Genomic DNA, 72,089 nt, shown 5'->3' on the forward strand with positions numbered 1-72,089 from the left:
CACCAAGTCGAGCACGGGGAGCCTGAACGCGTACTTGAAGGGCAGCTCATACAGAGCCACCTCGCCGGGCCTGATATAGCAAGCCATCTCCCCTGGGTTGGGAGCTCGGAGCTAGACGTTCTCGGAAATGGCGTAGGTCATCCTAAGGCGGTTGGGGTCGGCATCCGTGATTGTGCTTAGGACGGTGTCGACACTCCCTTCTTCGGGTTCAGGGGTGTCAGCGGACGAACTGACCGAACCAACCCCCACTTTTGAAGAACTACCCTCACTTGACTCCTCATCATCGGACGAGGATGATCTGGAGCTCTAGGCTTGGTCTTCGGGAGTTAGTTGGGCCTCGAGGCTGGACTCTAGAGGCAACAGAAGCTCGACAACGTCGGCCTGACAAGGCTCCGCTACACCGGGCTCGTCCGAAGTAGAGCCCAACAAGTCTATTATGGGAGAACGAGTTGGGAGTTCTCGGCTCGGACTCGGGCCCTCTGCCGCCCCGGCGAGCAGCTCACCCATATGACTACTACCAACTGACATACTGGGCAGAGAGGACTTACTGGTTGAAGAAGAGCTGAAGACGAGCTGAACACGAATGAAGCAAAAGTCGAGCTGAGCACGAACTGGAAAGCACCGAGCACTGTAGAGCTGAGAAATTCGATCTAGCCTAGCAGTCAACAACTTGAAGCAGTGAAGAACGAACAGGGAGGAGTCGCTTATTTATAACTCTTAGGCTGAACTGATCCAACGGCCAATGAGTGCTCAGCACGATTCAACGGTCCAGATCCAAAGATGATTCGGTGATGGATGATGCGGCGCTGGCAGCTCAACTGTCAGACCGTACAACGTCATGTCACCGACAAAGTAAGGTCGGCTCGACCACAAGAAGAACCAGCCGAGCTAACCAAAAAACTTCACTCATCAGCGCTGGACCGACCCCTGATGAGTGGGGGGGGCTTGTGATACATCATAAAATCACTTCACCAATCAGAAGCCGCCATGTGGCCGAGCTGGGGTCACCCTAAGAACCAAACTGAGCTGAATCAGAAATCGGGCCGACTTGGTCTCCATCAGGTCGCATGGCTGGGCCGAGCACTCTGCTGAGCCCACGACACATCACCCATGCCGACCTCCTTGGCCAAGCATACATAGGATGGCCTAGGCCGAGGTGACTGCGGAGATCGACCTCCCATGGCCGACCTCCTAGGCCGAGCCCTCCACCAAGGTCATCACAACGGCCTGCTAGGAATCGCGGAGCCACATTAGTACCGCCCGAGTATCCCAGGATAACGATTGAACCACGATCCTTAGACGATATTGAATCGTACTCCCATTAGGACTCTTACCTTAACAGGAGTTCGACCCTGAAAATGTCTCTCCACTCCGCTCTACATGGAGAGCATTCCACGAGAAGAACTCCTACAATATCAGGACTCCTCCAACTGCCTCATCTCCCTCTATAAATACCCAGGCATGGAGCACAATTCCACATCTTACTTTTTTTTAGCTATTATGCTGTCGAATTGGAGACCTGACTTGAGCGTCGGAGATTCCTAGGCCGGAGCCACACCGGCTCTCTTACGCTCACTCGGTTTTTACAGGCTCATCCGTGGGCGAACCGGGCACCGGAGGTTTCCACACGCAACACATGTAAGCCTAACGCATCTGGATTAGTCAAAACACCTTAACTCCTCTATTGTGTGGAGGTCAAATAAACGGAAGGGTAAAACCGTCTATGTAATTTGGCGGTGACAGCTACATGTAATCGGTACATCGTTATACTGAGAATGACCCTAAAAGGAAAATGAGAAGATATGTGACCAAGCACAATCATGAATTCCATAAGAGGGACTCCCCAGACCTAGTCCCGGTCCCTTCCCCCCCCCTAAGGCCCTAATCAAGCTCCAAGGTTGGTTTGGTGAAAGATAGCATCGTGGGAACGTGCAAGTTTATTGTCAGAGATTTATCCCATTAATCGTTAATCATTTAATTAATTAATTTTCATGTGTCAATTATTGAAGACAAATAAATTTTTAATTAAAACTATCTAATACAGGTCCAGTATTTATGCATAGACTTTCAATTTAAAAAAAATTAAATTAAAACTTGTTGAACCACGTAAAGCTGTCTGCCTATCTCATGGAGTACTCGGCGGCTTAACTAATTAATGGACTAATTAAGTAATAATATTATCGTTGTTTCTTAGCACTATCTTTTTTAATTTAAATAGGATACTTTCTCCCAAATTCATCAACAGATCGAGTAGCTACCCCTACAGTAACTCACTCAAAACTGCATTCTTGGTTTATGCATTTGGGTCCCAAAATTTGATTTTGATGGCATTTCAGTTTCTAGTTTTCATTCTTATCCTCTTTGGGAGCTCATTGAGGCTGCTAGAATCAGTCACAGCCAGTGGAATTATCGTAGGGAACGAGACAGATCGACTTGCTTTGTTGGAGTTCAAACAACAAATTTATGATGATCCATATGGAGTACTAAGTTCTTGGAACGATTCCATCCATTTCTGCAACTGGGTTGGGATCACATGTGGTCATCTTCATCAACAATGGGTTATCAGCTTGAATTTACAAGGGAAGGGTTTGGGAGGAAACATATCTCCTTCCATAGGAAATCTTACTTTTCTGCAATCCCTCAGCATTGCAAACAATAGCTTCCATGGCAAAATCCCCCAAGAGATCGGAAATATGTTTCGACTACAAGTCATTCATTTTAAAAACAACACTCTTGGAGGAGAACTTCCTATCAGCTTGGCCAACTGCACTCTTCTAAGAGAAATTCATTTCTCCAATAACAATCTTTTGGGGAAGATTCCTGTTGAACTATTTACGTCTTTGTCAAATCTAGAGCTTATTTCCATTTATTCTAATGGATTAATAGGAGAAATACCAGCTTCTATTGGGAACACTTCCTCGGTCCGAGCTATCTCTTTGGGTGAAAATGAACTCCAGGGGAGCATTCCAGAATCCTTAGGTCAGCTAACAAACTTATATACTTTGGCACTTCATGTAAACAACCTATCTAGTATTGTCCCTCTCTCAATATACAATATCTCATCTCTTCAACTTATTTCTCTCATATACAACCAACTCCATGGGAGCCTTCCACGAGACATAGGACTCACTCTTCCAAATCTCCAACAACTAGGGTTTGGAAGAAACCTTTTCTCAGGGAGCATCCTGAATTCCATCTCCAATATTTTAATACTCCAAGTGATTGATCTCGATGGAAACATATTTGTTGGATCAGTCCCTAACAAGTTGGGAGATCTTCAAAATCTTCTATTGTTCTTTATGGCTGGAAATCAATTTGGAGGGGAAGCTAGTGATTTAAATTTTTTAAATGATTTGGTCAATTGTACAAATCTATGGACTTTGGATAGGGGTGTCAATCGGTCGGGTTTGGTCGGTCAAGGTTGAGCCTAGCCAGGCCTCAACAATTTTACAAGCTGCACCGTGTCCGATCGTTTAGGTATTCAGGCTTGCCTTGGGCGGGCATGGTATGGTTTCATTTCGGTCGGTCGGTGTTCGGTCTATAATCGGGGCAGCCTTATTCGGGCTAAACGGGCCTAAACCAGGTCTAAAACGGGCTAATGAGTCGTTTAACTCTAAATGGTCTCTAAACGGTGTGGGCTTACTAATTGATATCTAACAAAGTACGATCTAAAAACTAAAACTAAGCTTCATCTCACCTACGTTAAGTGTATCTAACTAATAAATGTCAAAGACCACCGAATAAACAAACAAATAAAAAGGAAATTTGGAGGGAATGGAAGGGGAAGTTTATAAGTTAAAGGGTCGATTGGGTCGGGCTATAACAGGGCGGTCTAGGTCGGGCCTGGAATCGGTTGGTCCGGTCGGGCACCCGACGGGCTAGGAACCCACACCGGGACTACCCGATTACTAAATGTGTTGAGCTTAAGCCCGGCATGTTTAGCAATCAGGCCGGGCCTTAAGCCCGACACATTTAGTAATCAGGCAGTCCCGGGTCGGGCTTTAACCAGGCGGGCTCGATCGGGCCTGGTGGGTCGGGCCTGGAATTGACACCCCTAATTTTGGACCTACAAGCTAATGGTTTTGTGGGTCCTATACCAAAATTTAAAGCCAATCTTTTGACACAGCTCTTACAACTTCTTTTGGGACGGAATCAAATATCTGGAACCATTCCTGCTGGGATTGAGAACCTTGTCAACTTGACAGATTTGGCTTGGAGGGAAACTTTCTCGAAGGTAATATTCCATCTGTTATAGGGAAACTTTCAAACCTTCAAAAAATATACTTGGATGCAAATAGATTTCAGGACAAATACCTTAATCTCTAGGCAATCTCAATCTTTTGTATGAACTCCATTTAGGTTCCAGCAACTTGAATGGAAGTATTCCTTCCAACATTGGAAATTGTAAACAGCTACAGTACCTAACCCTTGATAATAATAGCCTCCAAGGCCCAGTACCTAAACAAATCTTCCTTATTTCCTCTTTATCAATATCTCTCGACTTATCTTCTAATTCTATGGTTGGTTCCCTACCAATTGAAATTAGTAACTTGAAGAGTCTTTCTACTCTAAATATCTCCAAAAATAGATTTTCTGGAGAAATCCCTTCCTCCATGGGTGATTGTATTAGTTTGGAACATCTTTATATGGGGGGGAATTTCTTTGAAGGAACTATTCCTCAATCCTTGACTCTTTTCAAGGGGCTTCAAGATATAGATCTCTCACAAAACAATTTATCAGGACAATTCCCAAAAGATCTATAAAATCTTTTAGCATTGCAGAGTTTGAATTTATCCTTCAATAATCTTGAGGGGGAGGTACCAACAAAACGAATCTTTGGAAATGCAAGTGCAATTTTGATGAATGGAAATGATCAGCTTTAAGGGGGAATTGTGGAGTTACATCTGCCTACATGCACAATGTCAAACCCTACCCCCTGACTGGCTGGAATCTGACTGAAGTACAGGAACCCCTGGCTAAGCCACCAGGATCACTGTGGAGCATCACTCCACTCAATGAGATCAATGAAAATGCTTTGAACAGGTTTCCCAATATACCTGTTAGAAGATGGGTAGCAGACCCCTACACTTGCACAGCTCACACACTGATGTATGACTTGGACCCCAGGTAATCTCTCTCCTCCCTAACATGGTGGGACCCACCTCTGAAAAATCATATAAAAACCCATGGTGGACATGTGGGGACAATACCCTGACCTAGTGTCAAACCCTTGTACAATCCCCCTTTGAATTCATGTTGCTGGAATTCACTGGGCCATGGCACTGGGCGATGTGGCAACGCCCAGAGACATCGCCCAGTGGCTATTTTTGTATATATTTAATTATTATAATTATGGGGACCACCCAACTTGGCCATGGGCACTCTCCAGTGATAGAGGAGACTCTGAGGGACCACCTCATACCCCTGGTTTAGTGTGGACCCCACCAGTGTACCCAAAACTGAACAGAATTAGTTTCAAAAATCAGTTTTTAAAAGAGGGACTGAAGGAAAACAGGCCTTAGTTGGCCTTAGGCTATAAATAGGAGGCCATGGGCTCATTTTAGAGCCCTTGGCAAATCTGAATCCGAAAGAGAGAAGAAAGGAAAGAAGAGAGAGAAAGAGAGGAAGGGAAAGAAGGAGGAAGGAAGGGGGAAGGAAGGAGACCAGCTGCAGCCATTCCAGCTTGCAACCGAACCTCCCTCAGGCCTATGTAGGTATAAAACTATCCCTCAAGCCTGCTGCCTCCATCTCTTCTCTGTTTTTGTGATGTTTTAGTCCCTAGGCAGCCTAGACAAGCTAGGGTTTGCCAATCTTGGTCCAGACCAGCCATGCAGACCTAGTGTATGGTGAATCAGAGATTTTTATTGAAAAAGAAAATTCTAATATGCTGCTGCCTTGGCCAAAATCTGGCTGTGCATGGTTGCACTGCCCAGATCCCCTTCTGGTTGATGGAATTAAGCCCAGACTGCAAGCTAGGGCTGCAGAGACCAAACCCTAGGTGGTTGCAGCCCTAAAACCCTGCTAAACATGCATATCCAGCCTTGCATGGGGCTGAATCCAAGATTTCATGTTTGATTAAACCCTGAATACTATTCACCAGGGTTGCTTGGGCAGCTAGATCCAGTCTGATGGTGGATTTGCTGGGCGATAAGCCTAGGGCAAATGGTAGACCACCACAAGGGCTACCTAACCACCCCAACATGCAGAGGATCCATCAAGCCCTTGGCCCTGCAAAGCCTAGCCTAGGGAACTCAGCCCTGCTGTTGATTGTAGGCACTGGGCGATGCAGCAAGGCCCAGAGCCATTGCCCAGTGATGGAATCTTTCAGAAATGAAGGGCCAGATCTGTAATTTCCTGATGGCCTTGACCCTTGGACACTGTGGGATGTGGGAAATGACAAAAATGCCCTTCCCCACATCTTTCCATAAGTGAAAAATATTTTAGAACCCTAAGTGGGTCCTGCATGTGACTATGCACTGCTATGTTTGATTCTACATCACTGACCTAAAGAGGACAGCAGTGTAATCATGTCATAGACTATTATGGGACCATGTTCTGACCTAGTGGCAGGTACTGGTATTACAAATGACCAATTTACCCTTGCGCCCTAGCACTGGCCCATGCACCGAAACATGACCTAAGGCCCGGTGTAAGGCTCAGTGATTCCAAGAGTGAACCAATTGAACTCCAGGTCAACTCAATAAGATTAGGGTAACCCTAGGATTTCTAATGATAGACTGATAATTGAACATGACAACTTGTGATCTACATCTAGGACTTGATCCTGTGCTCAAGGACATCAACCAGACAACTGCGGGAATAGAATTTGTGACTGAGTACCTAGAGCCAAGTACTGGTGAGTGAATAATACTATCGTATGTGTAAATGTAATTATGATCTGATGCGGGTTATTAATAATTTAATCATGAATGCTGTGTTATTTACTTACAATTCAAGTTACTCAAATCACTGCATAATGTCTGTTGTTGATCAACACTGTGAATTCTATATGATGATTGTAATTGCTAGACTAGATGCCGTACTCGGCTTGGAAATGGGGCCTATGGTAGCCTGTATTATGGGGTACGGTTGACACCACTGGACTCATATGATGTCATATAGATATGGGGCTAGAGTTTCATCACTCGTACCACGAACCCTTGCTAGCAGGGGTTAAGGTGTTAGATGCCTGCGGGGACAATTATCAGGGAGTGAAAAAAAAAAAAAGAATAAAAGAACACCGAAATGGTGCATAAATAAAAGAACACAGGAATGGTGCATGAGGGAAGAAGTGGTTGTTCCCCTGGATAATCACAGAGGGCTGGTCGGGCTGACCTTGGTGAACAAATGTGGGGGCTGACCAGTCTTCTCCGACAACTCAATGGGTGTATCTCGGGAAGGGGTTAGAAGTCTGCACCAGGGATACATGTATTGGGGATTGTAGTGGCATGACCAGACTTAGTTGTAATGATAGGTGGTTAATAATAAAATTTGGATTTGCATATCATGTAGATCATGTGAAATGTGGATTGTGATTGCATGTGCATGCATGATTGATGTTATTTTCTCACGAGCTCAGTGGGGCTCACACTCTGTTATATGTTGCTCTCTTCTTAGATGATCCTGCAGGTGGATGCCGCTGTGGCATGGCGGGCTATTTTGAGGAGGAGAGTTTTGGTGGTTATGAGGATGTTGGTGTGGACCCCGACGGAGGTCATACCGATCCTGCGTACGTTCTCGGTGGTCATTGCGGATGAAGACCATTGAAGCGTGCATGTGATGTTTTGACTGGGAACTCCTTTTGGGTTTTCTGGAGTATCCCCGTTCTGACTTGGTTGTGTAGTTTTTATTTTTTTTTCTTTTGGGGCTGAGGATGCTCGCCCTGTATATATTTTTGTATGTACTTATCAGCTTTTGTTCTTTGCTATGGGTTGTGTGCTTCTGGGAGATGTACCAAACAAAACTTTATATGTATATATTATCACCATTTCCCGTATCACTATGCTTCCATTTACTTATGAATTGTAGACGTCCTGCATTACTCTGATCTTCCTTATGGTTAAGATGTGGATGTGGTTTCATGAATGTAAGCACTGCTTCTAGATCCGTGGGATTTGGCAGATTGCCGTTACGCAAACCGGGTTACCTACCCAATCCTCCTAGGGGGTGGTTTGGGGTGTGACAGAGCTTGGTATTAGAGCGTGAGACTCTTCTTACATCCATGACATGCAGACTAGGGTTAATAAGATATAAGCAATAAAATATGTAACACTTAAAAGCCACAGGGGAGGTAAATATAACTAAACAAAGACACAAGATTTTCATTAATTTAACAATAGTTACAAAAGTTTGATTGCATAATTGCAATTCAATAAGTACATAAAACTGAAGACAAAGAAAGAAAAAGTACATAAGCATAAGAAAATAAAAGTAGTCAAAACCATGTAGCCAAAGTGTCTAGATGATGCTGAGAGCTTCTCTGTAGGAGGTAAATCATCTGTAGGAGGCTAAGGCAGGCGCGAATCAACTCAGAAGTAGCGGTCCCAGAAATCTAATCTCTGCTCGACAACACCCACTCTACTACCCAAGGAAGTGAAGCCCTGGTCCACCCTAGATCCCAGGTCTGACATCTGTGTGCCGAGGCTCTAAAGCTGTGCCATCACCTGAGCCTAATCTGGAGGCCCTGGAACCTGTGAACTGGTGGCACCGGTCGTCTCATAAGCAGGTAAGTCTATAAATTGTGTGTCAAAAACTTGAAATCAGCTGGTCCTAACCCCTGCTCCTCTGTGTACATGCCCTGAGTGTCTACTCCAACGTCGCCCTGCCCCTCTCCAATCTGACCCTCATCATGTGCATCACCACCCTGTGCATCACCACCATGGAGCTCACCCTCTGGCACTCCCATTTGCTCCTCATCCTCTACTGGATCTTCACCAGGCACTTTCATCTTCAAAATAGAGGTTTTGTCTATAGGCTTGGATCGGACACTGTCAATGTACTCCCCCTCTAATGGAACCCCAAAGTATCGAATGACCAATGTAAGGAACTTCCCATAAGGAAGGTTACCATCGGCTGGATTCCGCGCGTGGTAAAGCATCATCTGGAGTAATAAATATGGGAGGTTGATGACTGGACCCCCTGACCAGCACCCAACAGCCAATAAGTGATATACGCCTGCATCATATATATGCTGCCCTTGTTTCCACCCTTAGGGTAAATATTATAGGTTACACACCTACTAATCACCCTAGCATTGGGCTTGTAGGCAGTCTCAGACTTGGGAGTGTCCCCTGAACCTGTCAAAGCCCTGAACATAGTCCTCCTAGTCTCCAAAGAGAACATATCGAAAATGTCCATGCAGGGCTGGTAATAAACCCTATCACCTGCATCAGGTAAACCTAGGATCTCCGCCAATAGGGTAGTGGTCAGCCTGATATCCACTCCCTTCACCCTACTCTCCACCCCGAAGTCCTGGGCACTAGAAGGCCCTAGGTTACAATAGAAGTATCGAACCAAGTTGGGATAACAAGGCTCGGTAGGAGATAACATCGATGCCCAGCCTAGGGAATTAAACTTGGCAAAGAGGCCATATTGGTGGAAGTCCTCTACTCGCACCACCCGGCCATTCACTATCTTCACGGAAATGAAAAATTTCCACTCCTTAGCGTACTCATACCTGGAGAAAAGATGGTGGTCGAAATCAGGTTCCTCTGAAGATGAATCCTCCCTAGGAGATGGAGGAGGAATCTCAGAGTAGGAAGAATCCTCAGACTCAGCCCGTAGCCTCTTCTGGGCTATTGATTTACGTGTAGTACGCCTACTAGTGGACATTCTCTATAAAAGAGAAACAAACCCCATGGTTAGGATTAGAAATTTGGTGAAAATCAAAACCAAAACAAGAGGGAAGTGAATAGAGATATGTAAAAGATAAGTTTGACCTAGGAAACTTACCAGAGAGCGTATGTGATCGCAAATAGCCCGAGGAATCGATGAGAAATAGTGTAGAAGTGGACCCCTTACCCTTCAAGAACTTTTCCCTAAGGTTTGGAGAAGTTTGGAATAGAATAGGGAACAAATGGGGCCCTCTCGGACTTAAAACCCTGCTCCTCGATTCTCTGGGCGATGTGGCAATGCCCAGAGACATCGCCCAGTGATGGAATATTACAGGAAAACCAAAATTTTCACATGGAAACCCTATTTTGAGCATAATAACCTCATAAGACCTTAAAGTAAGGACTTTTACACAGAAAAAATAAATTAATTTATTATTATTATTAAATAATAAAAATATTAAAATATATTACATAATAGGAAATTGACAACTTAAGGACTTAGGTTACATAAGCTCAAGAAGGCAAATTTCACAAATAGGGACTAAGGGAAAAGAACCTATATGGCTAGGTTTTAGACAAGGGCGTGTTATATATTAATGTGCATAATTATATACAATATATATATATATATATATATAAATATAATATATGGTATGTATTATGCGTATAAATTATGCTTGTCTACTGTAATGTATGAATCGATTGAATTGTTGTGATGCAAACTGAACATAGCTACATAGGTATGTTGTGTTACGTGCGTAGTACGTATGGGAAGCGTAGGCCTCATCCAAACCTAGGCCTAGGATAACTGAGAACAGGACCTAATAGGGCTCTTAGCCAATCGAAGACGTAGACGCTAAGGTACCTCAAGCCAACCCAAGAATTTGTTATGTTGGTGTTATGGTTATTTAAGTTTCCAATAGTTGTGTACTTAATTCTTTCAATTAAGTATGTCCTAATGCTTAGAACCAAGTTGTGTGACAAGACCAGTGAGTCGACTGAGACTGGTGACCCCAGCATCTTGCTTTATATTAGACATTTACAAGAGAGACTGAGATGGATACGGTTAGTGTTACCCCGGGCTGAGAGTTGACTGGACTTTTACTTGGCTATTGCAGCCACTAGTGGACCCAAGGACCGAGAGCATTTTCTGAGTCTAGCTAGAGAGGTGATAGCTGACATAGAATTTCTACTGGCACTAGAGTTTGAGACCAAGAAGAAGCTGGAGATGTTTGCCTGCTAGATCAGGTAATTAATTAAAAGTCTTTATTTAAAAATCTGAAATTTTTTTTTAGTACCATGCATAACATACTGACTCATAAAACACATAAGAAAGAGAAACATAAGGTATTCAATAAGACACAACACCTAACAAACCAAGATAATGAATCTAATAATCCACCTTACTGGCATGACTCATGATACTCGTTGGAACTATGGACTAGATTAGTATCTGTTAGTTAGGGAACAACTGTTGGTCCGTAAAGATGAATTGGAATATTGAACTCGCTCCTGCTTCAGAGAAGCAACAATGGTTAACACTAGAAGTTCTCGTGGAGGTCGTAAGGGTAAACAACCTAGAATTGTACCGACGGTTGAACTGCCCAACGGAACTGAGGCTCAAAACTCTGAGGCATCGGCTGCTTCATCAGGAGCACCAGCAGCTGCACAAGCTACTGCAGTAGCACCTCAGCCAAGTGTGGCAGCCGGCGATGTGACTGCGTTCATGACCACGATGATGCGAACCATGCAACAACAACAGGAGTTGCTTGGTCAGATGTCCACACAGTTTGCAACTATGATGCCCGACCACGCTGCACCACCACCACCTAATTGCCTGTACTTTCTCCACCACTTGTGCCTCAACACTTAGCAGAAAATTCTACCGCCAAGGTTATGGAAAGGTTCAAGAAACTCCAACTGCCTACATTTTCTAAAATAGCAACAGAGGCTTTTACAGCCGGAGCGATGGATCAGTGCCCTAGAAAAGGCATTTGAAGTACTCGAGTGCACGGGCGCGCAAAAGATTATTTGTGCGGGTATCAGTTGTAAAATGAAGCCGAAGCTTGGTGGAAAGCCACGAGGCCTAATTTGGAAGCTACTCACCCGAACCCCACATGGGAACAGTTTAAGGAAGTTTTCTTCAAGAACTACTTTCCCAAAAGTTTCAACGATAGAACGGAAGCAGAATTCAGCGCACTGGTGCAAGGGAACAAGTCGGTACTAGATTACCAACAGCGGTTCGAAGATCTGTTCCACTTTGCTTCTGAGCACTTAAAAGGGGAAGCTAGTAAGGCCAAGAAATTTGAGAAGGGACTCAAAACTGAGTTTGGATCAGTTTTGTCAATCATGGATATTCGGGATTATGCTCAAATGGTTGATAAGGCAAAGACAATGGAGGATAGATTCAAGGAAAAAGAGAAAGAAAAGACTGTGACATCGCCTGGTTTGAACAAAAGGTCGAATAATTTCCAAACCTATGGTTGGCCAAAAAAGGTTTACCTGGGAACAATTTCATGCCCTACTCCAATTCTGTATCGTAGGCCGAGTGTAGGTCAGAATTCTTTTCGCCCTACATTTACTCGATCTGTTCAACCTACAACGAGTCAAGCGACGACAGCAATTTCGCTAGCTCAACCAACAATAAGTCAAGCGAGCAAGGCCTCAACACCTAGAGATCCACCTTTTAAATGCTATATGTGCAACAAGGAAGGGCATATGACCAGAGATTGCAAATCGTGTGGATACGACAACAATTCATTTAATCAACCCTACGCTAGGCCATTTCAATCGCTTGACAATCGGATGCAAGGGAAGGTGTACGCTCTAACTAACAAAGAAGCTGAGGCAAACCCTGACGTAATGACAGGTAAGTGGTCGAATACTATAAATTATAGAGAATAACTGGTTTAATTTGTGAAACCTAAATTACCTACAAACCCTAGGTACCCTGAATGTCTCAACCATACCCGCACGAGTATTATTTGACGCGGGCGCAACCCACTCTTTCATCTCCTCAACCTTTTCGAGTAAGATGGAAGATCAACCAAGGGACATTGGGCATGGGTTAATAGTCAGTACGCCAATAGGGAGTGTCGAGAGTTTGAAAGAGGTCTACGACCCTTGTCAGTTTGAAATCTATGGGAAGAGACTAACCGTACGACTGATAAAAATGGATATAAATGATTTTGACGTGATATTAGGCATGGATTGGCTATCTGCCTATGTCGCAAACGTCATGTGTGTGGAGAAAATGATAAAGTTTAAACTAGAAGATGGGTTAGAATTCACCTATGAAAGTGAACCAAGGAGGAAGTCCAGGCGAATAACATTATTCGCACTCCAGGTGCAGAAGTTGCTTGATGATGGATGCCAAGGCTTTTTGGCCACTGTGATAGACACAGAAGCAAAGATAAAACACTTAGAGGAACTTCACGTTGTCAGGGAATTTCCTGAAGTATTTCCAGAAGATCTGACACAGTTGCCGCCAGACCGCGATATAGAGTTTGCAATTGATCTAATTCCTGGTGCAACACCGGTATCTAAGGCACCATACAGGATGGCTCCAGTCGAATTGAAAGAGTTGCAGACACAACTTCAAGATCTGCTGAAGAAGGGATTTATTCAACCCAGTGTGTCACCCTAGGGAGCACCTGTGCTATTCGTAAAGAAGAAAGATGGAAGTATGCGGCTGTGTATTGACTACCGCGAGTTTAATAAGTTGACAATCAAGAATCGATACCCGTTGCCGCGTATCGACGACCTTTTTGATCAGCTACAAGGAGCAAGAGTTTTCTTCAAGATTGATCTTAGGTCAGGATACCATCAACTGAAGATCAAGAGTGGTAACATCCATAAAACGGTGTTCCGATCTCGATACGGACATTTTGAATTTTTAGTATTGTCGTTCGGACTAACCAACACCCAGGCAGCATTCATGGATATGATGAATAGAGTATTCCATGACGTACTGGATAAGTTCGTCATAGTGTTTATTGATGACATCCTGGTGTACTCTAAGAATGAGGAGGAGCACGCGTGATACCTTACTTTCGTGTTGTAGCGATTGCAGGAGCACCAGCTCTATGCCAAATTTAGTAAGTGTGAATTTTGGCTTAACCAAATTGGTTTCCTGGGGTATATCGTCACCAAAGACGGCATTAAGGTAGACCCCGGCAAGGTGAAAGCGGTACTCGAATGGAAAACTCCAAAGAATGCCACGAAAATCCGAAGTTTCTTGGGATTGGTTGGTTATTACCACTGATTCATTGATAATTTCTCACATATCTCGGCACCCATGATAAAACTCACGAGGAAGGGTGCTAAGTTTGAATGGAATGAGACATGCGAGAAGAGTTTTCAAGAATTGAAAGATCAATTAGTAACAACTCCAGTTCTGACCATTCCAGACGGAACTGGAGGATTGGTAGTATATACGGACGCATCCAGAACAAGCTTAGGTGGCATCCTGATGCAGAGGGGTAAAGTAGTCGCATACGCCTCCAGGTAGCTGAAGGAACACAAGAAGAACTACTCCACTCATGACCTAGAATTGGCAGTGGTAGTCTTCGCATTGAAAATATGGCGACACTACCTATACGGTGAAAAGAGTGAAATCTTCAGTGATTACAAAAGCTTGAAGTATTTCTTCACCCAAAAGGAACTGAACATGAGACAAAGGCGGTGGCTGGAATTGGTATAGGATTATGACTGTGAAATCCAGTACCACCTTGGCAAGGCCAATGTTGTGACAGATGCATTTAGCAAAAATCTCAGACTGCGTCTCTCGCATCTTTGGTCATAAGTGAGCAATTAATAGAAGAAGCTCAGAAATTTGATTTGGAGCTCTAGCAGCAATGGATCTACAGCCGTCAATACGAGAAGAAATAATTGCGAAGCAACCATTAGATCTCGAGCTGGCCAAAATAATTTGGGAAATTCAACAAGGTGTCCATAAGGACCCAGATTTTTTATTGGCCTAAGATGGAGCATTGAAGTTTCGGGATAGATTGTGCGTGCCTGAAGATTTTGATGTCCAAGACCGCATTCTTAAAGAGGCGCACAACCCACCCTATACAGTCCACCCTGGAAGCACAAAAATGTACAAGGACATGAAGAAATATTATTGGTGGATTGGAATGAAGCAGACCATAGCAATCTACGTGTCCAAGTGCCTTACCTATCAACAAATAAAGGCGGAAAGACACCAACCGTATGGACTCTTGCAACCACTTCCCATACCTGAGTGGAAGTGGGAAAGAATCACTATGGATTTCGTAACAAATTTGCCCAACACCAAGAAGGGCATGAATGCAATTTGGGTGATCATAGACGGACTGACAAAGGCAGCTCACTTCATACCAATTAAAATAAGTTATCCGATGGAAAAGCTTACCCAAATCTACATTGACAACATAGTCCACTTACACGGCGTGCTTGTCAGTATTGTGTCTGACAGAGACCCTCGATTTACCTCAAGGTTTTGGAGAATTTACAAAAGGCATTGGGATCTCAATTGAATCATAGTACAGCTTTCCATCCACAGACGGACGGACAATCAGAAAGAACCATTCAGACTCTGGAGGATATGCTCCGAGCCTGTGTTTTGGAAATGAATGACAGTTGGGATGCTCACATACCACTGGTGGAATTTGCATACAATAACAGTCACCACTCCACCATTGGCATGGCACCGTTCGAAGCATTCTATGGCAGGAAGTGTCGAACTCCGCTCTATTGGGATGAAGTTGGTGACCAGAAGTATCTCGGACCTAAGATGATACAAGAAACCTACGACAAAGTAGATGTCATAAGAGAGAAGATCTAGGCAGCCCAGTCGAGACAGAAGAGTTATGCGGGTAATCGAAGGAAAGATATTGAATTTGAGATCGGAGAAAAAGTATTCCTTTGAGTGTCTCCAACCAAAGGACTTCTGCGCTTCAACAAGAAAGGCAAGTTGAGCCCAAGATTCATTGGTCCATATGAAATTCTAAACAAAGTGGGACTCGTAGCATACAGGCTGGCTGTACCACCAACTTTATCAGGCATCCACGATGTTTTTCATGTGTCAATGCTACAAAAATACATAAACAATCCGACGCATGTATTATCAGCTGAACCTGAACAGTTGGACGTGGATATGACCTATGAAGAGCACCCCACAGAGATATTGGACAGAAAGGAGCATAACCTCCGGAACCGCACCATCGTTTTCGTGAAGGTTCGATGGGGAAATAACTCAGTGGAAGAAGCTTTATGGGAACGTGAGGAAGAAATGAAGGAGAAGTATCCTCAACTCTTCGGATTACTAGGTAAGCAAATTTTGAGGATGAAATTTTTGTAAGGTGGGGAGAAATGTCAAACCCTGCCCCCTGACTAGCTGGAATCTGACTGAAGTGCAGGAACCCCTGGCCAGGCCACCAAGATCACTGTGGAGCATCACTCCACTCAATGAGATCAATAAAAATGCTTTGAACAGGTTTCCCTATATACCTGTTAGAAGATGGATAGCAGACCCCTACACTTGCACAGCTCACACACTGATGTATGACTTGGACCCCAGGTAATCTCTCTCCTCCTAACATGGTGGGACCCACCTCTAAAAAATCTTGTAAAAACCCATGGTGGACATGTGGGGACAATACCCTGACCTAGGGTCAAACCCCTGTGCAATCCCCCTTTGAATTCATGTTGCTGGAATTCACTGGGCCATGGCACTGGGCGATGTGGCAACGCCCAGAGACATCGCCCAGTGGCTATTTTTGCATATATTTAATTATTATAATTATGGGGACCACCCAACTTGGCCATGGGCACTCTCCAGTGATAGAGGAGACTCTGAGGGACCACCTCATACCCCTGGTTTAGTGTGGACCCCACCAGTGTACCCAGAACTGAACAGGATTAGTTTCAAAAATCAGTTTTTAAAAGAGGGACTGAAGGAAAATAGGCATTAGTTGGCCTTAGGCTATAAATAGGAGGCCATGGGATCATTTTAGAGCCCTTGGCAAATTTGAATGCGAAAGAGAGAAGAAAGGAAAGCCGAGAGAAAAGAGAGGAAGGGAAGGAAGGAGGAAGGAAGGGGGAAGGAAGGAGACCAGCTGTAGCCATTCTAGCCTGCAACCGAACCTCCCTAAGGCCTATTCAGGTATAAAACTATGCCCTCAAGCCTGCTGCCTCCATCTCTTCTCTGTTTTTGTGATGTTTTGGTCCCTGGGTAGCCCAGACAAGCTAGGGTTTGCCCAGTCTTGGTCCAGACCAGCCATGCAGACCTAGTGCATGGTGATTCTGAGATTTTTATTGAAAAAGAAAATTCTGATATGCTGCTGCCTTGGCCAAAATCTGGCTGTGCATGGTTGCACTGCCTAGATCCCCTTCTGGTTGATGGAATTAAGCCCAGACTGCAAGCCAGGGCTGTAGAGACCAAACCCTAGGTGGTTGCAGCCCTAAAACCCTGCTAAACATGCATATCCAGCCTTGCATGGGGCTGAATCCAAGATTTCATGTTTGATAAAACCCTGAACACTATTCACCAGGGTTGCTTGGGCAGCCAGATCCAGTCTGATGGTGGATTTGCCAGGCGATCAGCCTAGGGCAAATGGTAGACCACCACAAGGGCTACCTAACCACCCCAACATGCAGAGGATCCATCAAGCCCTTGGCCCTGCAAAGCCCAGCCTAGGGAACTTAGCCCTACTGTCGATTGCAGGCACTGGGTGATGCACTGGGGGATGCAGCAAGGCCCAAAGCCATCGCCCAGTTGTGGAATCTTTCAGAAATGAAGGGGCAGATCTGTAATTTCTTGATGGCCTTGACCCTTGGGCACTGTGGGATGTGGGAAATGATAAAAATGTCCTTCCCCCACATCTGTCCATAAGTGAAAAATATTTTGGAACCCTAAGTGGGCCCCGCATGTGACTATGCACTACTGTGTTTGATTCTAAATCACTGTTCTAAAGAGGACAGCAGTGTAATCATGTCATAGACTATTGTGGGACCATGTTCTGACCTAGTGGCAGGTACTGGTATTACAAATGACCAATTTACCCTTGTGCCCTAGCACTGGCCCTTGCACCGAAACATGACCTAAGGCCCGGTGTAAGGCTCAGTGATTCCAAGAGTGAACCAATTGAACTCCAGGTCAACCCAGTAAGATTAGGGCAAACCTAGGACTTCTAATGACAGACTGATAACTGAACATGACAACTTGTGATCTACATCTAGGACTTGATCCTGCTCAAGGACATCAACTAGACAACTGCTGGAACAGAATTTGTGACTGAGTACCAAGAGCCAAGTACTGGTGAGTGAATAATACTATCGTATGTGTAAATGTAATTTTGATCTGATGCCGGCTATTAATAATTGAATCATGAATGCTGTGTTATTTACTTACAATTCAAGTTACTCAAATCACTGCATAATGCCTGTTGTTGATCAACACTGTGAATTCTATATGATGATTGTGATTGCTAGACTAGATGCCATACTCGGCTTGGAAATGGGGCCTATGGTAGCCCGTATTATGGGGTACGGTTGACACCGCTGGACTCATACGATGTCATATAGACATAGGGCTAGAGTTTCATCACCCATGCCACAAACCCTTGCCAGTAGGGGTTAAGGTGCTGGATGCCTGTGGGGACAGTTATCAGGAAGTGAAAAAAAAGAAAGAATAAAAGAACACTGGAATGGTGCATGAGGGAAGAAACGGTTGTTCCCCTGGATAATCACAGAGGGCTGGTCGGGCCGACCTTGGTGAACCAATACGGGGGCTGACCAGTCTTCTCTGACAACTCAATGGGTGTATCACGGGAAGGGGTTAGAAGCCCACACCAGGGATACATGTATTGGGGATTGTAGTGGCAAGACCAGACTTAGTTGTAATGATTGGTGGTTAATAATAAAATCTGGACTTGCATATCATGTAGATCATGTGAAATGTGGATTGTGATTGCATGTGCATGCATGATTGATGTTATTTGCTCATGAGCCCGGTGGGGCTCACACTCTATTATATGTTGCTCTCTTCTTAGATGATCCTGCAGGTGGATGCCGCTGTGGCATGGCGGGCTATTTCGAGGAGGAGAGTTTTGGTGGTTATGACGATGTTGGTGTGGACCCCGACGGAGGTCATACCAATCCTGCGTACGTTCTCGGTGGTCATTGCGGATGAAGACCATTGAAGCGTGCATGTGATGTTTTTACTGGGAACTCCTTTTGGGTTTTCTGGAGTATCCCCGTTCTGACTTGGTTGTGTAGTTTTTATTTTGTTTTTCTTTTAGGGCTGAGGATGCTCGCCCTGTATATATTTTTTGTATGTACTTATCAACTTTTGTTTCTTTGTTGTGGGTTGTGTGTGTCCGGGAGATGTACCAAACAAAACTTTATATGTATATATTATCACCATTTTCGGTATCGCTATGCTTCCATTTACTTATGAATTATAGATGTCCTGCATTATTCTGATCTTACTTATGGTTAAGATGTGGATGTGGTTTTATGAATGTAAGCACTGCTTCTAGATCCATGGGATTTGGTGGATTGCCGTTACGCAATTCGGGTCACCTACCCAATCATCCTAGGGGGTGGTTTGGGGTGTGACACACAAACTATGAATCTACAAAACGAGAAAAGATCGATGCTTTCAGAATAGTTTTGACGATAACCGGTGTGGTTCTTGGTTTTCTTTTGACATCTTCCTTTCTTATACTTTATTGGATAAGAAGATCAAAAAGTAAACCTCCATCCATACCATTAATCGGGGATCAGTTCTTACACCTTTCTTACAAAGAGCTCTTCCAAGCTACTGGAGGATTTTCTTCAGCTAATTTCATAGGTTCCAGTAGTTTTGGCTCTGTATACAGAGGGATTACCAACCAAGATGAAACCATTGTTGCAGTCAAGGTACTCAACCTTCAAAATCCAAGAGCTTTCAAGAGTTTTACTGCTGAATGCGAAGCATTAAGACACATTCGACATCGCAATCTTATCAAGATTTTAACTTCCTGTTCAAGTCTTGATTCAAAAGGCAAAGATTTCAATGCCCTTGTTTATGAGTTCATTCCCAATGGGAGTCTAGATGATTGGTTGTATCTGCCGACAGAGGAAAATAATCATTCAAGGAGTTTAGGCCTTCTTCAAAGATTAAACATCGCAATTGATGTAGCTTCTACACTAGATTACCTTCATTACCACTGTTATGCAACAATTGTTCATTGTGACTTGAAGCCAAGCAATATTCTACTTGACAATGATATGATTGCACATGTTAGTGATTTTGGTTTGGCAAAACTACTTTTAGAACCTGACAACAACTCATCCCAGGCTCAAACCAGTACCATTGGGATAAATGGATCTGTTGGCTATGTTGCTCCAGGTAACAAACAAACTACACAATTTTATTTCAAATTATCAGTCTATATTTTAAATTTTGATTATGTAGATCTAAATTCCCTTTACTAAGTTTTTTATATCTATTCGAATCAGAAACTGTTGTTGGGTGTGAAACATGACCCAAATGATGATTTAAACATAGAGACTAGATCTAAAGAACATGTTTATTAGGTGTAGTATTCCAATCTAACTATTGTTTCATATATAAATCTTGTTATGGGTAGTTGATTTAGTATATCAACACACTTTTACATCTGAATTAGAGTGGATCATGGTTTTATCCATATTCACTTCAATTAGGAATTGGTCATACTATGAACGCAATGGACTTAGTATCTAATTCGACCGAATTTAGATTGGATTCCTATTAACGTAATGAAAAGAATCATGGTTCCCAAAGTAAAGAAATGACCATATAACTTGCTACTTTGATACTATGTTCACAATTTCCATATTTGAGATTGTAATTTCTAGTATTATATGAAAAATATGCTAATCACTTATTGTTATATTAATAGCAAGAGGATTATAAATTTCAGAATATAACATGGGTGGGAAGGCTACTATACAAGGGGACGTATTCAGCTATGGGATCCTTTTATTAGAGATGTTCACAGGAAAAAGGCCAACAGATCAGATGTTTATTGACGACTTCAATCGCCATAACTTTGCAAAGGCATCTTTACCTATACACATGATGCAAATTTTAGATCCAACACTCCTACCCAATGAAGAAAACAGTGAAGAAAGTGAAGAAGATGCAACAAATAGAATAGAAGGTCCTAGTCATCAGACAGATAAATTGCAAGATTGAATAACTTCAATAATTGAAATTGCACTCCAGTGTTCCATGGAATCGCCAAGAGACTGTATTTACATGAAAGATGTTGTGAGGGAACTACATTCAATCAAGAGAAATTTCTTGAAGCTTTCTCAATACAGAGCAACTTCACATGATTAGAAGGTGATTCTAACTTTATTACCTTCGTAGTTCTAGTGTTGTCTTGGATGCTTAATGCTCATGAATTAATTGGTGAAAAGAAAGTTTTAGAGCATGCAATAGAGGTAGGCTTATATAAAGTTATTTGATACCTATTAGGACAGTTCTACCCTCAATTTTCATTAAAAAAGATTTTTCTTGACAAATTTCCCCTTAATTAGAATTGTTCCATTGATACAAAACCAGGCAATTATCAGTATTAGGCTGATCTCGATACGGATCCACTGGAAGAGTTAACACCCAATTTCAATCTTACTTGAACCCAATCTGTATCAAGGTTGTATTAGTTCCTAGAAAAATAACTATATTCGAAACTTTTTTTAGGGGGGCTTAAGAAGGCAAAGCTCAAATGAGAGACATTAGCTCTCATCTTGAGCTCCATACTCCCCCTTAAGATTTAGATATTTTGATAGGATTATTTTAAAAATTTTGTTATCTGATCATGCCACCCTTTCAAGCATTTGATGATAATGGCTAGCCATGGTCCTAGCATTTGTAGATCTTGCAAGAAACGACTACGACATGTTTATTGAATATTTGAATGTGAATGGGTTAAAATTGTATTCTCTTACGCTTTATTTGATTTCAAAACAGAAATCATTTTTTGGTACTCCTACATCATCAACTCTCTAAAGTTAAAAAAAAAAAATGTGATTTGAAGCATGCTAATCTATGCCGTAGTGGATGTTTTTACAAATGTAGAGCTAAGAATAAAGTAGTTCTTACAAAAGCAAGTTTTCATTCTAAGATTATAATAAACAACAGGCCTGATATTGTTAGCCCATGGCAGCCACTCAAACAAGATTAAGTTGAGGTAATGTTTGGTATGCATTCTCAGAATAGATTCTGGGTCTAGAGTTCGTTCTAAACCCCAATTCTTCTCTATTTTCTCGATTCAAAATGCATTTTTGACTAAGAATCTATTTGAAGAATGTAGACAAATGACTATGTGAATTTTGATGGGGCTTCCAAAGGTTTTAAAAAACTATGGCATCATAAATTGGATCACAAGAATTCACTGGAGCTTTTTTTTTGTCTATGCAGTATGTGGATATCAATGTGCAAGTTCTAGATCAGTTGAAAAAATGGAAATTAGGGCTCTTCAATAAGGATTGTAGCAAGATAAAAGCATGAAATTTGATGAGCAACTGGTGGATTCTGATACAAAGGATAGGCTTTTATCATCTTTTCAATTTATTCAACCTCGTCACTTAGAAGTTAAAGACTCTTTTATCATCTTTTCAATTTCGTTTTGTATGTATTCACAAAACCTTTTTTTTTTTTTTTGGTCAACATGTATTCACAAAACTAGTATGGGTAGTTCACTAGATATAACATATCTCAGGTGTCTTATGGTATGGATTTGTTTGCCAAGCTTTTTGATGTGTCATTTCATAATATGAGTGCTTGCATATATATATGAGCTCCTAGTTTTTGTAGTAATAATAAAATTTGTCACTTCATGTGAATAGGTGAGGGGAAAAATATAGTATGAAATTTTATTGTGGGATTTTCCCCCCTCCAATGCTAATATAGTATGTGGTCCAGACTAGCGATGTCAATTGGGACGAGTGTTAATTGGTTCCCCCTTTGTTGAGCTAGGACAACAAACATTCTACCTAACTAATTAATCGGATGTCAATAGACTACCGATTAATAATGGGATGGTCTGGTTCCATTTCCTAATTGGTCCCTATCAACCAATGTTGAGTTTCCTGTTACAGAAGGAAACTCAATATTGGTTGATAGTCCAAATTTTTAATCTGTCCGAAGACCAAAATGTATACCCCAATACCCTCCATTGTTCCCCTATACCATATGGACACCATCCCAACCCATGAATCCCTAGACTGTAGGTGTGGGAAAATTCAGTCCCTCAATTTGTGGTATAATTATACAAAATGTATAAGTAAATTAAATGGACTTAGTGGTCCATTTTAGTAAGAGAATGTTTGGTTCAACAAAGTGAATAGTAATTGAAAAACCTAAACACCCATATATAACTACCATAATCGCTACCCAAAGGGTTCTTGATTAGTGTTAACCAATTAATAGATTCGGTCCAGTTCTAATTCTAAAAAATAAATCACTCTAATGGCTGGGACCATAACTGACTTATTAATGAACGATTTTATTGCCGCTAGATTCCAACCGGGCTGAGGTGGATGACCTGCAAAGAGGGATAGACAGTGGAATGAACCCGAGGTTAACTCGTGGTTGATTTTTGATAATAAAGTCAGATCCAAGCAATAGTTAAGTAAGAGTCAAATATAGTTAGAGTAATAAATGTGATTACCTACCCCTATCCATTACTATTCCTTTTATACTTCAGTTCGGTTGAGCAACAATCCACTTGGGTGGTTGGTGAGCTGCTATAGCCCCATAAGGTTGGATCAGTTAAAATGACTCACTTGGTTGGAAGTGAGTAGAAGACTTAATATCTTAAACGCATTAAGTGGTAAGGGTCTGCAGACACCTCATTTTGTCCTTCCCCCTAAAGGTTTCCCGTAACAATGATGAATACCCACCAAGGCCTAGAGCCGGTGTATCTGTGGATATAGCGTCAGTGTGCACTGTCTGAATCCATTCACCGATCGTTGATTCCCCTTGTCGGAGCCCAAACCAGAGCCTCCAAGCCCTCCAAAATCCCCTGAAAAGGCTAGCCCTGACCTAGACCCCTTGGAACCAGCCTAGCCCAGCAAAGACCCTGGCCCAAATAGCCCATTCCATCTTTGTCAACATTGAAGCTTAGGTTGACACTCAAAGACCCCGAGTCGACATTGACCCTACCTTCCATCAACATCGAGTAATCACCTCTCATTGTCGGCTAGAACATCCCTACTGTCTAACCTAGCTTGACATTCAGATAATAAACGTCAAAACCCAAGCCCTTTCCCTTAATGTCGAGTATTGTTCATCGACAGCCACTCGATGTCGACCTCACCCCTTCTCGATGTCGACTCAACCCCAGTTCAATGTCAAATTCGAGCTAATCCGAGAAGCCAAAAATTGCCATATTTAGCTCTAATATTGATTCCTTTCATGACTAAGCCTATTTTTAGCACCCTGGATGCATATTTTGGCTTCCTTAGGCCCCAAGAAACACTCTCTATGGCATCTAAACACATGTCCATACCCTATTGGCCATAATCTTGACCAAACACCCACCGTCGATGCAAAGACAATCCCTTTCGATGATCCAGATCAAACCAAGAATCCCTACACGAACTTGGGAGTGCACACGCTCCTCTACATCTATAAATACACCCCCTCTCATGTTGAGGAAGGTTAGAGAAAGTTTCCATTGGGTCCCTAGTTCAAGTTCATGTCATTTGGTGCTTGCTTGCCCCAATCTTAACTCCCCCATTCAAGAGCCTTGAGTCCTTAGTCTTTGGCCCCTTACTTGGCTTTAGCCTATTATTGCCTCCTTGTCCCCTTGAGTGTCACAACAAACTTGAGACTTCAAGATCAAAGCCTCCAGACAACTAACTGGTGATCTCGGCTTGACAACGAAGAGCTGCATACGAAGAGACAAGAGAAGCCACCACAAGCGACGATACTTGCTCAATGTGCAAACCCCCTGAGTTACAAAAGAAAAACCTCCACACCTCCATTTTGGTCGCTTCTGAACTAGGTAGGTTCTTCTATACTCTTTCATTTTTGTTTAATTTGCGTGGTTTTTCACCTTTCGCTTAACTTTGCATCTCCAAGGTAGTGTGATCCCATCTTTCTAGATGGTGGTCACACATACCCCTTGCCTTCTCTCCTTTCTTTTTAATGTTGTATTTCGCCTACATACACGCATTAATTTATGATCGTCATCCCCCGTAGTCTAAGACTCCCCCATTCTCGTATTCATGTTATGGATTTTTTATTTGTGTATATTCATATGCTATGAATATGTTCTCCATGTCTTTTCAATCCCAAATTTTCATGCTTATTTCTATCGTCCTACTACACTTAGCTTAGTGTCAACCGTGTTTAGGTTGTCTACATTTTGAGTCATTTACTTTACTTTCATGTATACTAACCCTTTCCTTGTAGCCGAACCTTCGGGTATGTGCTTCTTATCCATCCCTATGTTTTCTTTTCTTACAATTATCTTACCTCTTACATTCTCCCCAAAAAGCATGTTATAACCTAATCCTGCCTAGCAATAGAAAGACCGGCAAGTCCAGTAGACTAGGGTGCCTAATACCTTCCCCAGACCATAACTTGACCCATACCCAAACCAACGGACCATTTGACCCCAATAGGGCATTGCATGAGATTCATTACATTGCATTCCTCAGGTCCTAGACCCGCCTCTAGGTGGCGACTCCAAACTCTCACTTCCCCTCTCTCTTATTCCCGAAGAGGGATGAGGTGGAAGACACATGGTGATCCCCTACCTTGTCATTGTCCTCATAGTGGCGACTCCACTGGGGATTACTTTTACTTGTATAATGTTTGAGTTAAAATAATACCGCAATCGTACGGGTCAATCGCATCTGCAGGTCGAACACAGGAGATATATGCCACTCTATTTAACTAACTTAAGAGTAATGCAAAGTGAACCAAATTAACGTGTTAAATTAAACTAATTAAACTAATGAAAATTAACGCATCCTAACTCACAAGCATCTAAGGGATTAAATTAGCGTCCTAACACATGAGCATCTAACCTATCCAACTAACGTAAATTGGAAGGAATAAAAAAAAAATGCAGCCACACTTCACAACCACATAAAAAAATAAAAGAAAGAGAGGGAGAAGAAGAAGAAGAGAGAATGAGATAGAAGAGAGGGAGAATGAGTTTAAGAGTTAGAGAGTAAACCTGGATATGCTTGCATGAATGTAATTGAAGAGCTTGAATACTTGAACAAACTTTGCATGGCTTCCCCTTCTAAATCTTCAAGTCTTGTCATCAACTTAAGAACTTAGACTAGGAAGCTTAAAACCTAAACTAGAATTATTACAACCATATTGAAGACATGAATTGAAATTAAAGCATAAATAAAATCTATTACAACCATTAAATAAAAATCATAAAAGCAAACTAGAACTTAGAAAAGCCAAAAATCACAAATTAGAAGGAGAAGAAGAAAAAAAATTTCACTACGTGAATGAGCAAGCTTTACAAGAGAGGTAGGGACTATTTATAGGGGAAAGGGGAGAAGAAGAGAGAAAAGGGAAGAGGGAGAGAAGCCTCCACGATTTTGGGCTGCTCTCCCTCTAAAAATCGTGGAGAGGAGAGAGAGTATGGGAGAGCTAAGGGAATATTCCCTTCTCCGCCCTCCTTTACAATGCCTTGACTCCTAAGAAAAAGAAAAAAATTAGAAAGAAGAAAATACAAAAAAACCTAGCTACATAAAGCTTCTATTTCTAGAAAAGTAAATTTCTAATTCTAACAAGTGCTTCCTTTTCTTTGTAGATATCTTCTCAAAGCAATGAGATCAAAGCATCTTTGACTTTTCAACCTTCCATAGGTGAGAGAATATCTTTCAAAATAAATCTATCCCAAGTAGAATTCCAAAAGGGCCCTTGGAAAGTTGGAGGAGAGAGAGAGCAAGGGTGATGACTAAGATTTCCACTCAATCAAATAACACAATGCGCATCATGTACTCAAGTAAAATCGTGGAGCACTGGGTGCAGCCCAATAAAAATCGTGGACAGTAGTTGGCCTTCAAAAATAATGGAATCTAGTGGCAGTGTGGATCCCTCCAAGTGGGTAGCAGTCCTTCTCTCTCTTTAAAAATGAGAAATTACCGTAACGGTCCTATACTTGCAGTGGATCTCCACCATTGCTTAGAAATATCTTCTACAATGTCAAAAATGTCCTTCGGCAGTGGTAGAATAACTATGGGCTTGCACTACAAGTCCTTTCTGATCCATTATCCTTTCTTGGGCTGAAAAGCATAATCAATTGTACGGTGGGCTAGACGAATGCGTACTTGCGTTCCATCACGTCCAACTTGCTCTAAATTTAATCCTCTTTACAGCCATGGAAAGAAAAATGATAACTTTACGTGTAAATTGGGACATGCAGCTCCCGATAGTTCAGAATAGCCCAAAATAGCCCAAAACCTGAAAAGCACGAGAAAGCACCAAAGTAATTCTATCCAAGGTGGTAAAATGTATGCTTTATGCCCTAATGCCCTAAAATTTCACACATAAATGTGTGCATCAAATTCCCCCACACTTGAACGTTACTTGTCCTCAAGTAAACAAAAAGAAAAACTAACCTAAAATGCAAAAATCCTAACTCACTTTCGTAGGAATCACGGTTGCACTTAGCATGTGCAACAAGTCGTTAAACCCCTAGGTTACCCCTAGTGGACGAGTTGTGTCTCGTGGGTGTTTGCAGTGAATATACACCCAAAATTCAATAAATCAAAAAGGATGATGTAAATTTTTATCATGGCATAAGTAAGATAGTGCACACAATCTCAAAGAAATACTCAACTAAAGATCAAGGAGCCAAAGATTCTCCCACACTTGAATTTTATCACCCCACATCAATTCAAGTAACAAGCATGCATCAAGGTCAAGGGATCTCCTCATATTTTCTGAACACTACTCACCTTCAAGTAAACCACTCATAGCATCGATGGAACCAAAGACTTAGGCATTGAGTATTTTTTACCATACTTTCTTTCCAAGCATTAAGGCAAAAGCTTTTCTTTTTTTTTTCTTTTTTTTTGCTTTCTCAACCACAAACTCTATTTCTACTCTACTACTGTTCTCTGAATGACATGGTGGAGCATACACCAGACACCCAAATACTTGGTAGCTTCGCTTTTTGCATATATCCATAAGACATTGAAACATTGATGCAAGAGTTTTTTTTTTTTTTTTGAGTTTCCTTCCAAGGAATTTCGATCAAGTCACCCTGCTTCATGAGGCACAGTGCCCTGTCTAGTCCTAAGGAATTCCACTTTCCTTTCTTCTTTTTTTTTTTTCTTTTTCATTTACTTTTATGCCTTGCCTTGCCACAAACAAATTGGTCTCAACTACTAGCCAAAAGATCAAGGGGTCCATAAAATGCATAGAGAAATCTAGCCATCAAATGAAATAACGCTCATATCTTCCAACTCAATCCCTCTCACCGGATATAAACCAACTACCATCCTTGAAAAGGAATTTTTTATTATTTCGCATGCTAGGGCACCTAATTCCCTCTTTCTCTCGCTTTGCAAATCGAAGAGACTTATGCACATAACCAAACTATCGCCACAATCACAATTCATAAAATTCAACAATTAAGTCCAACACCCCCCCACACTTAATTCATGCAGTGTCCTCAATGCATGCAGAAAAGAAGGAATAAGGACAAGGGAGGGGATACATACCAGGATATCAGTGGTCAAGGTAAAGAGGCTCGTAGAGATCCATGACCTCTTCCTCAACTGGAGAAGGCATCTCAATGTATGGCTTCAAACGTTGGCCATTTACCTTAAAAGTAACTCCTGTACTTGGATTGAGGACTTCAACAGCCCTAAGAGGATAAACAGTCTGGACTATCTAGGGGTCATCCCATCTAGAGCGCAACTTACCTAGAAAGATGTGCAAACGAGAATTATACAATAAAACTTTCTGGCCTACCTCAAAAGTTTTTCTCAAAATATTCCTGTCATGAAAAGCTTTGATTTTTGCCTTGTAAATCTGGGCATTCTCATATGCCTCATTCCTAAGCTCTTCCAACTCAGATAGTTGGAGTTTCCTATGGGCACCTGCAGTGGGTAGGTCAAAGTTAAGCTTCTTGATAGCCCAAAAGACCTTGTGCTCAATCTCTACAGGTAAGTGACATGCCTTTCCATACACCAGATGGTATGGAGATTGACCAAGATCGGTCTTGAAGGCCATCCTATAGGCCCACAAAGCATCTACCAACCGGTTAGACCAATCCTTATGGTTTGGGTTGATGATTTCTCAAGAATTTGCTTTATCTGCCGACTTGAAACCTCAACCTGGCCACTGGTCTGGGGATGGTAGGGTGTGACCAACTTGTGAATGACACCATATTTCCTCATGAGGGTCGATTACAAAAATGCTTGCCCTGATCACTAATGATAGCACGAGGAGTACCAAAATGGGAGAAGATGTTCTCCTTCAGAAATTTCACAACCACCTTGTGGTCATTGGTCTTACAAGCAACTGCCTCAATCCATTTGGACACATAGTCCACAGCAAGTAATATGTACAGGTTACCAAAAGAGTTCGGGAAAGGCCCCATGAAATCAATACCCCATACATCAAACACCTCAACCACCAGAATTGGGTTGAGGGGCATCATATTTCTCCTAGTGAGATGCCCTAAGGATTGGCATGAAGGACACACCTTACAATAAGAAAAAGCATCTTTAAAAATAGTAGGCCAATAAAATCCACACTATAAAACCTTGGCCGCCGTCTTATTGGGCCCAAAATGGCCTCCACAAGCCTGATCATGGCAAAAAGATAAGACAGATTATTGCTCATGATCAGGAACACACCTCCGGATTACCTGATCTGGACAAGTCTTAAAAAGATAAGGATCATCCCAAAAGAAATATTTCACCTGTGAAAAGAAACGATTCTTATCTTGGGTGGACCAATGTGCAGGTGTCACACCCGTAGCCAGATAATTAACAATGGCAGCAAACCAAGGTTCACTAGACACTGCCAACAGATACTCATCAAGAAAGTTCTCGTTGACTGAAAAATCGACAGTCAAAGAATTAGGCAGCCGGGATAGATAGTCTGCAACCAAATTTTCACACCCTTTTTTATCCCTAATTTCAAGATCAAATTCTTGCAACAAAAGGACCCACCTAATGAGGTGAGCCTTGGCATCTTTCTTCTGCACAAGATATTTGCTAGCTGCATGGTCAGTATAAATAATCACATGTGATCCAATCAAGTAGGGCCTAAACTTCTCTAAAGCAAACACAACAGTTAAATATTCTTTCTTAGTGGTGGTATAATTGAGCTGTGCATAATTAAGAGTCCTACTTACATAGTAAATCACATGGGGCAATTTGTTAATTCTTTGCCCAAGAACTGTCCAATCAGAGGCATCACACATAAGCTCAAATAGAACTGTCCAATTTAGAACTTGAATAATGGGGGGTGAGGTCAATGCTCTTTTCAATTGCTCAAAACTCTTATAACACTCAAGGGAGAATTCAAATGGGCAATCCTATGCCAAAAGGGAAGTGAGAGGTCTAGCTATCTGGCTAAAGTCCTTGATGAATCTCCTGTAAAAACCTGCATGGCCAAGAAAAGATCTAATGTCCTTCACACTCTTGGGTGGTGGTAAATTAACAATGAGGTCCACCTTGGATCTATCAACCTGAATCCCATCTTTGGACACAATGTGATCAAGAACTATGCCTTGCTTCACCATGAAGTGGCACTTCTCCCAATTCAAAACCAAGTTCTTTTCTATGCATCTCTTAAGAACCAAAGAAAGATGATGCAAGCATTTAGAAAAGGTAGAGCCGTGAATAGAAAAATCATCCATAAACACCTCTAAGAAGTGCTCTACCATATCAAAAAAGATACTCATCATGTACCTTTGGAATATAGCAGGGGCATTCTAGAGCCCAAAAGGCATACGCCTGTAAACAAAGGTTCCATAAGGGCATGTGAATGTAGTCTTGTGTTGGTCCTCTAAAGCAATAAGGATTTGGTTGTAGCCTGCATAACCATCAAGAAAACAATAATATTCATGGCCAGCTAGTCTCTCTAACATCTGATCAATAAAAGGCAAGGGGAAGTGGTCCTTCCAAGTTGCCGCATTCAATTTTCTATAGTCAATGCACACTCTCCATCCCATTTGGATACGGGTTGGAATCAATTCATTATTGGCACTCTCAACCATAGTGATTCCTCCTTTCTTTGGCACAACTTGCACAGGACTCACCCATTGGCTATCAGAGATAGGATAAATTATGCCATGATCCAAGCACTTTAGGATCTCTTTCTTGATTGCCTCTTTCATGACAGGATTAGCCCTCCTTTGGGGCTCCCTAGAAGGTTTGGAATTCTCCATTAGATGAATATGATGTTGAACAATAGAGGGGCTAATGCCTTTGAGGTCTGACATGGTCCAACCTATGGCTTCCTTATGTTCTTTTAGAAGTTTAATCAACTCTTCTTCCTGTATAGAAGTCAAATCAGAAGCAATAATTATAGGAAAAGTGTCATCTTGTCCTAGGAAGGCATACTTGAGGTTGGAGGGCAATGCCTTCAACTCTAATGTGGGGGGCTCAATAATAGAGGGTTTGGGAATGGAGGTGGATAGGGGTCCAAGGGGCTCCAAAGGTGGTTGGATGCTCCAGACCTCAGATAAGGGGGTATCATCAACACCCTTCAATTCCTCCATACATTCTTGAAATCCCAAATCAAAATCAATCTCAAAGAATGTATCAACATCATCGGGAAATCCCTGAAGCATATATACCTCTTCATCCATATCGGGCTACTTGTCCAACCTAAATACATTAAAGTCCACAGAAGTATTGCCAAAAGATAATTTTATGAGACCATTCCTACAATTGATTAAAGCATTACTGGTAGCAAGGAAGGGTCTACCCAATATGATTGGGATTTGATCCTTAAAATTGGCAGTGGGCTGGGTATCTAAGATAATAAAATCCATAGGAAATATAAATTCTCCAACCTTTAACAGGACATTCTCAATCATCCCCTTAGGAACTTTAACCGACCTATTTGCAAGTTGAAGAGTAATTCTGGTCGGTTTCAGCTCTCCCAATCCCAGCTGTTGGTAGACATGATAACGCAATAGGTTCACACTTGCACCAAGGTCTAATAAGGCATGATCAATAGTGGTGTTGCCTATAGTGCAAGAGATGGTGGGGCTTCCAGGGTCCTTATGCTTGGCTGCAACTGACTGTGCAATAAGAGAACTGATGTTAGTAGCCAAGAATGCCTTTTTGGGCACATTGGTGGTTCGATTTTGGGTGCATAAGTCTTTGAGGACTTTAGCATGAGCGGGGACCTGGGTTATAGCATCCAATAGAGGAATGTTCACCTGAACCTGTTTAAAAACATCCAAAATTTTATCCACATAGGGAGACTTCTTGCTAACCAACCTATTTGGGAATGGGGCAGGTGGGGTATAAACTCTCTTAGGGTGGTCCTTTTCACTTCCTCAATAGAATCATCTTTGGTTTCCTCAACCAAATCATCTAGAATATCTTCAGGTTCATCAGACGAACCAGGAACAGTAGGCACTACAACGGCCTCTTCAGAAGGGGGAGAGTCAATAGGAGTATGAGATGGTAAAGACTAAGGTGTACTATTCTATTGATACTCACGGCCACTCCTTAAAGCATATACAATATTTACCTGGCTGGAGAGCCCTTGGTGTTGTTGGCCTTGTGCAACATTGGTTGGAGGAGCTTGGTTACCTTGCTGAATATGAACTTGATGCCTAGGATTTGACTCAGGTTTGTTAGGTAACTTCCCGGTTTTCCTCTCATGCAGGATTGTGACGAGTTGGGTGAGTTGTTTCTCTATATTATTGTGGCTTTTCATGAGAAGGACCATGCTTTTCTCCAACTCACCTATTCTTGTTGCTTCTCCTGTATTGATAAACCCTGGGGGTGGCTGATAGGATGCAAGGAGAGGCGGTCTAGCAGCATTCAATGGAGGTCCTAGATGAGGACGGGGGGGGAAGGGGGTGAAGAGACATACCTTGATTTTGTGGTTCATAGTTGGGCCTTTGGAAACCAGGCTGGCTTAGATGGTGAAAGTTTGAAGGGCCTGATTAGTTCTCTTGATTCTAGAAGAAATTAGGTTGATTTCTCCATCCTGGGTTGTAAGTGTTGCTGTATGGATTGTTTTGGTAGAGGGCACTTACATTCTCAGTGTTGGAATTACCCACAAGGGTGTTGGGGCATTCCTCCATAAGATGTCCAGGGGTATGGCGCCAACTGTATATTAACCCATGGTTGACCTGGTTAATGATATAGGCTCTTTAGGTATTAGGGACTCTAACCTTTTGATGAGGCTGTCAAGTTTGACCTCTTTGGCTGGAACACCCTCAATCAGATATCCCTTAGAGGTCCTTTCAGCCTCTTGGAAAGATTCTCACTCCCTAGTCTTTTCAGCAAAATTGGTCAAGAACGTTCAAGCATCATTCTCATTAGAAAAAGAGGTAAAGCCTGCAGGACACATAGACTCTAAAAGCTGGTTGGTCTGAAAGTCTATGCCTTCATAAATAATTTGGCAAAGCTGCCATAAATCAATACCATGGTGAGGGCATTCTAAAAGGAGGTCCTTGAATCTCTCCATGAACTTAGAGAAGGACTCATGTAATTTTTGCCTGAATTGGAGGATGTCACTCTTAAGCTTATTGGTCTTGTGAAGAGGAAAAAAATTTCTCAAGAAGACAATGGTGAACTCATCCCATGTATTAAAGGAGTTTGTTGGTAGTCCATAGAGCCACTTCTTGGCCTGGTCCTTCAGGGCAAAGGGTATAAACCGAAGCCTAACTGCATCATCAGTTAAATTTTGAACCTTAATTAGAACACAGACCTCCTCAAATTCTCTAAGGAAAAGATAGGCATCCTCATTAGCCATCCCATGGAAGTAGGGTAGCATACTAATGAAATGGGTCTTGAGTTCATAATTGTTCCCTGCAACAACTGACAGATTGATGCATGAAGGTTGTGTAGCCCTAGTAGGTAAAACCTATCCTTAAGAGTCTTGGGTTGTTGCTCACCCATGGTCAAAGGTGGTGGAGAAGGTGATATTCTAATAAGACGGTTAGATGAATCACGAGTCCACACTTTGGCCACCTAAACATATATGAGGTCTCCTTTAGAAAAATTAAAGAAAAGTGAAAAAAAATCACCAAAAAATAAGAGAGAGTCCAAGGTTGATAGTACATCTGTCCCTCAAGAATTGAAATAGTGGTTCCAAAGCTGTAAGGTGGCCATATAGGTTGACAGCAAGGGAACCCGTATAGTCTTCACGAGCCACCTACGGGCGACTCCTAGTGGATTCTGATGTAGAGTGGAGGACTACTGTATGTTTCTGTTTCCAATAACTCTCACTATGTCACTTTTCTATTATTAAGAGTGGTCACCTCCAAAGATAAGTCACATGCCAATCCACCCAACAAAGTCAAGATGTAGCATCATAGGTAACTTAATCCTATGAGGGACACCAAAAGAGGTAAGGTTTGGGCATATGAAGGACTTTAGATTGGGCGCACACTATTTAAAACAGAAGAGAAATAAGAAGAGGTTTTCAAAAACTCTTTATTTTTTTATTTTTTTTTAGAAAAGAGGAAGAGAAAGAGAGTAACTTAAAGCACATCGAACTACTTAAAAATCAGAAAAATAAAGTGATTAATAATCTCCCCAACGGCGCCAAAAACTTGTTTGAGTTAAAATAATACCGCAAGCATACGGGTCAATCGTAGCTACGGGTCGAACACAAGGAGATATATGCCACTCTATTTAACTAACTTAAGAGTAATGCAAAGTGAATCAAATTAACGTGTTAAATTAAACTAATTAAACTAATGAAAATTAACGCATCCTAACTCACAAGCATCTAAGGGATTAAATTAGCGTCCTAACACATGAGCTTCTAACCTATCAAACTAACGTAAATTGGATCAAACTAACACAAATTGGAAGGAATAAAACAAAAATACAGCCACACTTCACAACCACATAAAAAAATAAAAGAAAGAGAGGTAGAAGAAGAAGAAGAGAGGGAGAATGAGTTTCAGAGTTAAAGAGTAAACCTGGATATGCTTGCATGAATGTAATTGAAGAGCTTGAATACTTGAACAAACTTTGTATGACTTCCCCTTCTAAATCTTCAAGTCTTGTCATCAACTTAAGAACTTAGACTAGGAAGCTTAAAACCTAAACTAGAATTATTACAACCATATTAAAGACATGAATTGAAATTAAAGCATAAATAAAACGTATTAAAATCATTAAATAAAAATCATAAAAGCAAACTAGAATTTAGAAAAGCCAAAAATCACAAATTAGAAGGAGAAGAAGAGAAGAAATTTCACTAAGTGAATGAGCAAGCTTTACAAGAGAGGTAGGGGGTATTTATAGGGGAAAGGTGAGAAGAAGAGAGAAAAGGGAAGAGGGAGAGAAGCCTCCACAATTTTGGGCTGGTCTTCCTCTAAAAATCGTGGAGAGGAGAGAGAGTGTGGGAGATCTAAGGGAATATTCCCTTCTCCTTCCTCCTTTACAATGCCTTGACTCCTAAGAAAAAGAAAAAAAAAATAGAAAGAAGAAAATACAAAAAATCCTAGCTACATAAACCTTCTATTTCTAGAAAAGTAAATTTCTAATTCTAACAAGTGCTTCCTTTTCTTTATAGATATCTTCTCCAAGCAATGAGATCAAAGCATCTTTGACTTTTCAACCTTCCATAGGTGAGAGAATATCTTTCAAAATAAATCTATCCCAAGTAGAATTCCAAAAGTGCCCTTGGAAAGTTGGAGGAGAGAGAGAGCAAGGGTGATGACTAGGATTTCCACTCAATCAAATAACACAATGCCCATCATGTGCAGCCCAATAAAAATCGTGGACAGTAGTGGACCTTCAAAAATAATGGAATCTAGTGGTAGTGTGGGCCCCTCCATGTGGGTAGCAGTCCTTCTCTCTCTTCAAAAATGAGAAATTGCCGTAACAATCATGTACTTGCAGTAGATCTCCACCATTGCATAGAAATATCTTCTACAATGTCAAAAATGTCCTTGGGCAGTGGTAGAATGACTATGGGCTTGCACTACAGCTCCTTTTTGACCTATTAACCTTTCTTGGGTTGAAAAGAATAATTAACTATATGGTGGGCTAGACGAATGCGTACTTGCATTCCGGCACATCCAACTTGCTCCAAATTTTATCCTCTTTACAATCATGAAAAAAAAATAATAACTTTACGTGTAAATTGGGACATGTAGCTCCCGATAGTCCAGAATAGCCCAAAATAGCCCAAAACCTGAAAAGCACGAGAAAGTACCAAAGTAACTCTGTCCAAGGTGGTAAAATGTATGCTTTACGCCCTAAGATTTCACACATAAATGTGCTCATCATATAATTTAGGTCAGACTTTTGATATGTTTGGAATATATGTTGTACTGTTATAGCATGCTTTTTTTTGTATGCTTTTGGATGCTAAGTTCTATGCACTAACTTGCATCATAATTCACATACACTATCCCACACCATTGGTCATGCCAACAACACATGGTTTAACCCCGTTATTTTGACCTTGTAGTGTAACCCTGGGCCCGGTGTGTAGACACACGGCTTACCCTTGGTGAAACTATGACTCTTAGCAGCGTACCATTTGGTATATCAAAGAGGCTTGCACTGTCATACCGTTTGATCATCTTACTTGTAGGAGTTGTGAGAGGTATATAGGAGCACCTTTCTAAGGGATCCCTTTTATGGTCCCATTATGTTTTAACTAGCATGCATCATATAGGGATCTAGAGCCCAACGCTTAGGTCACTCACTACACACTAACTGTAATATTGTTTGAGAACCGAATCAACACTTAGTTGACTTTGTTCTTAATCGGCCTAATCAACCCTGATCTCATCTTGAGCCCATTTCGCTAACACACGGCTCTCAATGTTGGCCAACCTAGAACTTGATCAACTTAGTGCCTACACTTATTAACCCTTGTTTGAGATTGGCATGCTTGTTGTGAACTTGTTTATGCATCATGTTGCATATCATACCTTCCCTAAGGTGAAATATTTGGGGTACAAAGTTCACCATAGGCCTAAGTTCTTCCTAAATTCTCTTTTGGTCTAATCGTGACCCTATCCAATTAGGAACCATTATTTTGAAGCGGCAGGATACCAGTTCTACGATTAGTAAAGAACAATATATAGAGAACCTTGAAAAATAAATACAGAATTATAAGATTCAAAGAAATCCTATGTGACTTAAAGGAACATGGTTCCGCTATGACCGGGGCGAGGCTAAGTCGGCCAGAATGATGTAATGTGTATGGGCTCTTATGTTGTGCATCCTTTGGGAGATCCTATTTGCTACAGGGGTGAGTCTATTGATCTCAGCCTTACCTCGTGACTTCTATAGCTGATTGAGGGTAAGACACGATTGTCCCCATGGTGTTGGGCTAAGATCGGCAGGAGACTAGTTCGCATTTCAAATCCCCCTGAATGAGAGATGGGTGATGAAAATAATCATACGGATATAGAGGAGCTGAAGGCTTAGATGCAACTCTTAGTAAGCTTAGTGACCAAGATGGCGACAAGTGTCACTACTCCCACACTACCACAAATCAGCTTAGATCAGATCCGCACGTGACTCCATGGAGGGTCTTCACTTAACCCTAATCTAGCCCTAGAGGATGAAGTAATTCAATCTAGATTACAGTCCTCCGTTGACTTAATTGAGACCCAACTCCTGAAGAAAAAGATTGACCAATTGGAACATGCTATGAAGAATGTGAAAGGGGTAGAGGACCTAATGATTGATTCTGAGGGGCTTTGTTTCTTCCCTGAAGTATGCTTACCCAAGGGTTTCAAGTGGAAATATGAGAAATTCGATGGAACTGGTGACCCACGAATCCACCTTAGGGTATATGTAGGCCAAATGAGAATTAGGAACTTTTCTAAGCAACAAATGCGCGAGGCATTTCCGATGTTTTTGACTGGGCCCGCCTTGAGATGGCTTATGTCTTTAGATTCTTCTCAAACCCGTACTTGGGACCACATGGTGAAGGCCTTTAAGAACCAATACTCATACAACACTGAGATGGAGTTGACCCGTCGAGACATGAAGACCACTAAGCAAGAGACTAACGAAGGGTTCACTCAGTACCTGATGAGGTTTAGGTCAAAGGCTGCACTGATGTGGAACTGGCCCACGGAGAAATAGCAGGTTAAGATGATCATCAAGAATCTCCAAATGGCTTACAAGACTCACTTATTAGTGTTGTGAACATTAATATTATTTGGTATTGATATCATGTGTGGGTTGTGAATGTGATATGTATGGTGTGATTGATGAATTGGAGCTATGTGCACCTCTATCACACAGATAGTATCACAATCTACCTCACTTAGCGGGGGCCAGAGGAGTGAGAGGTTATTTGTGATATACCTCTCTTAGCAAGGGAGGAGGAGTGAGAGGGTACAAGGTTTGATCTCACTTAGTAGGGGAGAAGTGGAGATTCAATATGAAGGTCATTTACATCTATGAACGATTATGACAAATGATAGGGGATGAGAAGAGATAGAAGGTTATTTTCATCTATGAGCCATTATGACAAATGTGGAAGAAGTGTGAGGAGGTTTGAGTGTTGTTCCCGCCTACGCGTGGAGAAGTATGGTGGGATTGTGAGTCCATTCCATGGGTGCATGGGTATGGTACCAATCTAATGTGTGAGTCCATACTATCCAAGGATAAGTAGGGTAATGTTTTGTGTGTGTGTGTGCTTACCTCACCAGAGCATGGACTTTGTGACTTTTATAATGTTGTATGTTTGGTATATTAGCTCGTATGTATTTAGGATAACACCCAATTATAATATTAAACCAGGTTAGGTATGGATTTAATTATACATTTATATATATGGATGTTTTATGGTGAGATTTATTAGAACACATTTTACTCACTAGACTATGGTAGCTTACCCCTCTGGGGTTGGGGACATCTTTTTCAGGATAGAGGAGCAAGGTTCGTTGACCAGGTGCGACAAGTTGGGATCTTTGACTCCGCATCACGAGACTCCATGTTTTAATTTAATGTTTATCAAAAAGGTTGTAAGGGACTTTGTATTGTGTGTATTGTATTTATGATTTTTGTATATGTTCATGAAGGTTTCTTTGGTGAATGGAGTAAGAATTATTTTCACTAAGTTTACTCTATTTATCGATGTTATTAAGATTATCTGGTCATAATACTCGATGTTTAATTGGCCTTACGGTCGTTGCCCGTGAGGGCTGCACTTTTTCTTACCCCAGGATTGTGGCGTTACAAACGCACCCTGGTTAAGACTCAGAAGATCAACCATCACCACTTTCAACCTATTAGCTAATACTTTGGCCACAAATTTGTAAAGAAGATTACATAATGCAATAGGCCGAAAGTCCGCAAAACTATGAGCCCCATCTTTTCGTGAATCAAACATATAAAAGTTCTATTCACCCCCCTTATCTGTGATGGATTCAAGAAAAAACTTGAACAACCTACACCAGGTCCACTTTGATAATGTCCCACACCACCACAAAGAAACCCATAGAAAACTCATCAGGCTCGGGGGAACGGTTAAACTTATTGGCTTTACTAGCAGTCAAAATTTCATTCTCTAAAGAGATTCCCTGAAGGACATGAATCTGGTCACTTGATAGGAATGTATTAATCACACCAACAGGCAACCTCTAATGGATTGGATGGTAACCAGGTCTAAACACACTTCTAAAATAATTTCCTACCTCTTCTTTGATATCATCAACCCCTGTGATCACCGAACCATCTCTCCTAGCCACCGAAGAAATTGTTGATCTATGAAAAATAGATTATAAGCTTTATAAATATACATAAATGGGAGGTCCATGGAATTATTCTAAGATATCCAAAATGACTAAAATATGTTTTAACAACATCAAATACACATAAATAATATGATACTAGACTTTATGAAAATCAAATAGTGAGAACTGACAATTATTGAAATACCCCTATAGGGCAAGAATGCATGGGATGAAAAAAACACATCACATAATGAAATTTTTATATTAAGCATGCATAAGTATGCTAAAAATGTTGAAACTAAATGATGAACATCCCCTAAGGTCTTAAACAAAAGATCAAATGCAAAGTGATTGGAATGCCCTGAAGGGTAAAATAGTAAAGATGACAAGCTTTATTTTTTCAAAAGAAACAATATACTAACATCAAAACAAACATCTTTCTTCAACTAGGAAAATTACTAAAATGCCCCTCTAAGATAAGAAAATACATTTCCATGCATAGAATCTTTAAATGGGTATGTTTTCACATTAAAACTTTTCAAAAAAGTTTTAATAAGATAAAATTCATTAAAATTTTTATGATTTTATCAGATTTTCTTTCTTTTTTGGATTTTTGCCTATGGAAATTAGTAATATGTCCTAAAATGAAGAAATGGAAAGACACTATGCATGATGACACAACAAATTAGTTAGACATGGGATCTCCTTGCCTAATGTCAAACCCTGCTCCTGACTGGTTGGATTTTTGTTTTGAAGGGCAGGAACCCCTGGCCAGGCCACCAGGATCACAGTGGAGCGTCACTCCACTCAATGAGATCAATGAGAATACCTTGAACAGGTTTCCCTATATACCTATTAGAAGATAGATAGCAAACCCCTGCAACTGTGCAGCTCACAGCTTGATATATGGTTTGGATCCCAGGTAATCTCTCTCCTCCTTATAATGGTGGGACCCACTTCTAAAAAATCATGTAAAAGTCCCTAGGGGGCATGTGGGGACAATACCCTGACCAAGAGTCAAACCCCTGTGCAAGCCCCATTGAATTTCAGCTTGCTGGAATTCTCTGGGCGATGGCACTGGGTGATGCAGCAAGGCCCAGTGACATCGCCCAATGGCTGATTTTGATTAATTTTTATTATTTTAATTGTGGAGACCACCCAACATGGACATGGGAACCCTCCACTAATAGAGGGGAGTCTGAGGGACCACCTCATACCCCTAGTTTAGTGTGGACCCCACCAGTGAGCCCAGAATCAGTCAGAATTAAGTTAAAAACTGATTTTTAAAAAGGGGACTTTAGGCCAAACAGACCTTAGTGGTCTTGGGGCTATAAATAGGCATGACCTGAGCTCATTTAGAGCTCTTGTTCTCTGCTGAATCCGAAGGAGAGAAAGAGAGGAAAAAGGAGAGAAAGAGAAGGAGAAGAAGAGCGAAGAAGGAAGAAGACGGGAGGAGGACTTGCTGCAGCCCTGTAACCAGCTTGGATCCGAGTTCTCCCAGCCTTGTGCAGGTATAAAATACTCCTCCATGTTGCGGCTCCCTATCCCTCTCTTGTTTTCACTGTGTTTTGCTCCCTGGGCAGTCCAGACTAGGTAGGGTTTGCCCAGTGTTGGTCCAGATCTACCATGCAGACCTTGTGCATGGAAGATCCGAGATCTTTGTGCATTTTTAGCATTTAGATGTGCGGTTTCTATGGCCGAAATCTGGTTGTGCCCACCTGCACTGCCAGATGGCCCTATTGATCTGTGGTTTGGAACTCTGGGTGCTGGCCCAGGCTGCACAGCCCTAACCCTAGATGGAGGCAGCCTTGAGCCCTCTTGATTCATGTATTTTCAGCCATATACAAGGCTGGAACTGAAATCCAAGCCTAGCCAAAACCTTGAACACTATTCATCAGGGCTACATGGGCAGCTACAGTCAGCCTGACAGTGGGCCTGATGGAAAAACCCTCTGGACCATGATGTAGACCATCACTGGGGCTACCTAATCCCCTAAACATGCAGAGGATCAGGTATAAGCCCAGCCTTGCAGGCCCCACCTTGGGATCTCAGCCTTGCTGTCGATTGCAGGCACTGGGCGATGCAGCAACACCTAGAGCCAATGCCCAGTGATGGAAACCTGCTGTTTTGTTGGACAGAGCTAGGGGATCTCATCCAATGACCCCCTGAACACTGTGGGATGTAGGAAATGATAAAAATACCCTTTCCCCACATCTGTCCTTAATTGGGAAATATTTTAAAACCCTAGTGGGTCCCGTAAGTGATTGTATCACTGTTGTGCTTGGTCCTACAGCACAGACAAGCCGTGGACAGCACTATAAGCATATCCTAGGCCAGGGTCAGGTACAACCCTGGAAATGACCAATTTGCCCTTTGAGCCACTGACTTTGGTTGATGCACCGGGACATGACCTAAGGCTCAATGTATGGCCCAGTGATTCCAAGAGTGAACCAATTGAACTCCGGGTTAACCCAGTAAGATTAGGGTAACCCTAGGACTTCTAATGACAGACTGATACCTTAACATGACAACTTGTGATTTACATCTAGGACTTGATCCCGTGCTCGAGGACAACGACCAAACAACTGCTGGAACTGAATTTGTGACTGAGTACCTAGAGCCAAGTATTGGTGAGTAAATAATACTATCATATGTGTAAATGTGATCATGATCTAATGCCGGCTAATAAGAAATGAATATAAATGCTATGATATTTATTTCTATTTAAAGCTATTCAAATCACTGCATATTGAATGACCGTTGATCAACTCTGAGAATGTGTGCTTGATGAATGTCTGCTAGACTAGATGTCGTAGTCGGCTTGGAAATGGGGCCTGTGGTAGCTCGTATTATGGGGTACGGTTGACACCGCTTGACTCATACGATGCCATATAGACATGGGGCTAGAGTTTCATCACCCGTGCTACGCACCCTTGCTAGTAGGGGTTAAGGTGCTGGATACCTGTGGGGGCAATTATCAGGGAGAGAGAAAAAGAATAAAAGAACACCAGAATGGTGCATATGGGCTTTAAGCCAGAAAAGAAAATAAGGGAAGAAACAGTTGTTTCCCCAGGTTAATCACAGAGGGCTGGTCGGGCCGACTTAGGTGAACTAATGCAGGGGCTGACCAATCTTCTCCGACAACTCAATGGGTGTATCGTGGGAAGGGGTTAGAAACCCGCACCAGGGATACATATATTGGGGATTGTAGTAGCACAGACTTGACTTAGTTGTATTGCTAGGTGGCTAATAATCAAACTGGACTTGCATATCATGTAGGACCATATGAATTGTGAATTGTGATTGCATGTGCATGCACGATTGATGTTATTTGCTCACGAGCTCAGTGGGGCTCACACTCTGTTATGCAATGTTTTTCTTAGATGATTTTGCAGGTGGATGCCACTGTGGCATGGTGGGCCATCACGAGGAGGAGACTTTTGGTTGTTACAATGATCTTGGTGTGGACCCCGACGGAGGTCATACCGATCCTACGCACGTATTCGATGGTTGTTGATGAAGACCATTGAAGAGTGTTCATGATAGCTTTTTGACTTGGGGACTCCTTTTGGGTTATCTGGAGTTATCCCCGTTCTGACTTGTTTTTTATAGTTTTTACTTTTTTCCTTTTTGGGGCTGAGTATGTTCGCCCTGTATATATTTTTGTATGTAGTACTGTACTCATCAGCCGTGTTTCTTTGTTTTCTTTGTGTGTGGGTTGATGGGAAATGTAAACCTTTTATATGTAAATATTATCACTGTTTCCCCGTATCGCTACGTTTCCTTTTGTTTATTAAATTGTAGTTATCTGCGACACTCTGATCTTGCTTATGGTAAAGAGATGGTTGTGGTTCCATGATCGTAAGCACTGCTTCTAGATCCGTGGGATTTGGCGGATTGCCGTTATGCAATTCGGGTCACCTACCCAATCCTCCTAGGGGGTGGTTTAGGGTGTGACAGAGCTTGGTATCAGAGCGTGAGGCTCTTCTTACGATTATGGAATGCAGACTAGGACTAATAAGCTTTAAACAATAAAACATACAAGAATTAAAAACCACAGGGGAGGTAGATGCAATTAAGTAAAGATGCAAAATTTTCATTAACTCAGCAATAATTACAAAAGTTTGATTGCATAACTGCAATTCAACAAGTACATAAACTGAAAACAAAGAAAGAAAAATACATAAGCATGGAAAAAAATGATGATGATCTAGATCACATAGCAGACTGTCAGGAACTGATAAGGAACTACTCTGTAGGAGGAATATCACTAGGCAGAGCCTGTGTCTGGCGTGAATCAACTCTATAGAACCTATCCCAGAAGTTGAGGCGCTGCTCTACAGAATCCACTCTGCGCTCCAGGGAAGTGAAACCCTGATCTACTCTGGTCGTTAAGGTAGTGAGTTGGGTACCGAGGCTCTGGAAATGTGCCATTATCTGAGACCACTCTAAAGGACCTGGAACCTGTGAGCTAGTGGCACCGGCTGACTCATAAGCGGGTAGGTCAGTGAACAGGGTGCCTAAGCCCTCCAAGTCGCCCTTATCCATGCCTAGCTCCTCTGTATAAATGCCCTGAGTGTCTACTCCAATGTCGCCCTACTCCTCTTCGGTCTTACCCTCACCTTATGCATCACCACCCTCCTCCTCGCCCACTACTGGATCTTCCCCAAGCACCTTCATCTTCAAGATAGAAGTCTTATCTATAGGCCTAGATTTGGTCCTATCAATAAACTCGCCCTCCAATGGAACCCCAAAGTGCTGAAAAATTAAGGTGAGAAACTTCCCATATGGAAGGTTCCCATCAGCTGGGTTCCTCGCATGATAAAGCATGACTTGAAGAAGCAAGTATGGAAGGTTGATGACTAGACCTCCCTGACCAGCTCCTAGTAAGCAGTAGGTAATGTATGCCCTCATCATAGAGATACTACCCTTGTTGCCGCTGTTAGGGTAGATGTTATAGGTGACACACCTGCTAATTACCCTGGCACTAGGTTTGTAGGCAGTCTCAGACTTAGGAGTGTTTCCTGACCTGGTCAGTGCCCTGAATACTGTCCTCCTGGTCTCTAGGGTGAACATCTCTGAGATGTCCATGCAAGGCTGATAGTAAACCCGCTCTCCTATGTCTGGTAAATCCAAGATCTCTACTAGGAGGGAAGTAGTCAATCTGATGTCCACTCCTTTCACCCTACTCTCCACTCCGAACCCTGGTGCACTAGAGGGCCCTAGGTTACAGTAGAAATACAGAACCAGGTTGGGATAACATGACTCGGTGGGGGACAACATGGATGCCCAACCTAGGGCATTAAATCGGGCATAGAGGTTATATTGCTCGAAGTCCTCAACTCTCACCACCCGGCCATTCACTATTTTCACCGAAGCAAAGTTTTCCATTCCTTAGCATACTCAAACCTGGAGAAAAGATGATGGTCAAAATTGGGTTCCTCGGAAGACAAATCATCTCTAGAGGATGATGGTGGAACCGAAGAGTAAGAAGATTCCTCGAATTTGACTCGTAGTCTCTTTTGGGCCACTGATTTTCGTGTAGTATGCCTACTAGTAGACATTCTCTACAAACAAAAGAAAGAAACCCCTTGTTTAGGGCTAGCAATTTGGTAAAAACCTAACCAAAGTAAAAGGGAAGTGAAAGGGACAAGTAAAAGACAAAGTAGACCTAGGAAGCTTACCAAAGCACGTGTAAGGTCGCAAGTAGCCCAAGAAATCGATGAGATTTGGTGTAGAAGTGGTCCCCTCACCCTCCAAGAGCTTCTCCCTAAGGTTTAGAGAAGTTTAGAGTGAAATAGGGAGCAAATGGGACCCTCTCGGACTTAAAACCCTGCTCCTCGATTCTCTGGGCGATGGGACTGGGCGATGTGGCAACGCCCAGAGACATCGCCCAATGATGGTAAATTTGCAGAATTTCAGTATTTGCACATTTAGGACCCTAGTTTTGGCATAATAACCCCATAGGACATAAAACAAAATAATGACTGATAAAAAAAATTTATTATTATTAAATAATAATAATTTTATATTAATAAAATATAATAATAAATAATTGATGACCTAAGAACTTAGATTTCATGAGTTCAAGAGAGTGAAAATTTTACAAATGCAACACATTGGGATTAGGGAAAATCTATATGGTCAGGTTAAAATAAATAATTAGTGTACTTCATATTTGTGAGTATATTTGTATGTATAATTACAGCATATAGTGTGTATTACTAATATGCTTTATGCTTGCCTATTGTAATGTACAAACTGACTGGACTGTTGCTGTGCAAACCGGACATAGTTACATAGGTATGCTATAATGCGTATGTAGTACGTGTGGGAAGCATAGATCTCATCCAAACTTAGGCCTAGGATAGCTGAGAATAGGACCTAATAGGGCTCCTAGTCAATCGAAACACTTAGACGCTAAGGTACCTCGAGCCAACCCAAGAATTTGTTTCATTGATCTTTAGTTATTTAAGTTTCAGTAGATATGTACTTAATTCTTTTAATTAAGTAAGCCCTCATGCCTAGAACCATTTATTGTGATAGATATTACCTTACCTGAGGCTGGAGACCCCAGCATCATGATCTATCTTAAACACCACCGGGAGAGATTGAGACGGATATGGTTAGTGTTACCCTGAGCTGAGAATCGACTAGACTTTTACTTGGCAATTGCTGCTATTAGTGGACCTGAAGAGCGAGGTTATTTTATGAGTTTAGCTGAAGAGGTAAGAGCTGACATGAAATTTCTTTTGGCTATGGAGTTTGTAACTGGGAAGAAGCTGCAGATGCTTGCCTGCTAGATCAGGTAATTAATTAAAACTCTTTACTTAAAAAAAAAATCTGAAAAAATTTCATTAGTGCCATGCATAGCATATTGACACATAAATGCATAAGAAAGAGAAACACCAAAGTATTCAATAAAACACATCACTTAACAAACTAAGATAATGAATCTAACAATCCACCTTACTGGTATGACTTATGATACTCATTGGAATTGTGGATTAGATTTGTACCTGCTTAGTTAAGAAACAACTATTTATCCATATAGGTGAAATTGGGAATATTGAACACTCTTCTCTTTTCAGAGAAGCAGCAACGGTCGACACTAGAAGTTCTCATGGAGGTCGTAAAGGTAAACAACCTAGAGTTGAATCGGAGGTTGAGCTGCCTAACGGAACTGAGGCTCAAAACTCTGAGCCATCGGTTGCTTCATTAGAAGCACTAGCGGCTGCACAAGCTACTGCAGCAACACCTCAGGCAAGTGTGGCAGCCGACGACGTGACTGCATTCATGACCACGATAATGCGGACCATGCAACAACAACAAGAACTGCTTGGTCAAATGTCAACCCAATTTGCAACCATGATGCACGAATGTGCAGCAGCACCACCACCACCTAATCGACCCGTACTGTTTCCACCACCAATACCTCAACACTTAGTGGAAAATTCCACCGCCAAGGTTATGGAGAGATTCAAGAAACTTCAACCGCCTGCATTTTCAAAAATAACCTCTAAGGCAATGCAGCCAGAACGATGGATCAGTGCCCTAGAAAATGCATTTAAAGTACTTGAGTGCACGGGCGCACAAAAGATTATTTGTGCGGGTTATCAGTTGCAAAATGAAGCCGAAGCATGGTGGAAGGCAACTAGGCCTAATTTGCAAGTTGCTCAGCCAAATCCCTCGTGGGTGCAGTTTAAGGAAGTTTTCTTCAAGAACTACTTTCTCGAGAGTTTCAGGGATAGAAAAGAAGCTGAGTTCAACACACTAGTGCAAGGAAATAAATCAGTGCTGGACTATCAACAGCGATTTGAAGATCTGTTCCATTTTGCCCTAGAGCACCTGAAAGGGGAAATTAGTAAGCCCAAGAAATTTGAGAAAGGACTCAAAACTAAGATTGGATCAGTTTTATCAATTGTGGATATTCGGGATTATGCTCAAATGGTTGATAAGGCGAAGACAATGGAGGATAGATTCAAGGAAAAAGAGAAAGAAAAGACTGTGATGTCGTCTGGGTTAAATAAAAGGCCAAATAATTTTTAAACCTCTAGATGGCCGAGTAAATTTTATAGGGGTTCGAGCTTAAGTCCGAACTCGACTCTGTATCATAGGCTGGGCGTAGTTCAGAATTCTTTTCGCCCTACATTCACTCGACCCGCTCAACCTGCTACGAGTCAAGCGACGACAGCAGTTTCGCCAGCCTCAACACCTGGAGTTCCACCCTTTAAGTGCTATCTGTGCAACAAGGAAGGCCATATGGCCAGAGATTACAGATCGCGTGGATATGGCAACAATTTATCAAACCAGCCTTACACTAGGCCATTTCAGCCACGGGACAATCGAACGCAAGGAATGGTGCATGCTTTGACGAATGAAGAAGCTGAGGCAAACCCCGACGTATTGACAGGTATGTTGCTGAACACTACTTAACTATAGGGAATAATTGGCTTACTATATGTAACCTAAATTACCTACAAACCCTAGGTACCCTAAATGTCTCAACCATACCCGCGCGAGTATTATTTGATTCGGGCACCCACTCTTTCGTCTCCTCAACCCTTGCGAGTAAGATGGAAAATCAACCAAGGGACATCGGGCACGAGTTAGTAGTCAGTACACTGACAGGTAGTGTCGTGAGATTGAAGGAGGTTTACGACCCTTGTCAGATCAAAATTTGTGGGAAGAATGTAACCGCACGACTGATATAGATGGATATAAATGATTTCGACATAAAACTAGGCATGGATTGGTTGTCTGCCTATGGTGTGAAAGTCATGTGTACGGAGAAAAGGATAAAATTTAAGTTGGAAGATGGGTCAGACTTCACCTATCAAAGTGAACCAAGGAGAAAATCCAGAAGGATAACATTATCCGGACTTCAGGCGCGAAAGTTACTAGAAGAAGGATGCCAAGGCTTTTTGGCCACTATGATAGACACGGAGGCGAAGATAAAACCCTTGAAGGAACTCCATGTTGTCAGAGACTTTCCTGATGTATTTCCAGAAGATCTGACTTAACTACCAGCTGACTGCGATATAGAGTTCGCAATTGATTTGATTCCTGGTGCAACACCGATATCCAAGGCACCATATCGTATGGCACCTATCGAGTTAAAAGAATTGCAAGCACAACTTCAAGACTTGCTAAAAAAGGGATTCATCTGACCGAGTGTATCACCTTGGGGAGCACCCATGCTATTTGTAAAGAAGAAGGATGGTAGTATGCAGCTGTGTATCGACTACCGCAAGTTGAACAAACTGACAATTAAGAATCGATATCTGTTGCAGTGAATCAATGACCTGTTTGATCAGCTACAAGGAGCAAGAGTTTTCTCCAAGATTGATCTTAGGTCAGGATACCATCAACTGAAGATCAAAAGTGGTGACATTCATAAAATGGCGTTCCGAACCCGATACGGAGATTATGAATTTTTAGTGTTGTCGTTCGGATTAATCAAACCCCAGTAGCATTCATGGATATGATGAATATAGTATTCCATAACGTGCTGAATAAGTTCGTCATAGTATTTATTGACAACATTCTGGTGTACTCTAAGAATGAGGACGAACACGCACGACACCTTACTTTCATGTTGCAGCGATTGCGGGAACACCAGCTCTATGCCAAATTTAGTAAATTTGAATTTTGGCTCCACCAAATTGGTTTCCTGGGGCATATTGTCACCTAAGATAGCATCAAAGTAGACCCTGGCAAGGTGAAAGCAGTTCCCAAGTGGGAGCCTCCAAAGAGTGCCACTGAGATCCGAAGTTTCTTAGGATTGGTCAGTTATTATTGGAGGTTTATTAAAAATTTCTCACGGATTTCAGCGCCCATAACAAAACTTACAAGGAAGGGAGCCAAATTCGAATGGAATGATGAGTGTGAGAAAAGCTTTCAGGAGTTGAAGAACCAATTAGTATTAGCTCCAGTTCTATCCATTCCGGATGGCACTGGAGGAATGGTAGTATATACCGACGCATCCAGAACAGGATTGGATGGCATCCTGATGCAGAAAGGTAAACTACCCCACTCATGACTTAGAGTTGGCAGCTGTAGTTTTCGCATTGAAAATTTTGCGACATTACCTATACGGTGAAAAGAGTGAAATCTTCAACGATCAAAAAAGCCTGAAGTATTTCTTCACCCAAAAGGAGCTGAACATGAGACAGAGGCAATGGCTGGAATTGGTAAAGGATTATGACTGTGAAATCCAGTACCACCCCTGTAAGGCCAATGTTGTGGCGGATGCATTAAGTAGAAAATCTCAGACTGTGTCCCTCGCATCTTTGGTCATAAGTAAGCAATTAATAGAACAAGCTCAGAGATTTGATCTGGAACTCGTGATCGAAGAAGCGACTATGCAATTAGTAGCAATGGACCTGCAGCCATCGATACGAGAGGAAATAATTGCGAAACAACCATTGGATCCCAAGCTGGCCAAAATAATTTGGGAAGTTCAACAAGGTGTCCATAAGGACCCGGATTTTTCATTGGCCTAAGATGGTAAATTGAATTTACGGGACAGGTTGTGCGTGCCTGACGATTATGATGTCCAAGATCGAATTCTCAAAGAGGCGTATAGCTCACCCTATACTATCCACCCCGGAAGTACAAAGATGTACAAAGATTTGAAGAAGTATTACTGGTGGATGGGAATGAAAGCAACCACAGTAATATATGTGTCCAAGTGCCTCACCTGTCAACAAATAAAAGCAGAGAGACACCGACCGCATAGATTATTGCAGCCACTTCCCATACCTGAGTGGAAGTGGGAAAGAATCACTATGGATTTCGTGACAAACTTGCCCAACACCAGGAAGGGCATGAACCCAATTTGGGTGATTGTAGACGGACTGACAAAGGCAGCTCACTTCATGCCGATCAAAATAAGTTATCCAATGGAGAAGCCTGCCCAGATATACATTGAAAACATAGTCCGCTTACATGGCGTGCCTGTCAGTATTGTGTCTGACAGAGATCCTCGATTTGCTTCAAGGTTTTGGAAAAGTTTACAAAAGGCATTGGGATCTCAACTAAATCTTAATACAGCTTTTCACCAGCAGATGGGCAGACAATCAGAAAGAACCATTCAGACTCTAGAGGACATGCTCTGAGCCTGTGTTCTGGAAATGAATGACAGTTGGGATGCTCACATACCACTGGTGGAATTTGCATACAATAATAGCTACCACTTCACCATTGGCATGGCACCGTTCGAAGCACTCTATGGCAGGAAGTGCCAAACTCCGCTATATTGGGATGAAGTTGGTGAGCGGAAATATCTCAGACATGAGATGATACAAGCGACCTGCGACAAGGTGGATGTCATAAGAGAAAAGATCAAGACAATCCAGTCAAGACAGAAAAGTTATGCGGATAATAGAAGGAAGGACATCGAGTTTGAAGTCGGAGAAAAAGTATTCCTTCGAGTATCTCCAACCAAAGGATTGTTAAGTTTCAACAAGAAGGGCAAGTTGAGACCAAGATTCATCGGTCCTTACGAAATTCTTAATAAGCTGGGACCCGTAGCATACCGACTAGCGTTACCACCATCTTTGTCAGGCGTCCACGATGTTTTTCATGTGTTGATGTTGAGGAAGTATATAAACAATCTGACGCATGTACTATCGACTGAACCTGAACAGTTGGACGTGGATATGACCTATGAAGAACACCCCACGGAGATATTGGATAGAAAGGAGCATAACCTCCGTAACTGCACCGTCACTTTTGTAAAAGTTCGATGGGTAAATAATCCAGTAGAAGAAGCTTCGTGGGAACGAGAGGAAGAAATGGAGAAGTATCCCCAACTTTTTGGATTACAAGGTAAGCAAATTTTGAGGATGAAATTTTTGTAAGGTGGGGAGAAATGTCAAACCCTGCTCCTAACTGGTGGAATTTTTGTTTTGAAAGGTAGGAACCCCTGGCCAGGCCACCAGGATCACTGTGGAGCATCACTCCACTCAATGAGATCAATGAGAATACCTTGAACAGGTTTCCCTATATACCTATTAGAACATGGATAGCAGACCCCAGCAACTGTGCAGGTCATAGCTTGATATATGGTTTGGATCCTAGGTAATCTCTCTCCTCCTTATAATGGTGGGACCCACCTCTGAAAAATCATGTAAAAGTCCCTAGGTGGCATGTGGGGACAATACCCTGACCAAGAGTCAAACCCCTGTGCAAGCCCCATTGAATTTCAGCGTGCTGAAATTCTCTGGGCGATGGCACTGGGCGATGCAGCAAGGCCCAGTGACATCGCCCAGTGGCTGATTTTGATTATCTTTGATTATTTTAATTATGGAGACCACCCAACATGGACATGGGAACCCTCCACTGATAGAGGGGAGTCTGAGGGACCACCTCATACCCCTGGTTCAGTGTGGACCCCACCAGTGAGCCCAGAATCAGGTTAAAAACTGATTTTAAAAAGGGGACTTTAGGCCAAACAGACCTTGGTGGTCTTGGGCCTATAAATAGGCATGACCTGAGCTCATTTAGAGCTCTTGTTCTCTACTGAATCTGAAGGAGAGAAAGAGAGGAAAAAGGAGAGAAAGAGAAGGAGAAGATGAGGGAAGAAGGAAGAAGACGGGAGGAGGACCTGCTGTAGCCCTGCAACCAGCTTGGTTCCGAGTTCTCCCAGCCTTGTGCAGGTATAAAATACTCCTATATGTTGGTACTCCCTATCCCTCTCTTGTTTTCACTGTGTTTTGCTCCCTGGGCAGCCCAGACTAGCTAGGGTTTGCCCAGTGTTGGTCCAGATCTACCTTGCAGACCTTGTGCATGGAAGATCTAAGATCTTTATGCATTTTTAGCATTTAGATGTGTTGTTTCTATGGCCGAAATCTGGCTGTGCCCACCTGCACTGCCAGATGGCCCTATTGATCTATGGTTTGGAACTCTGGGTGCTGGCCAAGGCTGCATAGCCCTAACCCTAGATGGAGGTAGCCTTGAGCCCTCTTGATTCATGTATTTTCAGCCATATACAATGCTGAAATTGAAATCCAAGCCTAGACAAAACCCTAAACACTATTCATCAGGGCTACTTGGGCAGCTACAGTCAGCCTGACAGTGGACCTGATGGAAAAACCCTCTGGACCATGATGTAGACCATCACTGGGGCTACCTAATCCCCTAAACATGCAGAGGATCAGGTATAAGCCCAGCCTTGCAGGCCCCACTTTGGGATCTCAGCCCTGCTGTCGATTGCAGGCACTGGGCGATGCAGCAACGCCCAGAGCCAACGCCCAGTGATGGAAAACCTGCTGTTTTGTTGGACAGAGCTGGGGGATCTCATCGAATTACCCCCTGAACACTGTGGGATGTGAGAAATGATAAAAATACCCTTTCCCCACATCTATCCTTAATTGGGAAATATTTTGAAACCCTAGTGGGTCCCGCAAGTGATTGTATCACTGCTGTGCTTAGTCCTACAACACAGACAAGCTGTGGACAGCACTGTAAGCATTTCCTAGGCTACGATGATCTTGGTGTGGACCCCGATGGAGGTCATACCGATCCTGCGCACGTATTCGGTGGTTGTTGATGAAGACCATTGAAGAGTGTTCATGATAGCTTTTTGACTTGGGGACTCCTTTTGGGTTATCTAGAGTTATCCCCGTTCTGACTTGTTGTTTGTCGTTTTTACTTTTTTCCTTTTTGGGGCTGAGTATGTTCGCCCTGTATATATTTTTGTATGTAGTACTGTACTCATCAGCCTTATTTCTTAATTCTTTGTGTGTGGGTTGATGGAAAATGTAAACCTTTTATGTGTAAATATTATCACTGTTTCCCCGTTTCGCTACGTTTCCTTTTGTTTATTAAATTATAGTTATCTGCGACACTCTGATCTTGCCTATGGTATAGAGATGGTTGTGGTTCCATGATCGTAACCACTGCTTCTAGATCCATGGGATTTGGCGGATTATCTTACCTATGGTAAAGAGATGGTTGTGGTTCTATGATCGTAACCACTGCTTCTAGATCCGTGGGATTTGGCGGATTGCCGTTATGCAATTTGGGTCACCTACCCAATCCTCCTAGGGGGTGGTTTGGGGTGTGACACCTAATACCTCTACTACTGGAAAAAATGCATGACTTCCATTGATAAGAACAGAGAACATGGTAGACTCCAAACAACTCTTAACCCATAAGATGAACTGGTTAGGGAAACACATAGCATGCATGATGAGAAGAAGAAACTTCCTATTAAGGGAATCATAGGCCTTCTAGAGGGAAATTTTCAAAATGGCAGAGGGGTATGAATGTTTCTGAGAAACTCCCTTAACCGCATCATGAAAAACAAGAATATTATCAGCTATGGATCTCCCTTTAATGAAGACTGGTTAGGGGAGACCAGATGCTCACAAAAAGTTGGATCCTACTAGTAATGATGTTTTAAATAACCTTATATAGATGGTTGCAAAGAGAAGTAGGTCGAAAGCTACTAAAGTCAACAGCTAGATCAGATTTAGGAATTAAACAAAGGAAGGTGGAGTTTACTAACCGAGGCATAAAGAATGAGGGCAAGAACAACTAAATAGCTTTTACTAGATCTTGGCCAATGATATCCCAAGAGAATTTGAAGAAGATAGCACTGAATCGATTAGGGCCTGGGGCCTTACTATCTTTGCATTGGAAGACAACTGATTTAATCTCTTCCTCAGAAACAACAACCACCAGAGCTTGCCAATGAGCATCATCTAGAGAAGAGTGAAAGCTCATGGAGTTGGGGAGAATAATCTCCCTCATCTGGGAGTCACCAAAAAGAGTTGAGAAGTAGTGAACCGCTTCAGCTTTGATAAGGGTTGCATCCGCAGTAGTAGAGCCATCAAATTTAACTACCTCCAAAATATGATTCAAGTTCTGCCTAGCTCACAACCTTGTGAAAGAACCTGTTATTGCCATCACCTAGTTTTCAAAAAATTAATCCTGGCCTACTGCTTTAATACATTTTTTCCTCCTCTCTCAAGGCAGCCACATAGGATGATCTAGCCTCCTTTTCCTCCATAGCCAATTGAAGATTCAAAGTGTCTAAGCTGATATCCCTTTGAATAGCTAGAAGTTGAGCCTCACTACCTTTAATCCTATCAAAGACACTACCAAACTCATTCCTATTCCACTCCTTCATCTGCTTCTTTACATTTTTCAATCTAGCTTTAAAACTAGATAACGGATTCAGTTTGGCTAGAACCTCGTCTCTCCATCCTTCCACAACCAACTCTTTGAACCCCTCTCTCAAGGTCCAAGAATTGAAGAACTTAAACGCCTTGGGGCAAAGTCTTTCTCTCCGAAGAAAACTATTGATAGTGTATACTACAAACATTTATTTATCGTCCAGTTTTGTTCGGAGGACGAAGGGAATAAAAGAAGATATGGTTGGCAAGCATTGAGAGTGTCTTGTTGTTTGTTGTAGGGTTTAGCATTGCTCTGATGAGGCAATTTTTGTTGCAGTTTTGGTGATTTTAGTATATGTATACTTTTTTTTGCAAATCTATTTTTTCTGTGACTCACTATTAAGATACATCTCTATTTCATTCACTACTATTGCTCTGAAATATCTCCTAATCACCTTTACAAACAAAATATTCTGATCTGTTGTACAGTATTTAGTGATATTGGTTCGCAGTGTTTAATATTCTGATGTCTTTGCTATCTGTCTTCAATACCCCAAAAGGGGGAAAAATAGAAGGGTAAATTGTGCCCCCAGGTCCCAGATATTTTTTTTAGGGGAGGGATATAAGGTTGCCAAAACAAAATACCCTTTTCTCTGTAAGAGAAGTAGAGAACTAACTTTGAGTACAGGGAGACTTTTCTCCGGTTGTCAATATCGATTTGAAAGAATTGTGATTGTAGGCGTAGGGCCTTTTTTTGCATGAAATATCCACTCTCCAATGTCCAACGCTCTAGTCTGTGATTCCAAAAAATCAAAACTATATTTGATGGGTCCTCTAGGGTCAATCAAATACCTAATTGGTACCATATGGAGGTGACAATCCTCTTAATGCCTCTCTCTCTCACTCACACACACACACAATTGTATGACCGTTATTTGGATTAAATCTTAGGCATCTTCCATGAATATCAAATTTCTCTTCCATGAATAACTCATTTCTTTAATGGAAAAAATTTCCTACTAGATGTGTTTGCTATGGATGTTATGGCGTTATTTGGAGAGAGTAAGCTTAGGCTGCATTTGGTAACTCTCTTTCGGAACAATTCTGGTGTTCTCCTGTACTCAGAGAACAAAAGAACGGTAAATTGCATTTGGATGCATGGTTGTTCTTATGTTCTTGAAGAACGAACCAGCTTCATTTAAAAGAAAAAGTACCATGTTCTGCATTCTGTTTGTTTTGGCGTAAAATTTTACCTAAAAAATTTTCTGCCACTAAAACAAAAGATGATCTTTGTGGAACAAATGGCTTGAACTAAATTAGGGTGTTCCAAATAAAACTTCCTATCACCTCACCCTAATAAGGATCGCCACGTGTTGTGTGATGTGTGTGTTATGTATCATTCAGTTATGGTTTACCTTTTGTATATATATTGGTTAAACCCTCAATAATAGATGAGATTCATTTCATAACATGGTATCAGAATTGCCCTAAAGCTCTAACGTGCCTTTATCCTATCCCATCTTTCCTTTTCCTTCTTGTCTTCTTGCGTTTCTTGTTTCTTGTTTTTCTCTGCTTCGGTTTCTTGATTTCTCTGCTTCACTTTTTTCTTGGTACTCTCACCTTCCATGGCTCTGTCTCCTTCCTCTGTGAGCTCTGGTTGTGATGCCTCTAATTATCTGATGACTCTCAATGCTTCGCCTCATCTTCCTTTGAAGCTCTCGGCCACCAACTACCTATTGTGGCATGCACAGTTCATTCCACTGCTCAGGGGCTACAACCTTCTTGGTTTTGTTGATGGTAGCTATCCTCGTCCGTCGTTTGATGTTGCTAGTGATTCCTCCACCGCCAATGGTCCTTAGCTCTCTGTCCTTTGGGATCGCCAAGATCAGCTCATACTGAGTTGGATCATATCTTCCCTCTCTGAGGTGGCGATCTCGCAGGTTGTTGGCTCTCCGACCTCTCAACATGCTTGGGAGACCTTGGCCTGGATCTATGCCCCATCCTCTCGCACTCGTGTTCTGAATCTGAAGGAGAGGTTGTCTCATGTACAGAAGGGATCTGACTCTGTTAGTGCGTATCTTCTCCGACTTTGATCGAATGTCGATGCCTTGTGGCCATTGATCAACACATTAGCGATGACGATCTGATGCTAACCACTCTTCGTGGATTAGAAAGTGATTATCGCGATTTTGCAACCTCTATTCGTCTGTGCGCTGAGCCGGTCTGCTTTGTCGATCTGACTGATCTTCTCCTCATTCATGAAAGTTTCCTACAATCTATCTCCGATGAGGTTATGTCCTCTATTTCCGCAGCAAATATGGCTTCTATTGGTAAGTTTGCATCTTCGTGCAGTGCTCTTTTTCAGAGCAACAAACGCTCAGTGAAATCTCATTTTCTACGCACCAAAGGCAATCGCCGTCCTTTTCAACGCTATCCTAGTTGCTCTGCTAAGAATCAACAGGATTCTTTGGCTCCTCATGGTGATCAGACCACTCAGTCTCGTTATCCTGATCAGAACACACAACAGCATTTTTCGGATTCGGTTACTGGTTCAAATTTTCGATCGGCAGGTAAGACTGGAATTCAACCTAATACTGGTTTATTGGTTGCTTCCTGTTAGGGTTAGGGTTTAAGCACAAGGTTGCTTAAAGCATTACACCCTGAGTATCTAGTTTGGAATACCCAGACTGCTGCCTCCAGCTAGTATATATAGGAAAACTAGGGTTTAGGTCAGATGGGCTAATTACTAGATTGCCCCTCACAGCCTGGGCATTAATACAAGTAGGATTATATTAGAACATATAAAGGGATATTACATAAATACCCTTACAATCTCCTCCTATGTTCTACATATATCCATTACACATGTATAGGAACCATTGTTCAATCAGTAATTGAATCAATATAAATTGAATATCAATAATCCAATAAATCAAATAAGGAATAAGTAAACTTCAAGAAATAAAACTAGGGTTTTAGATCAAAACTAAACCCAACAATAAATCCAAAGTTCCACATGCAAGTGGCTAAACCAAAAGAAATAATCAAAAGAAAAAGTCCTTGCAATCCATGTGACTTTACTCATCAAGTAAGTCATCCTCATCGAGATCCAGATTCAACCGTTCTCCTCCATCTTCGCCATTCTCTGTAATTTGTCAAATATGAATTTCATAAGATATTATGAATTCAATCATTTGCACAATAGTATCTAGTTCAACAATAAGAACTTAGTACATTTCATATATGGCTGAAGGTAAATGAAAGAATAATAAGCATCATCATCAAGTTTCTTTACAAGAACTCGATCTTATATAGTCTCTATCATAAGGACCATACCATGTTTCCATTTGGAATACTGTATTCGTTATATCAGCCATAAATTTATGTTGTATCATCAAATTTGGAATGGTACACCATACCATGAAAGACATGTCATCAAATTTGGAATGACATAAAGACTAGCACAATATCATTGAAACATATCAGACATTTTTCATATTCCTTTGTGGAATAACAAAGTAAGGAGACTTCACATGAAAATTTGCTACACCATCAAGTTTGGAATGGTTTCACAAACCCCCATACTTAGGAACCTAACTAAGTTATCTGAAACATGTAAACTGTCACGAATGCTTACCAAGGCTAGATGAGATTCGAATAATTCAAAATAATATTGGATTAGGTTAAGACCTGACTAAATGGTCTTTAACCCCAGCTCCCCTGTAGTTTTGAATGTTCGATCTTTGTTCAATCCCTTTGTAAGGGCATCTGCCGTATTATCCTTCGATCTCACATCAATCAAAGTGATAATCCCTTGTTCTATTCTATAATTCAGTATGGCATGTTTCAGCCTGATGTGTCTCCTCTTACCATTAAAGAGTGAGTTATTCACAATCGTCTTTGTTGCTTGATTATCACAGAATATAGCTATAGAGTTTAACTTAAAACTTCTCAATGGAATATCCATGATCAGATCCTTTATCCACTCTGCTTCATCTCCCGCAGAAGCTAGAGCATAAAGTTTCGATTCCATAGATGACAGAGCAATACTAGTCTGTCTTTTGGATTTCCATGCTACAGTTGCTCCTCCTAGTGTAAATACATAACCACTAGTGGATCTGCTATCTCCCAAATCTGAGCACCAAGATGCATCAGAATATCCTTCCAAAGTTGGAGGATGTCCAATATAACATAAAGCATAACCTTGAGTACCCTTAAGGTATCTCATCAGCCTCGAGAGGGCATCCCAATGCTCTTTTCTAGGATTACTAGTGAAACGACTCAGCATGCCTACCGTAAAGGCTATGTCTGGCCTAGTGCAACTCATTGCATACATGAGACTACCAATCAGTTTAGAATAATCTAACTGATTCACGGTGTCACCTGTGTTAGGTTTCAACCGTTTGTTATAGTCATAGGGTGTCTCAATCGATTTACAATCACTGTATCCCCAACTAGAAAGTAGCTTCTCAGTGTAATGAGTCTGACTAAGGTTGATCCCTTGCTCACTGAAGCTTACTCTCATCCCAAGAATGGTGTCTACCACACCAAGATATTTCATGTCGAATTCTTTGGACAAGGTTTCTTTAATGTCACTCACTACAGAGAGATCAGAACCTAGAATCAACATGTCGTCTACATACAAGCAAATAATCGCGACCTTGTTTGACTCAGACAAAAAATAAAGGCACTTATCTGAGTTACTGGTTTGAAAACCAAGGCTCTTTACTGTCTTGTCAAACTTCTCATGCCATAATTTAGGTGCTTGTTTAAGACCATAGAGAGATTTGTTTAATTTACAAATTCTTTTTCCAGAACCTTCCATGACAAACCCTTCAGGTTGGTTCATGTAGATTTCTTCTGTTAGGTCTCCATTAAGGAAAGCCGTTTTTACATCCATTTGATGCACAACATAGTGCTCAATAGATGCTATGGCAAGAAGAATTCTTATTGTTGCCAAATGGCAGACCGGGGAGTAGATATCAAAATAATCTATCCCTCTCACCTGTTTATAGCCCTTAGCTACTAATCGTGCTTTATACCTGGCTATAGACCCATCCGGATTAAGTTTCTTCTTCAATACCCACTTACACCCTATTGTCTTGGCCCCTCTAGGCAGATCAACAAGGTGCCAGGTCTCATTCTGCATTAAAGAGCTCATTTCCTCATCAATGACTTCTTTCCATAACAGGGAGTCCCTAGATCTCATCGCTTCCTTATAGGTGGATGGATCAGCCTCTAAATGGTAGGTCACAAAATCCTCACCAAAATTCTTGGGTACTCGATCTCTAGTAGATACTCTTCTAGATTCGATTCAAGGAGCATTGGGGAGTAGTGTCGAAACAATTGGTTCAGATTCCAAAGGTGATTCAGAACCACTTGACCAAACCAGGCAAGGTCAGGCCTTTATCTCTAAGGAATTTATCCTCAAAGAATATAGCATCCCTAGATTCTATCACCACACTGGTTGATAGATCCAAAAACCGGTCTGCAGCACTGTCTTCTGCACAACCTAAATATACACAAGTGTTTGTTCTAGTTCCCACCTTAGGTCTCCTAGGGTCTTGTATCCTAACATAAGCTATACAGCCCCAAACCTTAAGAGTGTCATATCTACAGGAATGATTATGCCATAGTTCATAAGGTGTAGAAGTCAGTTTTGAATGTGGTAGTCTATTTAGAATGTGATTTGCAGTCAACACAACTTCTCCCCAATAGCAAGAGGGCATGCCAGCTGTCAATAACATGGAGTTTAACATCTCTGTTAACATCCTGTTCTTTCTTTCAGCTATGCCATTTGATTGAGGTGAGTAAGGAGCAGTAGTTTCAAGGATTATGCCTGCAGATGCACAGAATTCCTTGAACTCTGTCAATTTGTATTCTCCTCCCCTATCACTTCTAAATCTTTTAATTTTCAAGTTCAATTGATTTTCTACTCTATTCTTGAAAATTTTAAATTTTTCAAAAGCTTCATCTTTAGATTTTAACAGGTATAAATGACAATATCTAGAAAAATCGTCTATAAATGTTATCAAATACTTCTGACCTCCTCTAGTTGTGTAGCTTTTAAAGTCACAAATGTCAGAATGTATAAGTTCAAGAAGTTGAGTGCTCCTAGAAACCGGTCTGAACGGTTTTCTAGTTATTTTGGTTTGAGCACACACTTCACATCTGTTAAATCTAATTGAAGTGTCTAATGGTAAATTATGAGTTTTAGCTAGTTTGAGCATTTTCCTATAGTTCACATGTCCTAACCTACAATGTAGTATTTTGGGATCAAGTGAATTATGGTTAACCTGGTTTATTGTCTCATTAGCTAAACTCAACCTAAACATACCATTCAAATTATAAGCACATCCAAAATAAAAGGAGTTAACAGACAATGTTACTCTACCACTACTAAAAGTAATAGATATGCCAGCATCAAGCAAAATTCCAATGGAAATTAAATTCTTTTCAAAACCAGGAAAGATTTTAACATTTTTCAAAGTTAATATTTTACTTGATGATAGAACCAGGTTCGCTGTCCCTTGTTGAGCCACTTCCACGACGTCTCCATTTGCAACAGTAACAGTCTCTGCTACTTGAACAACATCAGTGAGCAGGTCCTTGCTATTACAAACATGACAAGTCACTCCAGAGTCTAACCACCAATCTGAAGATGTACTGGCCAACCCCTTACCCTTGCCAATCATGGCAACAAAGTTAGTAGGCTCAGTCTTGTCTACCAGCATGTGAACTTCCTTCTGTGGTGTATCAGTGTTCCCTTTCTTAGGACCCCTACATTCAGATGCATAGTAATCCCACTTTCCACAGTTGCGGCACTTGCCCCTCTTTTTAAAATTAGTCTTTTTGGCCTCCAACTGTTGGGATTCTTTCTTAGGTGGCTTGGACTGCCTAGGATATTTCTTGGGTTGTGAAACCAAATTGGCAGATGCCTGTTGTTGTTTCACCATCTCCAAGTTATTCCTGGCTCTGTTCTCATCTTCGATTCTAATGAACCGTTTGAGATCATCCAGCCCCACTTGTGTTTTCTTTCTGTGCATCTCAGTTTTAAAGGAATGCCAGGTAGAGGGTAACTTAAAGATAATTGCACCCACTAAGAATGCATCAACAACAGGGATGTTTTCTTGGTTCAATTTTGTTCTCAAGTTCTCAAAGTCTGTTACTTGTGAAAGTATCTCCTTATCTTCTTGAAACTTGAAGTCCATAAACTTGTCAACCAAGTGAGTTTTTGATAGGTCCTCCTCCTTTTTGAATTGGGCTTCTAGGTTTTCCCAAATCTGTTTTGCAGACTCATATTTACTATAGGTCTCTTCCAGCCTATCTGACAGGCAGTTCAATAGGTAGTCTTTGCAAAAATCCTCATCACTTATCCATTGGGCTTCAGTTAGGTCCGTACAATCAGAAAAAGTATTTACTACAGTGTAGAAAATATTGAGGTACTTCAGTCCAAACTGAGTCCTCCTTTTCCAAGAACTGAACTCAGAGCCACTAAAGCTTTCCAATTTGATCATCTCAATTGGAACAGCGTGTTTCTCCATATTTATGTGATTTGTTTATATGTCCAAGGAAAAATTCAAATAAAAATAAATGGTCCAAGGAACAATCACACCTGATATGGAGAACCCTGGATTTAGACGACAGAGGAAAAAGATAGCGGCGGTACAGCGGTGTCGACACTCGTAGTGCTTGTTGGCGCAGGTCACTGGCACTGGCTGCTGGTATGGTCACTTGCGGCTTCTCCCTTTTTTTTTTTTTTTTTTTTTAATTAGGCAATCAGCCAATTAAAACTTTGAAGAGAAGTCTCTGCCAACATACTCTGCCAAAAACTGCTTTTGATTTGTATTTTTTTTTTTTTTTTAAATCAAATCAGAGAAAGCATTAATGTCCTTTCAAATCAAAAGGTTTATGAGAAAGGACAAAACCCTTTTCCAATAAAAAAAAAAAAAGGTAATCAATGCTTTTGAGAAGCTGCCAACGTTTACTTTCTTTTTTCAATAAAAGCAATCAATTACTTCCTCTTTGTACAATGGATTTTGTAGGTGGCAGATGCCGATCGCCAAAACCGAGAGTGCAGCCGAATGCTAAAACCAATGAGGTAATCAATGCCTTGATCCACAACCTTGGATAGGTAATCAATTCCTTGATCCACAGTGTAGAAACACGATTCTGTTTTCTAAAAAACGAAACCAAAGCAGATCATACAAATCGATCAAAAAACTAGAAGTGATATGTACGAACGTTGATCTCTCAAAAGAAAAACGATCAATCACACCGAAATCGATTGGAGAAAATCACCGAAGCCGAACGTTAATCCGAAATCCAAAACAGATCTTGATCGCAGGGTAACGAAAAACCTAATGCTTTAAGATTGTTAGGGTTAGGGTTTAAGCACAAGGTTCCTTAAAGCATTACACCCTGAGTATCTAGTTTGGAATACCCAGACTGCTGCCTCCAGCTAGTATATATAGGAAAACTAGGGTTTAGGTCAGATGGGCTAATTACTAGATTGCCCCTCACAGCTTGGGCATTAATACAAGTAGGATTATATTAGAACATATAAAGGGATATTACATAAATACCCTTACACTTCCTCTAGCCGTTCTCTTTGTCAGATATGTGGCAATGAAGGTCATCTTGCTTCTCTTGTCCACAGTGATATAATCATGCCTTTCTTGGTAATCCTCTCTGCTTTTCTTCTAATGCCTCTTCTGTATTCACTACTTGGTTGTTAGATTCTGGATATAACAATCACTTAACTGCAGATGTGAGCAATCTTGCTCTTGGTTCCCTTTTCTGTGGCCTAGATCAAATCATAATAGGCAATGGGCAAGGTTTGTCTATTACTAGTTCTGGTTCTGCTGCTTTGTTCACAAATTTTGATAGCTTCACTCTTTCTAATATCTTGTGCATATCGGATATACATAGGAATTTACTTTCTATGAATTGTTTCTGTAAGGATAATCATGCTTTCTTTGAGTTTTACTCTGATTGTTTCTTGATCGAGGACCAGAGGAGATTTTGTATCAAGGCCGGAGTAACAATGGCCTTTATGAGATCACTTTGCCCATGACTATGCCCTACTCCTCGAATTCTACAGTGCGTGCTTCCATGATGACTGGCATTCAAGACTTGGACATCCCTCTTTCCAGACTATTAAACATGTTGTTAGCTCTTTTTCGTTACCTGTTTCTAGCTTTACTGTTTCATCCTGCAAAGCTTGTCATTATTCTAAGAGTCACAGACTGTCACTGGCTTCTTCACCCTCTATTAGCACTTCTGCACTTGAGTTGTTGCACTGTGATGTTTGGGGCACAACCACTGTTACTTTTCATGACCTATATCGCTACTATGTTTGTTTGTGGATGACTATAGCAAATATTGTTGGTTGTTTCCCATTGTAAGGAAGTCTGATGTTTTGCCTATATTTCAACGTTTCAAGTTGATGGTTGAGAATTTCTTTTGTTCTAAAATCAAATGCAACCAAACAGATGGGGGAGGGGAGTTTCAGAAGTTGGATCCTTTCTTGGGCTCTCATGGCATTTCTCGTCGCGTATATTGTCCCCATACTCAAGCTCAAAATGGGGCTGCTGAACCCAAGCACCACCATATCATTTCTTGCTCTTCTTTTTCATTCCAACCTGCCCTTTGCTTACTGGTCTTATGCTTTCTTCACTGCAGTATATCTTATCAATCGTTTGCCTACTCCTCTACTTCAATATGATAATCCCTATCATCATCTTTTTGGGATTCAACCTGATTTTTCTTTTCTAAAGACCTTTGGTTGTCTCTGTTACCCTGAATCTTTATCTCCTACAATTATGAGACCCTCCAATTCCCCTACAATCCCTCACATGGGAGCTGAAATGACCACTTACCCACTGCCTGGACACACTTCCCAAGGCAGTGGGTAAGTGGTCATTTCACTCCCATGTGAGGGATTGTAGGGAATTGGAGGGTGTCAGAATTGTATGTGATAATGATCCTGTTACCCTTGGTTATGCCCCTATTGTGCCAACAAGCTTGAAACTTGTTCTGTTCATTGTCTGTTCCTAGGTTATTCACTTCTCATAAAGGCTATAAATGCCTTGATCCTTCTACCAACAGATTGCATGTCAGCCGCCATGTTTCATTTGTTGAGAGTGTTTTTCCTTTTCAGTCCTCTTTGGCCTAGTCTGCTCCATATGCTCCTACAGTGTCCTCCTGGTCGAATGTTCCTCCTTCGATTTTCTTACCTTGCTCGGTCTAGTGTCCTTCTGCAGTTGTATTCAGCCCATAGGTTGTTCCCTTGAATCCACCAAGATAAGGCCCAACTGGTCCAACAGGCCTACCAACATGTCCATCTATGGTCCTGTCCTCTAGTTCATTGGCTCCCAATGCCGGCCCCCCTCCTGGTTAATTGCTCCCGGCTCCCTTGGACTCAGGCCCATTACCCTCAGCTCCTTTGGCTGCCTCGAGGTCCATCAGATTTGTTGGCTTCGGGCCCAGTCTCTGTTGCACTAGTTTCTGGCCAGTCATTGATTTCTTAGCTCCTGGCCCAGTTCCTGTTATATCAGTTTCAGGCCCACCAACGGATTTATTGGCACCGGGCTCATCACCAACTAAATCAGTGGCTTCGGGCCCTGTTCCAGTTGCTTCTATACACCCAATGACTACTCGATCACATACTGGCACCCTGCGCAAGGTAGCACATCTTAATCTTACAGCCACAATGGCATCTGAGGAACCTTCCTGTTATTCTCAAGCCTTGCGTATTCCAGAATGGCTCCTGCCCATGAATGAGGAGTTTAATGCCCTTTTAGGTAATGGTATTTGGTTATTGGTTGCGCCAAATGGAACCCAAAATGTAATTGGTTGTAAATGTGTTTTTTGCATTAAGCGCCATTCCAATGTTTCTATAGAGCGCTACAAGGCACGCCTTGTGGCTAAAGGGTTTCACCAACGCCTTGGAATTGATTACACCGACACTTTTAGTCCGGTGGTTAAACCGGCGACCATTCGTTTGGTTCTCTCCCTTGCAGTTTCTCAACAATGGCTTGTGGGCCAATTGGACATCAATAATGTGTTTCTCAATGGTTTTTTAACAAAGGACGTTTATATGGTCCAGCCCCGGGTTTTGTGGACCCAGCTCGATCAGATTATTTGTGTCATCTTTAAAAGTTCCTTATATGGCCTCAAACAGGCCCTGCGTGTTTGGTATACTCCGCTGCCTGATTTTGTAGTTGCCTATGGTTTTGTGGCTTCAAAGATTGACACATCGCTCTTCATATATCTCCATCATGACCTCACTTTATATTGTTTAATCTATGTTGATGATCTTTTAATGGGCAACACCTCTACCGCAATCCAGACCTTAATCGGCTCTTTGTCGGACACCTTTTCCCTTAAAGATTTGGGTGACCTGAACAATTTTTTGGACATTGAGGTTTCTAAGACCTCCTCTGGAATTTTTTTGTCTTAGCGGAAATACATTAATGATTTGCTTCACAGTACTAATATGCTTAAGGCCAAGTCGGTTTCTACTTCGTTGGCCACTGGTCAGCCCCTTGCTCTTCACTCTGGCCCTCCGCTAGCCAACGATTCTGAGTATCATCGCGTGATTGGTGCTTTACAGTACTTACTTATGACCAGGCCCGATCTTAGCTTCGTTATTAACAAGCTTGCACAGTTTATGCATCGGCCCACAGAGTTACATTGGATTATTGCAAATCGTGTGCTACGCTACCTCAAGCATACTCTGGCCGATGGATTGTTGATTTGGGCCTCATCCTCTTTTTTTTTACATGCTTTTGCGGATGCTGATTGGGCCGGGTACCCGAATGACCGCAAGTCTACCACGGGCTATGTTGTTTATCTTGATCCAAATTTAGTATCCTGGAGCTCCAAAAAGTAGAAAATAGTCTCCCGTTCTTCGACCGAGTCCGAGTATAGGGTCGTGGCCTTGGCTGCAACTGAGTTGGTCTGGCTATGCTCGCTTCTCTAGGAACTGGGTGTGGTTCTTGCCACTCAAATGGTCATTCATTGTGACAACATTGGCGCCACTTACTTGTCCGCCAATCTCATTTTTCATGTTCGCATGAAACACATTGAAATGGATTTTCACTTTGTTCGGGATATGGTTGTCACTAAACAGTTTGCTGTTCGTTATGTTTCAACCACGGACCAGATCATAGATGCGCTTACCAAGGGTCTCTCTCGATCCCGTTTTACATGGTTGAAGGCATGCTTACTGTTGGTTCACCCCCAAATAAGCTTGAGGGGGGTTGATAAGGATAGCCACGTGTTGTGTGATGTGTGTGTTATGTATCATTCAGTTTTGGTTTACCTTTTGTATATATATTGGTTAAGCCCTCAACAATAGATGAGATTCATTTCATAACACACCCGACTGGTAAACTGAAGGAAAACAAAATTGGAAGCCTCATCTACAACTGTCCATCATCAGGGTTTGACTGCCTCTTCTACCGCCTGCCTATATATACCTCCCTGCAACTCTACTACCTTCCATGAGTTGTGCCTTCCTCCTAATCGCCTTTACAAACAAAAAATTCTGATCTGTTGTACAATATTTAGTGATATTGGCTCGCAGTGTTTAGTATTCTGATGGCTTTGCTATCTGTCTTCAATAGCACGAAAGGGGGAAAAACAGAAGGGTAAATTATGCCTCCAAGTCCCAAATGTTTTGTATTTTAGGGGAGGGATATAAGGTTGCCCAAACAAAATACCCTTTTCTCTATACGAGAGGTAGAGAACTAATTTTGAGTATAAGGAGAGTTTTCTAAGGTTGTCAATATTGATTTGACAGAATTGTTATTGCAGGTGTAGGGCCTTTTTTGGCGTAAAATATCCTCTCTCCAATGTCCAATGCTCTAGTCTGTGATTCCACAAAATCAGAACTATATTTGATGGGCCCTCTAGGGTCAATCAAATACCTAATTGGTACCATATGGGGGTGACAATGCTCTAGATGCCTCTCTCTCTCTCTCTCACACACACACACACACACACAATTGTATGACCATTATTTGGATTAAATCTTAGGCATATTCCATGAATATCTAATTTCTCATGCATGAATAACTCATTTCTTTCACGGAAAATATATCCTAGTAGATATGTTGGCTATGATGTTATGGTGGTATTTGGAGAGAGTAAGCTTAGGGCCTTAGGCTGCGTTTGGTAACTCTCTTTTGGAATAATTCTGGTGTTCTCCTATACTCGGAGAACAAAAGAACGGTAAATTGCGTTTGGATACACGGTTCGTTCTTATGTTCTTGAAAAATGAACCAGCCTCATTTAAAAGAAAAAGTACCATGTTCTGCACTCCGTTCGTTTTGTCGTAAAATTTTTCGCTAAAAGAAAAGATTATCTTTGTGGAACAAATGGCTTGAACTAAATTAGGGTGGTCCAAATAAAACTTCCTATTGCCTCCCCGACTGGTAAACTGAAGGAAAACAAAATTGGAAGCCTCATCTATAACTGTCCATCATCAAGGTTGTTATGTACAATAGTCCCACATCGGTCCCGTAAGGGATTGGATGTGGGCATATATAATATTGGGTTCCCTCCCCTTGTAGACCGGTTTATGAGGGTGAGTTCTTCCAATCGTATCAATTGGTGCTTTCATTGACCTATCCTTTGCGGATGGCTACTTGGGAGGGGCAGCCTGTTGGATTTATGTGTCCATCAAACCGGTTTGGTCCGATTCAATCCGGTTTTACTTTGTATTGAACCTTTATATATTTTGGTTTAATATTATCACATGCGATATAAACTTTTTGAGCATTATGTGTTCGTAAGTTTTACTTAAAATGGTAGCCACGACTAGGGTTTGGGCTGGGCACCCCCATCATATGGTCATCGTATTGGGTATGCCTAGACATGTGATGTCAGGGTACGAATGCGAGTACTCACATGTTCGATGTGTGTATTGAAGAAGAATCTACTTTGTCGATTCCCTCATGTATTACTGCCAGATGTAGGAAGGAATAGACATGTGTCACCGAGACCCTTTACCTGAGGGAACCCTGTCGCTACAAAGCGTGACCGCATTCTTTGGTTCATCAATGACTGAGACTCAAGTGAGTCAAAGCCAGTGTTCTGGGAATGCATGAACACTTTGTGAGTGAAGGAGTTACTCAACATGGTCACCAATGCCCGATTGGGGAACACCGAGATTGAAGCTGTCTGTGTATGGTAGGACCGGAATCTGGATCCAATGCCATTTTGGAAATGGTTTTTGCAAAACCTATTTTACATAAAATAATAGATTATATATAGTTATTTGAATATTATCGAGTTTTGCGGGACCCGATCAGATGCATAGATACTCTAGATATGGATACATATACTTGATGCATAGAAAATCTGAAGTCTTTGATAAATTCAAAGAGTTCCAAGCCGAGGTCGAAAGATAGCTTGATAAACGCATCAAGTCCTTACGATCAAATCATGGAGGGGAGTATCTATCGAATGAATTTAAAGAACATCTCATATTGTAAGGGATAGTTAGTCAACTAACTAATCTAGGAACACCACAACAAAATGGTGTATCCGAACGATGCAATTGGACTCTATTGGATATGGTCTGGACGATGCTCACTTATAGTGAGCTACCTCTCTCTTTCTGGGAGTACGCTTTAGAAACAGCTATTTATATCTTGAATATGGTTCCATCCAAGTCTGTAGCTAAGACACCCTTTGAGTTGTGGAAAGGGCGTAAGCCCAGCATTCAACACCTTAGGGTATGGGGTTGCATATCACATGTACGAAAGCAACAGACAAACAAGTTGGAACCCAGGACTTTGAGGTGTTTTTTCTTAAACTATCCTAAAGACACGATAGGTTACTACTTCTATGACTCGGTTGACTAAAAGGTCATTGTAAGTAAACATGTTACATTTCTAGAGGAAAAAATATTGACCAAGAGGTCTGAACCTGTAGTCATTAAAGAGTTATTGGATAACTCAGGAACTTCACTTCCAGAAGTGAGATCAATTGACATACCCACTGAAATATCAACACCTCAAGAACCTCGACGCAGTGGGAGGACTGTTAGACCACCCACTAGGCTTACTTTTCTTACTGAAGAGAAGCGAATAGTGGAAGAGTTCCACATAGTGTTGGTTGAATCGAATGATGATTTAATAACATACTCTGAGGCTCTTAAGGATGTTGATGCCACTAGGTGGCTGGAGGCAATGTGCTCTGAAATCGATTCGATGCATTCCAACAAGGTCTAAACTCTGGTTGATCCACCACTTGGCATTAAGTCGATTGGATGTAATTGGATCTTCAAGATGAAGAAGGGCACGGATAGAAAGGTTGAAAGCTTCAAAGCAAGATTGGTGGCAAAGGGCTATACCCAGAAAGAGGGTATAGAATATGAGGAAACCTTTTCACCAGTGGCGATGATGAAGTCCATCAGGATTTTATTGGCTATCACCGCATACTTTGATCATGAGATCTGGTAGATGGATGTGCAAACTGCATTTCTGAAGAAATCTACATGCACCAGCCAAAGGGGTTCTCTTCCTTGGAGGAAGAAAGAAAGGTATGTAAATTGTAGAGGTCCATCTATGGACTGATCAGTCTTCCAGAAGCTGGAACATCAGGTTTGATAAATCAATCAAATCTTTTGATTTTGATCAAAACATGGATGAACCATGCATTTTCAAGAAGATTAGTGCAAGTGCAGTATGTTTTCTTGTTTTATACGTAGATGACATATTACTAATAGGTAACGATGTAGGGTTTCTTTCATGAGTGAAACAGTGGTTGGACACAATGTTCTCGATGAAAGACCTTGGTGAAGCTAGCTATATCTTTGGGATCAAACTCGTAAGAGATCGTCAAAAAAGGATGCTAGGCTTGTCACAAGCTACCTATATAGACAAAGTCCTGGCCAGATTTAGCATGGAGAACTCCAAATGGGGAAGTGTTCTTTCTGACATGGAGTAAGTCTTTCCAGATCTCAGTGTCGTCAGTCTCAGACGAACATTGAAGAGATGAAGAGGATTCCCTATGCCTCTGCAGTAGGGAGTCTTATGTACACTATATTGTGTACAAGGCCGGACATTTGCTATGCAGTAGGTATTGTAAGTCATTACCAGTCTAACCTTGGACGAGAGCATTGGAGTGCTGTCAAGAATATCCTCAAGTACTTGAGAAGGACTAAGGACTATTTCTTGGTTTTTGGATCTGATCAGTTGCCAGTTTTGGGTTACATAGACTCGGATTTCCCAACTGATAAGGATGACTGAAAATCCACGTCTAGGATGGTGTATCTAATGGGTGGAGGTGCCATTATGTGGTGGAGTGCAAAATAGAAATTTACAACCAATTCCATTACCGAAGCAGAATACCTTGTGATGCAGCAAAAGAAGGTGTTTAGATGAGGAAATTCCTATCAGATTTGGAGGTTGTCCCTGACCTTGTCAAGGGCCCTATTCCCCTATTATGTGACAATAAAGGGGCTAATGCACAAGCTAAGGAGCCTAGGGCTCATCAGACGAACAAGTACGTACAGGGAAACTATCACCTCACCAGAGAGATTATCCAGTAGGGCGATGTGAGTGTCTCCAAAGTGGACACAACTGAAAATGTGCTAGATGCCATGACAAAGGATTTGTCTCCTAGAGTGTTTGAAAAACACATGGAGGGCATGGGTTTAAAATGTATGGGAAATTGGCTTTAATGTACAAGTGGGAGATTGTTGGATTTATGTGTCCATCAAACCCGGTTTGGTTCGGTTCAATTCGGTTTTACTTTGTATTGAACCTTTATACATTTTGGTTTAATATTATCATATGCAATATAAAATTTTTGAGCATTATGTGTCCATAAGTTTTACTTAAAATGGTAGTCATGACTAGGGTTTGGGCTGGACACCCTTATCATATGGTCGTCTCATTGGGAATGCCAAGACATGTGATGTCAGGGTACGAATGCGAGTACTCATATGTTCGATGTGTGTATTGACGAAGAATCTACTTTGTCGATTCCCTCGTGTATTACTGCCATATGTAGGAAGGGATAAACATGTGTAACCGAGACCCTTTACCTAAGGGAACCCTGTCGCTGCAAAGTGTGACCGCATTCTTTGGTTCATCAGTGCCTGAGACTCAAGTGAGTCAAAGTCGATGTTTTGGGAATGCGCGAACACTTTGTGAGTGAAGGGGTTACTCAACATGGTCACCACTACCTGATTGGGGAACACCGAGATTGAAGTTGTCTGTGTATGGTAGGAT

General features: G+C 41.7%; 2 protein-coding genes and 1 pseudogene across 2 annotated transcripts; 1 reads left to right on the top strand and 2 right to left on the bottom strand.

Annotated features, from left to right (window-relative positions):
• The first annotated feature begins 12,695 nt into the window (after positions 1 to 12,695).
• Positions 12,696 to 21,042, top strand: LOC122665500 (probable LRR receptor-like serine/threonine-protein kinase At3g47570). The gene is made up of 3 exons (XM_043861656.1): positions 12,696 to 12,702; positions 19,627 to 20,211; positions 20,768 to 21,042. The coding sequence occupies exons 1-3, from the start codon at positions 12,696 to 12,698 to the stop codon at positions 21,040 to 21,042; spliced, it is 867 nt and encodes a 288-aa protein (XP_043717591.1).
• A 6-nt stretch (positions 21,043 to 21,048) lies between these two features.
• LOC122665502 lies at positions 21,049 to 44,260 on the bottom strand (annotated as a pseudogene).
• Positions 44,261 to 54,256: 9,996 nt separating this feature from the next.
• LOC122665503 lies at positions 54,257 to 55,046 on the bottom strand. Its single transcript, XM_043861657.1, has 2 exons — positions 54,673 to 55,046; positions 54,257 to 54,590 (listed from the first exon to the last, which is right to left on the bottom strand). The coding sequence occupies exons 1-2, from the start codon at positions 55,044 to 55,046 to the stop codon at positions 54,257 to 54,259; spliced, it is 708 nt and encodes a 235-aa protein (XP_043717592.1).
• Between the last annotated feature and the right edge of the window lie 17,043 nt (positions 55,047 to 72,089).

The sequence above is a fragment of the Telopea speciosissima genome, chromosome 6, assembly GCF_018873765.1.
Source record: "Telopea speciosissima isolate NSW1024214 ecotype Mountain lineage chromosome 6, Tspe_v1, whole genome shotgun sequence".
NCBI lineage: Eukaryota > Viridiplantae > Streptophyta > Magnoliopsida > Proteales > Proteaceae > Telopea > Telopea speciosissima.

Coding starts and splice junctions, on each gene's coding strand:
- LOC122665503 (XM_043861657.1), bottom strand. CDS start 55,046: ATGTTTGTAGTATACACTATCAATAGTTTTCTTCGGAGAGAAAGACTT. Junction 54,591..54,672: donor TTGAGAGAGGAGGAAAAAAT/GTATTAAAGCAG, acceptor GTTGTGAGCTAG/GCAGAACTTGAATCATATTT.
- LOC122665500 (XM_043861656.1), top strand. Junction 20,212..20,767: donor TGTTGGCTATGTTGCTCCAG/GTAACAAACAAA, acceptor TATAAATTTCAG/AATATAACATGGGTGGGAAG.